General features: G+C 54.8%; 1 protein-coding gene across 3 annotated transcripts; it reads left to right on the forward strand.

Moving 5' to 3' along the window:
• Positions 1-14577: 14577 nt before the first annotated feature.
• Positions 14578-46633, forward strand: CAPN9 (calpain 9). Of its 3 annotated transcripts, XM_054576476.1 has the most exons (20): positions 14578-14790; positions 19010-19079; positions 19939-20057; positions 21111-21244; positions 23912-24080; positions 25005-25088; positions 27393-27478; positions 29440-29517; positions 31715-31875; positions 32789-32946; positions 33091-33299; positions 35353-35389; positions 36433-36513; positions 38292-38349; positions 39728-39792; positions 40226-40294; positions 40570-40648; positions 41285-41401; positions 43771-43829; positions 46607-46633. In XM_054576476.1, exons 1-20 carry the CDS (start codon positions 14578-14580, stop codon positions 46631-46633), a joined length of 2073 nt encoding a protein of 690 aa, XP_054432451.1. The 3 variants fall into 3 exon arrangements, with proteins under 3 accessions (XP_054432451.1, XP_054432452.1, XP_054432453.1); XM_054576477.1 differs by lacking the exon at positions 29440-29517; XM_054576478.1 differs by lacking the exons at positions 19010-19079; positions 19939-20057.
• The last annotated feature ends 15714 nt before the right edge of the window (positions 46634-62347 follow it).

Genomic DNA, 62347 nt, shown 5'->3' on the forward strand with positions numbered 1-62347 from the left:
TGTCTGACCCGCATGTGAAGTGCTGGCCCAGGGCAGCCACCGAGCCTCCTGACGGAGCTGCCTTGGGGCGTGTGCGCTCCTGAGAGGCCCCGGGAGTGGCCCGGGCTGCCTTCTGACCCTGCGGCCTCGAGCGGCTCCGCGGTGGTCCACAGAGCCAGTGGGAGGCCCCCGGCAGCCGTGGAGAGAAACACACAGCCAAGCAAAAGCACCTTCTAGAGGCTTGCGATTTAGCAATAGTACAGCCAGGTGGGAAGGCACCACCAAAATGCTCTCAGCCTGGGGAAGGAGCAGTGTCAGAGCTGCGGAAGCTCTCGGGGACAAGTGCCATAGCAGTCAGCCTGGGAGGGGAAAGAAGGTGGACACTGAAGACGGACAGGCTTATTATACAAGAGTAACAAAGAGGTGGGGGAGGGGGGCTTGTTGGAGGGGCCCGCGGGCCCAGGTGCGGGAAGCAGGGCCAGTCAGAGCAGCAAGATGGCTTCTGCTCCCGGGGTCTGAAAGGTGAAGCCTGTTGCCACGCCGGATCGGTGAGTGGCACAGAAAGGAGAGCCGCTGGCCGGAGCCTGAGCACCTCGCGTGGAAGTCAGAGTTGGGGCGCAAAAGGAGGGACTGAAGATGTCTGCGTGGGATGGTGACGTAGGGCTTGAGGCCCGCTTTTAAAATCTTACTCTAGTACTGACGCTGTGCTGGAAGGCTGGAGGGAAGGCAGAGAGAGCTGCTCAAATCAGGCGACTGAGGGTGATGGACCGACAACCAGGAAAGGGAACCAGAAAGCACGGAGCTTTGGGGAAGGAACGCAGAGTTGGATTTGGGACTGTTTCTTTCGGAGCCTCTCTTGGCACCCAGTGCTGAAGGCTTGGGGGGGGCAATTCCGCTGGTCAGGAGGGAGGTCTGGGCCGGACGCATAGATGGGGGAGGCAAACACATGGAGCGTAACTCACAGCCTGTGGGCAAGACGGTTCACCCAGGGAGGGTTACAAATGAGGAGCGAAGCCCTGGTCGGTGGGGCTCAGTGGGCTGGGTGTCATCTCGCAAAACTAAAGGTCTCAGTTTGATCCCTGGTCACATGCCCGGGCTGCAGGTTCGGTCCCCGGCCGAAGACAAGTGCAGGAGGCAACATATCGACGTTTCTCTCTTACATTGATGTTCTCTCCCTCTCTTCCTCCCTCCCTTCCCCTCTCTCTAAAAATAAATAATAATTAAACAAAAGTGAGCAGAGACGACAAGAGGGACACTTAGAGAGACGGGGGATGGAGGAGCAGTCCGGGCAGGGGTTCCGAAGGGCAGCGCCAGCACCAAGCGACAACCTTCCAGGAGCCGGGAGAGAGTTTGGAGAAGCGAGAAACGAGGAGCTGAGAGAGACCTTTGGGGCAGAATGTCAGGAAGGCTTAAACCTTGGTGCTGAGATGTCTCCGTCCAAACAAAGCCTTGTCAAGCAATCATTGACCGGCTCTTTGCCGGTCACCAAAGGCCAAGAGGAAGTAGGTGGAGGTGAAGGCTGAGCTGGAGAGTGACCTCGGGGAAGAATGAGGAAGGGCCAGGCTGAGATGGCCTGAGAGGCCTGGGGGAGGGGACGGGCAGATGGGCTGTGAGCTGCACTTTAGGGAAATGTTGTAATGAAAGGAAGAGGAGGGATCAGGAGACTTGATGTTCTCAACTCTAAGACAGAGGAAGAAAGAACTCCTATTCATGGAGTAGGTGCAACGTCAATGTTACTATCCCCGCCTAGGGAGAGAAAACCAAGGCCCCAAGAGGTTTGACCATTTGCTAAAAGTCACCCAGAAAAAAACGGTGAAGCCAGGGCTGTGTGACCCCAACACCCACTCTCCTCCTACCACGCCCATTCATTCGTTCAACGACTATGTCTTGAAAACCTACTACATGCCAAGAATGGAGTGCGTCTCTGAGGTCACAGCTGAGCCCCAATCAGGCACAGTCCCCGCCCTCACGAAGCCCACAGCTGTGCGACAATCATTTACCGCACAGAGAATGACTTCTTTGCAGGTGGGACAAATGTGAGGAAGGGGAACAGCTGTGAGCAAGCGGGGTCCATGGCAGGAAGCCTGGTGTAGCCTGAAGGTCGGGAAGACTTGCTGGTGGAAGGAGCAGGCAGGGCAAGACCTTGAGGAGGAGTCGGGACGGCTGCGGGAGCCGAGGCGGGGGAGGCCAGGGCCGCCCTCCCAGGGACCCGCCCAGACCATTCCCACACACCCGCGCCCAGTCTGCACGCACCCACACACCCATACACATACCTACACACACATTCACATGCACAGAAAGGAGATGGGAAGAATATATACTAAAATAATAAAAGTTTGCAATAGTAAATAGCTGGGTGTGCAGGACCTTTATTTTCTTCTGAGTTTTTCAGATTTTTTCTTCAATTATTTTTTCACATTGACTCTGTTTACTCCTGCAACAAAAAGCTGTGTTTTAAATAAAAATAAATGTTATAAATAAACAGTTCACAGAGGGTGTCTGCGAGATGTGAGGGGTGAGGAGCCCTCAAGAAGAGCACGGTCTGGGGGGGTGTGCATGTGTGTGTATGTGTGTATGCAGGTGTGGTGTGTCCATGGCATCTGTGCATGGGCTGTGGAAATGTGTGTGTGGTGTGGGTGTGTGTATGATTGTGTTGTGCGTGGTGCCGTGCATGTGTGCGTGGTGTGTGGTGTGGATGTGCGCAGTGTGTGTGGTGGCCGCCTGGCCGACCGGCATATTGTCGGGGGTTACCCGCCCCGCAGGGTCACTTCTGTGGAAACAGCTCACGCCTGCCCAGGGTGGCCGACCCGGGTGTCTGGGCTCCCGCCCTTTCCTCCATGTCGACGGAAGGGGCTTTGATACCGCGTTGCCCGGTTCTTTCCTCTGTCCTCCCGGCTGCCACTGGGCGTAGGCCCCCTGGGCGTGACCCCATCTATCCACCTCAGTCAGCACAGGGCTCCCGGCCACTCCCAGACCACCCCTGGCCGCGCTGGGCAGCCGGCTCCTGCTGCCCTCGGGCCCTCAGATCAGAGGCTCCCCTCCCCCTCCGGCCCCTGCCGCCCGCCCCCCGACCCTCTGCCCCAGACCCAGGTCACCCTGCCGGGCCCATTATCAGTGCCCTGTGATCCGTGTCCTTCAGCAAGTCACCTCTCTCAGTGCCTTCCGCCCTGAGAGTCCCTGTCATAAATGTGTACATCCTGTGGTATATTTGAAAACAGCTTCTCAGGGATCACGACGCAGGTCAGAGTTCATTCAAGCTGGGCCCAAGGTGGGAGAGGCTCTAAGCGAACGCAGAAATTTCCCTCTCGGTAATGACATGGTATTGGGGAGAAAATAAGGAAATAATCAGTTAGGTTGGACACAATAAAGATGCCTTCGTAAATGTTTTGCAAGGTGAACGGCCCTTAGTCAACTCCCATGGGCTGGGTAGATTGTCTATGCGAGGCTTTTAAGCTCATTAGAATAAATCAGAAAATTGCTGGAGTATGTTATCAAGAATGGAAATTATCCCCAGAAGGAGTAGCCACTCAAACAGACCACAGACTTTGACCCAGTTCAGATTTAGGACAATTTTCTTTCCAATGGCTGCTACTTTTTGTGTGTTCACCCCATCGTGGGCAATTAGGGAGAGTTTATCTGAATAAAGACTGTACAATGACAAGTAAATGCTGGCTAGGGAAATGAAGTATTATATTTTGCCATGTATAAGGTGCACCCATGTTTTTGTGCACATTATACACAGGATTATTATATCCCATGTTATGTAATTGTTATATCCATGTGCAATGCAAATCCTTATTTCTCCGTCAAAAATTGGAGCAAAAAAGTGCGCATTCTGTAAGCCATACTCAGAACCTGATCCAGATGCCAAAGATGGGCAGTTGGCAGACTTGAGCCACAGTGACCCGGCGGTCAGGGGTGCCCTTCGAGCAGATGACCTCTGAAGGCCAAGTCTCCTCTGTCGTTACTCAGACAAGGCTTGGCCTAAACCAGAACCTGCTTCCTCATCTCCTGACCAGCTAGGAAGTCATGGACAAAAACTCACAAACTCTTACTCTAAAGCAAAACAAAGACAAACCAGGAAAGTAAGAGAAGTTCTATTTATGTATGTGATGCAATCCGACTTGGAACCAGCTAGGACGAGGCAAGGCAAGGATGAGGGGGAAACATACAACGAGGTTTCCAGGTTTGCTTCTAGGACAAACTTGTCTCACGGGGGACTGCTTTCTGCCTGGATCAGAACTGTTAGTCCACAAACATGCCTGGTGCGAGTCATGTGACCACGAAACGTCATTTCCTGGAACCGGGAGCAGGAGGACCTCGCTGTCATACTTCCAAGTTTTCCTTTTTATGACGAGGACACTTTCTACCACTTCTGAGTCCTCACCGCTGCTCATCTGAGAGCTGGAACCAACTACTGGGGGTTCTCCATTTGTAAAATGAGCTCCTTAGAAGTTAATCTCTTTCTTTTTTTAAATTCTCTCTGAGGATATGTTTATTGATTTGAAAGACAGAAACATCAATGTTAGAGAGAAATATCAAGTGGTTGCCTCCTGTATGCACCCTGACCATAGCTCGAACCCACAACATAGGCATGTGCCCTGACCGGGAATCGAACCCACAACTTTTGGTGTACAGGAGGATGCTCCAACCAACTGAGCCACCCAGCTGGGGCCCATTTCTTCCTAATAACGAGCACTCTCAGTTGGCTCCCCTGGGCTTCAGACTCCTGGTAAATAAAACAAAATAGTCCCAGCTCCACACATCACTAGGAAGAATCTGTTCCCCCTCTTTGCCCTTTTAAGCACCACAGACGCCCCGGGAAGAGGCCTGCGGACTGCTGTACGTGACCTTTGCCTGAAGAAGGTATGGCTGCCGATTCAGATGAAGCAAACCATGGGCTGGAGGGGACAGTGATTTGAAATAACAAAGTTCTGGGAAATTTTGTGATTGGAGCATATTTCAGAAGTTATAGCCAAACTGATGGATTTTCGTGGTCACCAATTACAATTGGACAAATAAAAAGTGATTTGTGTGTTTGTATCAATGTCAGCATTAGGTGGTAGGATTAGGGAATCCAGTTTCAGACTCTTGGGATGAGTGACAATAAACTTTATACCAGACACTGTGGTATGCTGACCCCTCATCTCTCCCTGTACTCTTTACCCTTCGTCAATGACCACAGAGAAACTGAGAAAAGTAATACTTCCCTGGCCTCCTCTGTAACCATTAGCAGTCAGGTAAGCTGGTCCTGGCCAATGACACATAAAGAGAAATCTGTTGAGGGTTCTCAGAGTGCTTTTGCTTCCCTTTTACAAAGAGCCTCAATGGCTCAGACTCTACATGCTCTTCCTCCCTGAAGCCTTAATGTAATGTCTGGAGAGAGAGCAGCCACCTTGTAAGCATGAGACAACAAATGATGAAGGATGGTGATTTTTTAAAAACTGGGCTTTCAATTGCGAGGTGCCAGCAATTGCATATCTCTGGACCTTTACCTGTTTGAGCGCAATTAGTAACATTTCCAGACAGTTACGTGCAGCTGAAAAAAATCCCCAAATAATACAATTTTATTCCCACCCCGAGGCCAGGAGAGCGTTCTTCAAAAATGCAATTCCATTGAGTACCGTCTATTTCTTGTCAAATGTCAGCCTCTGTGTAATGGGCTTCCCATTTTACATTTATTTTAGTTGGTTTTGTTTTTAAATGAGTAGTCAAATTAAGAAGTTTAATGATTTCCAAAGTAAGTGCACGGCTCCACACCCTGAGTGAGTAACCAGGTTAGTGCCAGGCCTTGCTGTTAGTTGCTGTGCTTCATCTATAACTAACCCTGTGATGAGGCTGTGGGTGATGGTTCTGCCTGTTTCTTTCTTTTCTTTTTTTTAAATTTATTTTTAGAGAGAGGAAGGGAGAGAGAAAGAGAGGGAGAGAAACACCAATGTGTGGTTGCATCTCACGTGTCCCCTACTGGGGACCTGGCCTGCAACCCAGCTATATGCCCAGCACGGGGACTCGAACCAGTGACCCTTTGGTTCGCAGACCGGCACTCAAACCACTGATCCACACCAGCCAGAACCTGCCTCTGTTTTCAATAAGATGAAAATAAGTTACCCTGTCTTTATCCATTCCCAGGAGGTTTTATCGTTCTTCACTGAAGTCTGCAGGGTGTTGAGTTCCTCTAAGAAAATTGTGTAGGACCCTGATGATAGACACATTGCCGGTGCCCAGGGCTTTTAATAACAGCACTGCTCTTGAAAGATCATATAATCTTTCCCGGGTGAAAGAAATCATATAATGTGCATCCCAGAAGCTCTGGATTTACAGTCGTCTACGGCCAATCTTGGCCAGTAAAGGAAAGTTTTATAAAACAAACAGAATGAGCATTCATCTCTTCCAGGGGCTGGCAAACTACAGTACATGAGCCAAATCTGGGTCACCATCTGCAGAAATAAAGTTTTATTGGGACACAGCCACACTTCAGTTTACACAGAGTCTGTGGCTATTCTCAGGCTACAACGACAGGGCTGGGCGGTTGCAGCAGAGAACACGAGACCTGCAAAGCCTGAGGTAGATATTACCTGGCCCTTTCCAGGAACAGCTTGCTGACCCGTAGTCTATTCTGCCAATGAGAGAGGCGATAAAGCTATACTTGTGTATTAGCTTTGGGAACATCGGCTGTATTTACAGCACTTATTTCAGTATAATTTTATTATTTTGTTCCTACATGAAGAGATGACTATCCAGGGAGCTCTGAACATAATGACATGCTAAAAATTAGATATATTTTATCTGATCCAGAATGAATAGAACAGGTAGAAATAGTCCACACCACTTATCTAGACAATGGCTAGAACTGCCTGTCACAAATTTGGTCACTGACTGAAACCTGACTTTTAAATTCCGATCTGCAAAATTTAAATCTGGGACATTGGACTTGACCATAGGGCATTAGAAAGAAAGAAAAAAGAAAACATGTGATCTAGCCACTTTAAAAAAAAAAAAAACACACAAGCTCTCAGTGGCAGAAGCTATAATTGGGAAAATTTGATACAAACAAAAACTAACTGATAAATCAGCTTTCATTATAAACAACAAGTGGGAGAATTTATCCTGATTAAAAGAACTTCCAAAAATGGAAAATGTTTCAACAATTAACCTTCAGAAAAATAAAAATCATTTAGCTTTACTAGATAGAAATTGATCAAGAAATTAAGGAAGTTTTAATGGATTTTCTTCCGGAAAATACTTTTTCAATGAAAATTCATCAGTAGTCATAGAAATCTGAATACAGTCTTCTTACTTAAAATGGCACATTCTCACCCTGGCAGGGTAGCTCAGTTGGTTGGAACATCATCCCATACACCAAAGGGCTGTGGGTTCAATCCCCACTTAGGGAACACGTCTAGGTTGTGGGTTCAATCCCTGGTAAGGGAGGCAGCCGATCGATGTTTCTACTTCACATCAATGTTTCCCTTTCTCTCTCTCTTTCCCTTCCTCTCTCTAAAATCAATAAGCATATCCTCCTTGGGTGAGGATTTAAAAAAATATTTATAATAATAATAAATAAAAATAAATGAAATGGCACATTCTCGGGTGTCCCCAGGTTGTTTTGTGGATTCTCTCCTAGTTCAGGGGTGACCCTGGACAGGCCTGGTTGCTGTGTCTGTGTCAGTAAATGACATACAGAAGAACAATTTCCAAATCTCTCTCTCCATTCAGACTTTCTTGCGTTTGCACCTCTGCAGCAAAGGGGCCAAACTCCATGTTTGCTCTGGCGCCGTAGTGGGGAAAAGTCTAGAGAGGAGAGTTCCGCTCGTCCTTCAGTAAGTAAGCTTAGATAAGGGACAGCTGTCCCAATGGAAAGTGTTGTCAGCTTTTTTCACTGGAGCTCTGAAGCTGTGATGATAGAAATGTTGTCCTCACAGGCCTGAGGTGCTGGCTCTTGCAAAACCCGAGTTCTGGAAAAAAAAATATTTACTTAACGATCAGTTCTTCTTCTATGGAAAATATTGCAAAGAAATTTAGAGAACGAAAACATTAGTTAGTGTCTTCCTACTGCAAATGAGGAGGAGAGGAGAATTCAGGGTGCAGCAGGGAGGCCAGGAAAGGCTGCCAACTGACCCGAGCCGGCTGCGCGGTGGAGGCTTAGGCTCCTCTGTCACCGCTGGAGCCTCCTGCCAGGCGTCGTGTGCAGAGCTGGGTGACTCCTGCTGTCTGAGCATCCTTGTGAGAAGTTCCTGCAATAGTCGCTTTGCTCATCTTAACAAAGAGGGTAACCAGCTGCCTTAAAAATGGTTCAGTGTTGCCCAGGCTGGTGTGGCTCAGTGGATTGAGCACCTGCCTCTGAACCCCGGGGTCCCAGGTTCAGTTTCTAGTCAGGGTACATGCCTGCATTGCAGACCTGGTCCCCAGTGGGGGATACATTAGAGGCAACCACACATTGATGTTTCTCTCCCTTTCTCCCTCTCTTCCCCTCTCTAAAAATGAATGAATAAAATCTTTAAAAAAAAAAAAGGTTCAATGTCAAATATTCAAATTAACCAAACTTAAGACTTGACCTTAGATATGACACTACTGGCCAAGGTGGAAGAGAGCTCTATTTGCTTTGCGCTTATAATATTTCAAAAATAAAATAAAATAAAAACATTCAGCTTGATTGACCTCTTACGTTGTTGTATTGTATCCTTAGTCAACAGTCAGGAGTCTGATGGGTAAATGAGTCTCTTAAGCATCTTTCCAACGAGTCCTGTTTCATAACATGCTCAAAACTCATCTGTGTATACTCTTCAAATGGAAAGAATCACAGAGCTCCAGATGACCCCAAGGGTCAGCCATCTCACTCTTCTTCCTGTCTTCAAATTTGTCTCAGGCCACATGGAGGGAACCCAGGCTCCACGTCTACCCAACCCTGTCTTTCCAACTCATACCACTCCTTTGGATCTCAAAGTATTTTCCAAGAAGACCCTGGACTGCCTGAGGAAGGAATAAGGAATTTGCATAAATAATCTGAGGTTCTCCCTCCTCCCCCTCCCCTAGATGGCCATGTCAATGGTGCCGTCTGGGTTAAGGTTCCTATCTCCATTGTCGACACTGGGCAACAAATGGTGGGACATTCTGGTAAGGTGCCATGAACCGGCACCGCAATGGGTCTTGGAGGACCCTAAAATCCCACCAGTGGTGCTCAGGCATGACCCTTAAGCCCACAAGGACTCTCTCCTCCTAAAGATTTGAGGCATAACTCAACATAGTGAAGGCCATATATGAGAAACCTAGAGCCAACATCATACTCAATGGGCAAAAACTTAAAGCTTTCCCACTAAGACCGGAAACAAGACAAAGATGTCTGCTTTTACCACTTCTATTCAACATACTATTGGAATTTCTAGCCACAGTGATCAGACAAGAAAAAGAAATAAAAGGCATCCAAACTTTAAAGGAGGAAGGAAAACTATCATTGTTTCCAGATAACATGATAGTGTACATAGAAAGCTCTATAGACTCCACCAGAAAACTACTCGACCTACTAAATGAATTTGGCAAAACAGCAGGATACAAAGTCGATATTCAGAAATCAAAGGCATTTTTGTACACCACAAAGGAAATATCAGAATCAGAAATCAGGGGGGGAATCCCACTTCCTATAGTAACAAAAAAAAAAAAAAAGTACCTAGGAATAAACTTAAGCAAAGAGATAAAAGACCTGTACTCAGAAAACTACACAACACTGAAGAAAGAAATTAAGGAAGACACAAATAAATGGAAGCATATACTGTGTTCATGCATTAGAAGAATTAACATCATCAAAATGTCCACACTACCCAAAGCAATTTATAGATTTAATGCAATCCCTATTAAAATACCAATGACATATTCCACAGATATAGAACAAACATTTCAAAAATTGATATGGAACAATAAATGACCCTGAATAGCTGCAGCAATTTTGAGGAATAAGAACAAAATAGGAGGGATCACAATACCAGACATCAAACTATATTACAAGGCCACTGTAATCAAAACAGCCTGGTACTGGCATAAGAACAGACATATAGATCAATGGAACAGAATAGAGAGCCCAGGACTAAACCCATGTCTCCATGGTTAATTAATATTTGACAAAGGGGGCAGAAGCATAACATGGCATAAAAATAGCCTCTTCAACAAATGGTGTTGGGAGATCTGGACAGCTACATGCAAAAAAATGAAATTCAGCTACCAACTTACACCATACACAAAAATAAACTCAAGATGGACAAAAGACTTAAATATAAGTTGCGACACCATAAAAGTCCTAGAGGAGAACATGGGCAGGAAACAGATATTCCATGCAGCAATATTTTCACCAATATGTCCCCTAGAGCAAGGGACATAAAGGAAAGAATAAACAAATGGGACTTCATCAAAATAAGAAGCTTCTACATGGCTAAAGAAAACATCAACAAAATGAAAAGGGAACCAACCATATGGGAAAATATATTTGTTAATGATACCTTGGACAAGGGTTTGATCTCCAAAATAAATACAAAAACTCACACGACTCCATTCCAGGAAGACAAACAACCCAATTTAAAAATGGGCGAAGGACCTGAACAGACACTTCTCCAAGGAGGACATACACAGGGCCCAGAGACATATGAGAGGATGCTCAGCATCACTAGCCATCAAAGAGATGCAAATTAAAACCACAATGAGATACCACTTCACACCGGTCAAAATGGCCATCATAAACAAATCAAAAAGCAACAGGTGCTGGTGAGGCTGTGGAGAAAAGGGAACCCTAGTACACTGCTGGTGGGAATGCAGACTGGTGCAGCCAATGTAGAAAAAAAAAACAGTCTGGAATTTCCTCAAAAAGCTAAAAATGGAACTGCCTTTTGACCCAGTGATTCCGCTGCTGGGATTATACCCTAAGAATCCCAAAACACCAATTCAAAAGAACCTATGCGCCCCAATGTTCATAGCAGCACAATTTACAATAGTCAAGTGCTGGAAGCAACCTAAGTGCCCATCAATAAATGAGTGGATCAAAAAACTATGGTACATTTACACAATAGAATACCACGCAGCAGAAAGAAAGAAGGAACTCCTACCCTTTGCAACAGCATGGATGGAACTGGAGAGCATTATACTAAGCAAAATAAGCCAGATGGTGAAAGAGAGAAAGCATATGATCTCACCTATAAGTGGAAATTAATCAACAAAACAAACAAGCAAGAAAAATATAACCAACAACATTGAAAGAAAAAACAAACCAAGAGTAACCAGAGGGGAGGAGGAAGGGGGCTAACAGGAAAAAGAAGCAGAAGGGTCAAATCAAGGATCATGTATAAAGGTTCCATGGACAAAGCCAAAGTGCGGAAGGACTGAGGGTGGGAGGTGGGATGGGTGGGGCAGGGGAAAGTGGTGCGGGGAAGGTGGAGACAAATGTATTTGAACAATAAAAAATAAAACAATTTTAAAGACAGGAAAAAAAAAGATGTGAGGCAAGAGAAAAATAAAACAGTCCTCCGCTCCCTGAGCCAAACGTCTGTGAGCCTTTGTGCTGGGAACGGCTTCTTATCCCTGGACCCATGTGGGTGGCCTCCTGGCCCAGGGCAGAGAGACCACTTCATACCACCGAGCATCCAGCTGGGAACCCCAGATGCTTCTGCCGGGGGCAAATGTCCAGCTGCACTCACCGGTCAGTCTCTGACTGTAACCAAAAACTGTCTACCAACTGTCAACAACCATTCACCAAGCACGTGTAAACAGACTACAGTTACAGAGGCGATTAGAAAATGCGGGGAGTGGACCACAAACAGCTTTGTGCCATGAAGTATGAAAACCTAAGTGACGTGGCAGTTCTCTAGAAAAGTGTGAGTCATCAATACAGCCTCAAGAAGAAATACAAGCCCTAAGTAAATAACTAAGGAGAACATCTAAAGTTCGAAGTCCTACCCCCGAAAAGACACCATGTCTGAGCGGGGAAATGCTAAGCTCTAGCCACGTCTCAGGAACCGGTAATGCTCATCTTTCGTGGGTAATTACTGAGCACCGACTCCATGGAAGGCCCCGTCCTGGTCGTGCTGGGAGGGCTACCCCGCACAGGAAGTTCCCCAGCCTTCAGGGCTGTTATGTCCGGCTGGAGAGGTGATCATTCATCCACACGAAGACAGAGCCAGCAGCACCGCAACAGCGCTGAGGTGCTGGAACGTACTAAGCACTTTCAACGAGCAGGTCACCTTCCCATCGCCTCAGTCTGCTGCTCCGCGTTCATCCTCCCTCGCTGGGCGGGGCCGTCGGAGGGCAGCGGGCGCGGTTTGCCCCGCACTCTGTCAGCCCAGGCACTGTTTACGCATCGCGTTCTCTTTAATCGGGGTCAGGGCACGGAGCTGGCCCATTTTCAGCTTCCCTGCCACCCCTAGTAGAAAAGCCCCCTCCTTTCTCACGGTTGCTGTGAGGATTCAGTTACTTCGCCTGTGCAAATGTTGGGAGCAGGGCCTTGGGCTCCGTGAGCTCCGTGCAAACACCAGCTAAGGTCGCTTCTGAAAGGTCTGCTGGTCGGCGATGGGTTTTCTGCCAGCAGGTTGGGGAAAGAGGTTGGGTACCCGCGGAACTCACCGCTCCAGGCTAACAGCCAACAGAAATGCAAAGGCAGCCTGACCCTCCACGCGGACCCGGAGCCCGCGCCCCTGCCTCGCGCGGTTTCCTCACCACCTGCTCCCTTGGCTCCCCAGTGGCCTCTAACCTTCTCTCTCTCTCTCTCTCTCTCTCTCTCTCAATTCCCTTTGATCCACAGGAGCCTGATGGCACTGAAATAGTCTTCAGCTGTGGCTGCTGCTCTGTGCTCCCAGGCTGTGTCTCCAGCTCTCAGTGGGCCCTATAAGGACAAATTCAAATTAAAAATAAGAGGCTTCAGCTCTGACCAGGGGGCTCATTTTGGTGGAACATCATCCTGTGCACTGAAATGTTGTGTGTTCGATCCCTAGTCGGGGCTCCTATGGGAGGAAACTGATCGATGCTTCTCTCTCACATTGATGTTTCTCTCCCTTTCTCCATCCCCCTACCTGCTCTCTAAAAATAAATAAATATACATATACACATATATATATATATACATATATATATATATTTAAATACTTTTTTAAAAGGAAGGAAATCCTGACACAGGCCATAACATGGACGGACCTTGAGGACATTATGCTGAGGGAAGTGCACCAGACGCAAAAGGACAGACACTGTGTGATTCCACTTACAGAAGGTCCCTAGAGGCGTCAGCTTTAAGAGATGGGAAGTAGAGGGGTGGTGGGCAGGGGCAGGGGTGAGGGAGAGAGGGCAGGGGGAACGGGGCGTTAGTGTTCAGTGAGAACCGAGTTTCAGATTGCAAAGATGAAGAGCTCTGGACGTGGCTTGGGATGACGGTCGCATTGCGCTGTGAACGTACTTAAAGCCACTGAGGGCTACACTTAAAAGCTAAGGTGGTAACTTTTGTGTTCTGTGTGTTTTACCACAATATATGTCTATAAACCCTCCCTATGTCAGGGCAAAACCCTGTGGGTCCCCAAGAAAGGAAACCCTAAAGTGCTTTCCATTACTTCCGGAGAAGAAGTTAACTTAAAATCCCTTAAACGATCGCCTGTGTTTATCATCATAACAAAGTCCAGTGCCAGAGGCTTTCTCGGGGAGAGAGTGGGTCATCAGGGAGACAATCAATAACACCCTTCCTCAGGGAGCTGCCCACAGAGGGCAGGGGCGCACGGTGACCTAGGGGCCTCCTGCCGCCCTGTGGGAGAGGTTGACAACGTCACTGCTGGCCTGCGGGACCCCCTCCTTAAACAAGTGACAGAGACCACTCTGAAGGCTCCTGCCCACCCGCCCCGGGATGGGGACCCTCCCTCACTGACTTTGGGGCCACGGTGCTGTCCCTTATTCCTAGAGTGGATGGGCAACTGGGTGTCGCAGACCCAGGGGCCCTCAGTTCACCCGCATCGGGGGTCAGAGCGACCAAGCTGCGGCTGGACCAAATCCAGCCCTGTGGGCACGCAGCCCTGCTCGCTTGTGGGCACGGCACCCAGGGCCGCTTGGACCCCGCGAGCAGGCAGTCGAGTGGAGGCAACGCAGACCGCAAGGCCCACTGAGCCGAACGTACTACCCAGCCCTTCCCAGAAAAAGTCGGCCGCCCCCGTAATATGTACTATTATTAAACTCCCTTCCAACCACCAAACTGCCATTCTCTGACATAAGACGGGCACCCTCCCTTGGGCAAAGCCAGTCCCAGCTGCCACCTTCTGGACTGTGGCGGGGAGGGGGCGGGCAGTGGGCAGAGGTTCCTTCTCTTCCCCCCCACCCCCACCCCCCGAAAGCAATCCTCTCTCCCTCTGGGGCTGCCTCTGCTGGGACGGGCCCAGCCTCCCCGCTCCTCTGGGGCTGCAGGAGCCCTGGGAGGGCACAGGGCTCTCTCTGCAGTTTGCCTTCAGGGTGTGCCCCTCTCAGCCTACAGGGAGGTTCCCAGGCAAATAGGTAGAGCCCAAGCGCTGCTCAGCCCAGGTGCCCCTTGACTGGCACCAGCATCTCACTCCTTCCCACCCACCGCCAACCCGGACCCGCTGCCCGGGAGCAGGCATGCCTTACCTCTACCGGGCCCCCGGGCCCCAGGGGCACCCAGCTCCCAGGGACGCCCGCAGCACCCACTCCTCGGGCCAGAGCTTCGAGCAGCTGAGGCAGGAGTGCCTGCGCAAGGGCGTCCTCTTTGAGGATGCTGACTTCCCTGCCAACAGCTCCTCTCTCTTCTACAGCGAGAGGCCCCAGATCCCCTTCGTGTGGAAGCGGCCGGGGGTGAGTGCAGCGAGGGGGTGGGGTGGAGGGGCGCAGCTATGGGGGGGGCAGGAGAGGAGGGGTGGGAGGGGAGGCAGCGCACACCTGGCTTGGGCGCCCCTGCTGAGGCCACTGTGGAGAGGCTGTGCAGTTTGAGGGCAGGAATGACATGCGGGGGACACGCGCCAGGAAGTGGGGACGCGGGGGATGGTACCCAGGGCGCCTGGCGGCGCCCCGCCCCGCCCCCAGCTCTCTGACTCCCACCAAAGCTGGACCAGACTCAGAGAGCGCCTTGCGAGGAGGTGGTGAGGTAGCCAGGGCCCGCGCTTCCCCCAGGACAGGCCTCGGGAGGCTTGTGGACCCTCCCCGCCCCCGCCCGTGGGCGCTAACGCGGAGGTGGCCCGTGTTAAGTGCTCAGTGGCTTCCGGCCAGGTTTTACCTGCGTGCTCCGTGGGGCGGACCCTCAGCAGGGGCTCAGTACCTGTGTGATGCGGGGAACACCAGGAAGCGGCGTTCTCTCCCCCAAACCACGAGCCTCCCTTCCCCAGGAGGGGGCTGTCATCACGCCGCCCCACCCAGCAGTCTGGAGGTCCCGGGGGCGCCAGCTGGTGCCTGGGATGAGGGGCCGATAGGTGCCATGCTGGGTTAGCCAGGGCCCGACCCCTGCCCAGCACGCCGCTCGTGGTCCCGCGGGGTGCGCACCGGCCTGGCAGCGGCCCCGGTGGGGACGGGGGAGAGCAGAATGCTGGGCCCAAAGCTGGGGCTGCGCGTGGTCCCGCGCTGCCCCTCACGTTTGCAACAAATGACGGCTGTGATCCTATTTATCTTACTGGTACCATCATCATCATCTTCAACAACAGCTCCGAGTCTCATCCTCCATGTGAGCAGCCAGGGTTCCTCACGTCCGCCTCCTCCCGATCTCCCTACATTCAACATCCAAACAATGTTGACGTTTTACACAAAAACCTCCAGCCCTCGGGGCCCAGCCCAAAGTACACACAGCTATCGATGCCTTGGAAGGTCTTTATTGCTAGTTCCTGTTGGAGGCTGTTGCATGCGTGTGCTCACCTATGTGCCACGCCGCCCTGGTTCACGTGTCAGCTGCTCTGGTTCTGTAGTGTGTTCCTCTGTCCACCAAGGCGATCCCGGGATGGCTAAGCCTCCCTTCTGAGGAATTCCAGTAGCTTCCTCCCCGCCTCACTGGCCTCCCTGGCTCCAGGCTTGCCTACCCCTGGGATGGCCTCCGGGGCTCATGCCCCCTCCTCAGCGCCCTCAGGGCGTTGGATGTTGCCCCGCAAAAGGTGGGTCCCCCCACCCCGCCCCCTCTGCCGACAGCCAAGCCCCAGCCTCGTGGTCGCTCCTCCCACAGCACCCCCCCGACCCCGTGCCCCCCGCCTGGCATGCTCCCTGGAAGGCCCCTCTCTGCTGGGAGACTTGGACCCCTGCTCAGTGGCCTCCCCACACCCCCCGCATCCTGGTGGTCTCTGTTTCAGCGCCGATGCTGCTTTAACGTAAGAACCCGCGCGGCGCCCTGAGTCCTGCCTTAGAGTCATGTTCTGTGAGCAGAAGCTCCTTTGTCCCAAACCCCACCACGCCCTCAGCTACGGGCGCCATCTGGCACTTTCAAAACGATGGTAACAGCCAACGTTACTATGGCAACAGCCAACAGTCACTACGGCCTGGGCAACACTTGTTGTGGACCAGTATTTTCTCACTGAATCCAAATAACCCTGAGAGGGGGGCGTTATTATGTCCCCAACCTACCCGGGCCTGGAGGCTAGTGCCACACGGGGCCGGGCATGGCACCAGCAGGGGTGCTGGCCACCGCGCTCACTGACGCACGGCTCCTGGTGGAGGGGGGACGCTGTACCGCCCGGAAGCACAGTGTGACTGCAGCAGAGCAGGGCAGGGGCTGAGCCCGCTGGGGCAGCCCGGGCCCGCCGCTGCCTCTGTTCTTCCAAACACGCTGCCTCCGCCCACCAGACGGCCGCGCCTCTCACAGCGAGATGGGCTTCTTTCTGACCCCAAACAAAGTCGGCCTTGGGGGCACGGACCCGTCTTCTCAGGGGCACTCTTAGGGGCAATACCTGGGGAGGGGAAGGCACAGAATTGGGCAGAAGGAGCCACGGGGTGTTGGGGGGCAGTCAGGAAGGCATCAGCCACCCGCGTGGGCACTCAGCAGCTCGGAGGCCCCTCAGGGCCACGGGTGACAGGCCGCCCGTGTCTGTAAGCCACCCCCAGCCGCTCCCCCTCCAGGGCCCCCGTGCCTTCCACGCTGCCTGCCTCGGCTTCGAGTGCCGTCTGCAGCCTACAGCTCCCCTTCTCTTTGCCAGAACTGGAATTTCTCCGAGGCCAAAGCTCGACGCACACAGCTCTTTCTGGGACACCCAGCTCTGCTTCCTATGCAGGAAGAGGGGTGGGGGAGGCTGGGGCTTTGTGTTATAGCTCACAGACTTCTGGGGACTCAGGGACGAGGTGTGGGGGTGGGGACTGAGGTTCCACTTGCCGGACGGAGCTCCAGGTCCCTGGTTTGGGGACACAGGGGCCAGCGGGGAAATGGTCAGCTTCCGGGGTCCCCCCACCAAGGACCATGGCTGGGGTGCTGCCTGCACTTTGGTGCAGAGGCTGTGAGCTGCCAAGGGCCCTTCCCCGCACCACCTGTTTGTCAAACACAGCTGTGCCTGGGGCAGGGGCGTGGCGGGCAGGAGCAGCTGGAATCAGGAAAGTCGAGGGGACATCACAGGGCAAGGGCGGCCAGCCTTGCCCTCTGGGCCAAGGAGTCACTGCCGTGGATGTCCTGGCGCCTGCTGTAGGGGTGGGTGATGGGCAGGACTGGAAGAGAAGGCGAGGTCACCCCCGGTGGGTGTGGCCTGGGCCAGGCCTCCTGGGAAGGGCTGTGGGTCTGAGTGAGTGGGACAGGGATCTCCTGCCTGATGGGGGTCTCCCGGCCTGATGGGGGCGCCGACAGCCATGCCGGTGAAGGGCAGCCCCCGACAGCCTGCCCTCCTGGGCCCTCCTGGGCCTGACTTGCTCTGCTCACGAATGCCTTGGCCCTGGTTTTCTCCCTGGCTCCCCATCTGCCTGAAACCATCTGCTTTCTTCCATGCAACCGCCTCCCCCACTTCTCAGCCCAGGACACCCGGCGCCCGGAGGCGCCGCTGTAGTCCTCTAGCCTCCTGCGTATACGCATGCGCGCAGCCATGGCCTCCGTGCACAGCAGGGTCGCCCCCAGAGGCTGCCGACCGCTCGGAGACCCCCTGAGCCCCCTCCACAGCTCCAGGACGTGCCAGGCTAGACATCCTCTCCCTGGACCTTCACGGGACTCCCTGCGCAACTGTCTGCCGCCCCCACCCCTCCCGCTAAACCAGCCCGCCCCGCGCCACCCTTCCCTGTCCTGGCATTCACCCTTCGGGAACCTGAGTGTCTGCTCGTCAGCCCAGGGCCTGATCCCCAGCCCCTCGGCAGGGACTGTCTCTCTTGTTCTTTGCTGTAGTCCACGCCAGGAATGGAGCCTGCCGCCTCCAAACAACAGAGAGAAAATGTAAATTTTGTATAATGCCTTTTAAATGCTTTTGTGTTAGTGTTTTATACTTATCCCTCCATATTATCTATGTGTTCATATATGTATAGGAATGATTTTATTATATACCCATAAAAGGTATGATTATGTGTAATATACAATAAAATATATCTAGTGCACTTCGGTAAAGTTATATGAGAGCTATACGCACATATCTGTCATTGTCATATAGATATATTTAATAATTATCCCTAAATGCATATTTTGAAAAAGGAGGAAGCTGGCTGGCCTGAGTAGGAACTTGTGTTTAATCCAAAGCACCAGCCCGTATGTATGACTCTCTTTGATGTGGGTCTGGAGCCCACTCAGGCACACGCGTGGGGAGCCAGGATTTGAACCCAGGGCCCCCGACACCTGGCCTGAGGCTTGAGGGGCCAGGGGAAGCGTCAGGGCCTGGAGACGTCCTGCTTTGGCCAGAGGCTGAGCTGAGGGGCTCAGAAGGCAGGACCTCTCCCCAGGGAGGTGAGCTACCGGGGTTGGCCCAGCGTTGTGGGGTACAGAGCCACGGCCACATTTCGCCTCCTCAAGCCCCCCCCCCCCCAACCAGGAAAGCAAATCCAATACCGGAAAACAGCCCTCTGCTCCGAGCGGCCCTGAGCCTCCCCTTGAGCGGGCACATCACGTGGCAGCCTCACTTGAATAACAACCTCACTCTTCCAGGAAATAGTGAAAAATCCGGAATTCATTCTTGGAGGGGCCACCAGGACCGACATCTGCCAGGGGGAGCTCGGTAAGTGTGGGCGGGGGCGGGGGGGAATGGCGCGCGGTGACAGGCTGGACAGAGCGCCCTGCGCAGGCGGACCGGCCTCTGAGCGGTCGACGCAGCAAGAGCAGCACCAGGCGCTGGCGTTGGGGCCTCGCTGCTGCCACCTGTGGCTCCTCCTCCCTCCCCCCACCCGGCCCCGGCTCCCCGCACCGCCCCGCTGCTCCCGGAGTTGGAGCCCAGTGACTCCGTGGTCCAGGCCTTCACTTCATGTGGAGTCGGGAACGACACACGTAAAATACTGTCGAAATTTGACTCATGTTTGAGTTTTCCTCTAGATGTGTGTAGACATGAAAACACAACTGATTATTATTAATCAGTCCATCATTAATCCACAAATCTTGAGAATCCACAAGTACTGAACACAAACGACCCTGGAGCTGCCCTTATCTAAGACGGAGTCCGGGCTGGCGCAGGCGTCGGCCCGGAACCGTGCCCCCGGGCCCCGCGGGGCTCATTCTGAGGTGCCCAGGGGCGGCAGACCTGCCCCCCGCCACCCCCGGCCAGGCCGACGCTCAGGTCTGAGCCTTGGTGGTCTGGAGGGGGAGTCACTGGAGACTCGCGGAGCTGACGCTCACGGAGCGTACGTCTGACACCCAAGTCAGCGTGTCCCGAAACACCCCCACGACCGGGACTCTGATGACTGGGCAGGGAGGGCGAAGGGAGGCAGCGGGGGGAGGCCAGAGGTGTTTGCCGGTATCTGCCCGCTCTCTTAATGCGCAAAAGGTGCGACCACATCCAGAGCGCCCCGCACCCTCTGCCGGAGAGTTTCCTGTTCGCTGTGAATGAGCAGTGAAACCCACGATTTCTGACGTGCCTTTCGCAGGCGACTGCTGGCTGTTGGCTGCCATCGCCTCCCTCACGCTTAACGAAAAAGCGCTGGCGAGAGTTGTGCCCCTGGACCAGAGCTTCGGCCCCGGCTACGCTGGGATATTCCACTTCCAGGTAAGCGGGGCCCAGCCATGGGCTGGCCTCTCGGGGTCCAGTGTGATGCCAGGGACACCCATAGCTGCTGGGAAACCCGGAAGGAAGGCCACCCTCCGGGGTGACAGCGGCATCCCAAAGGGCCCTCAGTCACAGATGACCTCCACACGCACTGGACGAGCGTGCGGGCACCCTGGGCGAACCCTCTCAGAAAGTCGGCAGCAAAGCCCGCGGCGACGCTCCGGCACAGCTCGAGGGCCGCCTGTTAAGGGCTCTGATATTTGAGAATTCTTGTGCTTTAAGCATAAGTGGCCTAAAACGATTATACCTCTTAGGAACAGAGTTATTTCTCATAAGTTGAGAGTCTCCTTGTTGAAGAGATATAGGTGTGGAGACAGGAGTGAGCTTAAAAACTGAAATCCAAGAGAAGCACAGAGATGTCATCTGCCAGGACCCTGCAGAGGACAGAGTCACGCCAGGCGAGGCCTGCCCTGCTTGTCCCCTGCACAAATGCACATGCACATGTGTGTGAGCATGTAAGGACACATGGACACCCATATGTGCACGCGCACTCCCCTCACGTTGGCACCTGGCACGAGTGCCCACCTGCTGTCTCCTTGAACGTGAATGGCCAAAACACCAGTTTAGAGGCTCTGCCTCCAAGCAAGGAAGGGACGCGAGGTGCAGGGGCAGCTGGGTCACAGCCTGCGTGTGTAAGGGGGCGGGGCAGAAGGGGGTGTGGCTACGTGGGGCCAACCAAACGCTGCCGGGTCTGATGAAGAGAGGGCAGGGGCGGGGAGGAGGGCCCATCAGGGCGCGGTGCAGTGTCCACGTGCGGCCCTGCCCTGCGGCCCCAGGCTGCGAGGGACCCTCACCAAGTCTTGGAGCCAATGTCAGGGGTAGGGTCGGGTGCTCCGCTGAGTCCAGGGGGCCTCATCACGCAGCCCACCTGTGATGTCCCTCAGGCCCCTCGGGGCAGGTCGGTCCACGGAGGAAGAGCAGAGTGATGAGCGTTCGCGAATGGGGCTGGGCCTGCCGTGGGGCCCCCTAACTTCCGGCTCCCCCGGGCTGCAGTTCTGGCAGCACAGTGAGTGGCTGGACGTGGTGGTCGATGACCGGCTGCCCACCTTCAGGGACCGCTTGATCTTCCTCCACTCGGCCGACCACAACGAGTTCTGGAGCGCCTTGCTGGAAAAAGCCTACGCGAAGTGAGTGCAGGCCCCGCCCCGCCCCGCCCCCGCGGCCTGTTCACGGGGTTTCTGCGAAGCAGGGCGGACAGAGCTTGGGGTACAAGGTGTGGCTGGGGGCGGGGGCGCACCTGCTAGGGGCTCCCTCGGGGCTGGAGGCAGGAAAGGAGCGATTCTCCTGTTGTGGCCTGGCGTGCCCAGCCCCGTGCACAGCGGCGACATGCGTTCCCTCTCTCTCCCTGTGTCACGAGTGTGGCCGTGGGAAGAGCTGAGAGGCGAGCAGAGGGAAATGCTGGTGGGCTGAGGACACTTGGTCCTCCGGGCTCCCCGCCGAACGCTGTCGCCGCTCAAACATCCGAGCTGCGATCCACGTGGACAAACACCAAATGATTTTCCTTTCAGAACGCTCCTTTCTTTCGATTAAACAAACTGTGGTCAAATTTACCATTTCAACCATTTTCAAATGTACAGTTCAATGGCATTAAGTGCATTCACATCGTTGTGCGACCATCACCCAGAACTTTCAGGCAGCAAAGCTACAAGGCCACATCCATCGCACACTAATGCCCCAGCCCCAGCTCCGGCCCCCTCACCCCTCTGTCTCTGTGGATCTGATGAGTCCAGGTGCCGCATATAAGTGAAATCGAGACCCCCATTCTTGGCCCCGTTGCCCTCAGTGGCTGGACTTCCAGCCCATCAGCTCCTCAGCCAGAGGCAGCCTGAGTTCTGAGCTCAGATGGCAGCGGGGCTCCCCGGGGTGGGGGTGGGGGTCCCTCTCAAGCTCCGCCGGATGTTCAGGCCGTGGGAATCCTGTCTTCGGAGGCAGGAAGCAGGGAGAGGGACATGCCTCTGCCTCTAGGTGGGGGGTACAGTGGCAGAAATAAAATGAGGTCCCACTAACTGGGGCTTTGCGGGCCCTGAAATCACCGGGACAGCGTTTAAGGCATCAAAGAGGAAACAAAGGAGAGGTTTTCTTTGCCCTCCTGTTTCGCCTGGCTCTGTGGGCACCCTTAGTGCCACAGGACAGGCTTGAGGTGGGCAAAGGGGCGCTCCTTCCAGCCACAGGGGGAGGGCTCCTGCTTTGGCTCTGCCCCTTGGGGAGTCCCTGTGTCAGGGGACTTCGACGGGGTCCTCCTCAAGGGCTGCTCCTGTGCTCACCGGGGCTCGGCGAGGCCCCGCTTCCTCCTCAGTGAGCCCCACGCAGGGAAATCAGCTGTGGGAAAGGGTGGGGCCTGGGACTCCAGTTGGTGGGATTCAGCGGGATGTGAAGGGTAGGGCTTTTCCTTCAGAGAGAAAAGAATAGGTTTCCTAAAGAGGAAAATCTGTTTATTTTTTTGGTCATTAAAAGTGGCTAAAAATGGTGGGGAGGATACCTCACCTAAATGGATGGATAGATGGCAAACAAGAACAGGGAAAGATGCCCAACGTCATCAAGAAACTGCAAGTTAAAACAGTGAAATGCCACAACACACCTACAGCACCAGTTGTTGATGAGGCTGTGGCGTAGCAGGACCCTCATCCATTGCTGGTGAGAAGGCAGAATGGCCCCGCCATTTTGGAAGACAATTCGACAGCGTCTTCCAAGCCTAAATATAGTCTCACCAAATGATCCAGCGGCTGCACCCCTTGGTCCATGAGTTAGGTGAAGACTTGTGTCCACACAAAAGCCTTCAAACCTTCAGCTTTGTAGCAGCTTTATTCATAATTGCCCAGAACTGGATGGCACCACGGTGCCCTTCAGCTAACGAATGGATAAGCAAGCCGTTGTCCACCCCGGCAATGGAATACTATTCAGTGCTAAAAAGAAATGAGCTTCCAAGCCAGGAAAAAACACACATGAATCTTAAAGGCTTATTTACTAAGTGAAAGAAGCCAACCAAAAAGGCTACCTACCTACTGTATGAGTCCAACCACATGACACCCCGCGAAAGCAAAACCATGGAGGCGGGAAGATCAGTGGTGGCCAGGAGTTCCGGGGAGGGAGGGGTGAAGAGGTGGGGCGCAGGGGGTTTCTTTTAGGGCAGTGGAACCACCCTGCATAACACTGTGACAGCAAGTACCTGACCCCGTGCATTTGTCAGACCCCCAACCTCGACAGCGCAGAACAACTCATCCAGGAAGACGGGGGATCGGGGGTCGACATGCAGACCGTGACAGCACCCAGCTGAGACCCACTCACTGAGGGGGGAGGAGGTGCTGACCTAGTAACTTTGGAAATGAATGGCGCACGTGACACCACAGAGATGGGTCCTCAGCTCTCACTCTCTGCCTACAACTGACACCTTCATGGTCCGGCCCTGGTCCCTGTGAGCAGAGAGAGGCTCTCGTTTAAGCCTCACAGCTGCCCTGGGAGGGAGAGTACAGCCATGCCTTGTCTTGTGAATTAGGGAACCGAGTTGACCCAAGATGACTCCGCTTATAAGTGGTGGGACTAGGGCTCGAACCTGTAGCCAGCCAGGGAGCCAGTCGATGCTCTTTGCTACCGCACTGCGCTGTCTTTTCGCGGAGCGCTCAGGGCGTCTTGTTCCCATAGAGCTCAGCGCAAACTTGATCCGGCTTCCCATCCTCCGGCCTCACCACCCGGCCCGGGGAAGGCAAAGCAGGGTTAGGAAAAGTCTGGCTGGGGGCGCCACCTGGTGGCCGCGCTCTTCCGGGCCGCGGTTGCCTTGCTTCCCTGTGTCCCTCCAGGCTGAACGGGAGCTACGAGGCTCTGAAGGGGGGCAGCGTCATCGAGGCCATGGAAGACTTCACCGGGGGCGTGGCAGAGACCTTCGCGACTAAAGAGGCTCCAGAGAACTTCTATGAGATCCTGGAGAAGGCCTTGAAGAGGGGCTCCCTGGTGGGCTGCTCCATTGACGTAGGTCGCTCCTCTTCCCGGCACTGCGCCGGGGCCAGAGGTCTGAGCGAGGCGCCAGCGGGGACAGGGCTTTCCGTGGGGGGCGGGGTAGGGGGTACTCATTTTAATTAAATGTTTGTCTGTTTTAATTAAAACAAAAGCTTTTATCTGATTTTTTCAAATTACTGAAGTCAGATATGCTTGCTGTCTCGGGGCGACGACCCTGAGACAGCTAAAGGCACGCTTCTGTCTCCCTGCCCTCGCACCGCCCCTGGGGCCCGCGGCACGCGCCCTTCACACCTCCTTGCTCACACGAAAGGGCACGCGCATGTGCACACAAACAGGGGCGGGGCGGCTTGGTTTCACTACGGGGGCTCGTTCTATATACTTTTCCGAAACCTGTCTGTTTTGCTTCATATATCCTGAAAAAACGTATCAGTCGACAGAAAGCTGACAGCATTTTTTAAGAATTTTTATATATACAAGCACACACATAATTTTACCTCATGTGTTTTTGAAACCTGCTCAAGTTTTCTATTTCCTCTTGAGACTTCGCTCTCTGCTAGTAAATAATCTGCTTCCCTGTGTCTTCCAGTTGGTGACACAGAGGTGTATGTGCCACTGTCAAGGGCTTCTCATCACCTCTTTGGTGGATGCGATCGTGCTTCTCTCTCATGCTGCTACGGGATGGGTCAGCAAGCTGTTCTGTTTGGAGGCACAAAGTAAACTGATTGCTAGGGTCTCCTCACCTGGAAGAGACTGGGAATTGCCGAATGTCTCTGCTAAGCACCTGAGTGTGCCCTGTGTACCCATTTCATATGTCCTGGGCACAGAGCCCTCACCTCAGGGAACAGGAGACGGGGGGCTGGGCCTGGAGCGCCATCCGGCTGGGGAGCTCGGGCTTGACTTACACAATGGGTCCAACACTGCTCTTTTGTGTTTCAGATCAGAAATTCTGCAGAATCAGAAGCCCGGACACCATTTGGTCTTATTAAGGGTCATGCCTACACTGTGACAGGAATTGACCGGGTAGGTGACTTGAACCCCTGTTGACGAGGAACAAGGACAGACTCAACAATGCTAGTCCCCTACGCTCACTTAGTGCCTTACAGTTTAAACCTGCTTTCAGACGTTTCAGAGAAGGTCTCATTGAAAGAGCCAGGCTGGAATGCAAAACAGTAAAGCAGGAACGAGAGAAACAGGCGCCCCCCCCCCCCCCCCCCCCCCCCGTGGCACCTAACGTGCTTAGCAGGTGTGAGAACCTGGTCTTTGCTTTTTCTTTCCTTCCCTGATTCCGGTCCCGTGACAGTCAGGATTCTCCAGAGAAGCAGAACCGGTAGGAGGCAGAGCTAAAGGGAGAGCGGGAGAGAGAAATAGAGAAAGAGAGGTTGAGATTTACCATGAGGGGTCGGCTCCTGGGGTCACGGAGGCTGAGAAGCCCTGTGCTCTGCCATCTGTTAGCTGGCACGCTGGCGGCGCAGTCCTAGTCCAAGTGCAAAGAAAGGCCCAAGGACCAGGAGCCCAGGGGAAGCAATGCTATATAAGCCCTAGTCCAAGGGCAGAGGGGACCAAAGTTCCAGCTTGTACTCAGGCAGAGAGCGCCAATTCTTCCTTTTTCCACTTTTTTGTTCTATTCTGACCTTCAGCCGATCAGAGGGGCCCCACCAGCATTGGGGAACGGCTGCCGTCTTTACTGAATCAAAAAACCGCATCCTAAAACTCCTCACAGACACACCCAGAATCATGAATAACCAGTTATTTGGGTCCCCCGTGACCCAGTCAATTTGACGACAAAACCAGTTGTCTGTCACAAGTCCAGGGTAGAACTGATCCCTGAGGCCCACCTACTGAGGGCTCCAGTTTGGAAGGGAACTCCTCGAGGGACACGTGGGAACGAGAAGGGCAGAGGATGAAGAAAGAGGAAGACAAGAAGCCACCGCTACACCTTCTCAGGTTCAAGTCCAGTGAAGTCCAAAGGTCTGTCGTGGCCCACTCAGTCCGTGGACAAGTCACAGGCACTCCTGGCCTCTACCAGTTGCTGCCCACGCTTCGAGCGCGCTCCACCTGAGCGGGAGAGCGAGGGCGGGAGGAAGCACCTGTCCTCCCCGTCCCTGGGGATCCTGAGACGAGGTCAAGGCGGCGCTGCCCCCGAGCACTCAGGATTGTGACTACTTGCGTTGGCTCCTTTCCTCCGCCTTCCTCACAGGCCCAGCAAGTCGCTCAATGGAGTAGGCCTGTGGTTTTTAATGTTGGCTCTAAATATTATTCCAAGGAACCAAAGAAACTCTCCAGCTCATATGACATTCTGTTCAATTGCGTTTGCTTTTCTCCACCTTCTAGGACTTTACCTTCCCTGCTCATTTCAATTAGCGACCCTCTGAAATGGTGCATTGGAGAGGTTATTCTGACAAATTATGTTTCCTCATCAAAAATACAATTTGTGCCAAACGCATGGGGACACGCTGTTCTGAGAGCTAAGATGTCTGGCAGCTGCTGAATTACTCCCACCCTCCTCCCTCCAGAATCTTTGTAAAATGCACTAGTCCCTTTCCTGCTGCCGAGCAGGACGGAAGTCACGGCCGAAGCATCTTTCTTTACTGGCTCAAGGGTCCTCCGTGTGGACAGCAGAGACCCTAATGAGCATAACTGGAGTTAGAAGACTGAGAAGTGATTTTGCTTATTGTTGTTTATTTTCCCAGTATGTGTTTATGTTCTTATCATTCACCTGTGAGTAAGATGCTAAGGATGAAGAAAATTCAGTACAGTTGTGAGCCACTTATCAAAGGAGATACATTCTGAGACATGCGTAGTGAGGCTCTTCGTCGTTGTGCGAACATCATAGAGTGAGCCAACCTGGGTGGTGTGTAGACTATTGCACACCTAGGCCACAGGGTGTACCACCTCGCATATGCGGCTCGTTGGAGACTGAAATGTTATGCGCACGTGACTGTAATAGTGCATGAGAATTCTCCAGTCACTATGCCAGGTGCCGAGGACACACAGATAAATAAGCCCCTTCCTCTAGGGAGAGACCAGTCTAGAGAGAAAACACTCATTTGAAGACTCGCGTGGACTCATTACTTGTTCATCAGTTCTACTCAATTCCCCAGACTCGGCATCACTGGTCTGGGGCGATTAATATAACATCATTGGTAACGTGAGCTGTTATGTTCGCTAGGACTTAGGGAGTTCCCAGGGCTAGTGAAGAACCGATGAGTTTTGGCATGTCTTTAGCGTGTTACCCTAGTCGAGAGGCTTTCGGTAAAGCCAGGCCTGGCTGGAGCTCGTGGATGAAGTTGTCATTTCACACTAGCCCGGTGCTTTTTCTTCTAGTTAAACTTCCGAGGCCAGAAAACCAAGCTCATCAGAGTGCGGAACCCGTGGGGCCAGGTCGAATGGAACGGGCCCTGGAGTGACAGGTCAGTCCCCATCCCCTTCTCTCAGGGGGATCCCCCTTCTCACCGTCCGCGGGGCACATGGGGCCAGGCCGGCCTGCGCCAGGCTGTGAAGGAGGAGCAGGCTGTGAAGGAGGAGCAGGCTGTCTGCAGTTCTCTCCTGGCGCTTATTCAGGGCCCTGTCCTGCGTCAGGGCACCTTGCTCCAGCCCTTGGCGCCCCCTGCTGGCAGACTTGATTCTCAAGGACGACTCTAGCGCTTCCCTTTAACTTTCCTGTAATGACATTTCTGTCAGTGCGAGCAGGCGCTCCCGTGGGGATTTTTCATCGTAACAGGCTTCATCTCCAGATATGAGCAGCTCCAGTAAGCAGTGCCTGTGTGTGCACACGTGTGCGCGCATGCCAAGGGTGGGGTGGCAGTGAGTATTTCTGGTGTGAGAATCCCTGCAATATAGCCAAGCAGGTCACCTGGGTCTTCTTTCTGATGGTCACTGGCCACTAGCCAGAGCCCCAGTGGCTCGGGAGAGAGTCAAAGGAAGCGGAACAGGAAATCCATCCATTACAGAGCAGTTAACCAGGGTTATTTATTTGGCGCCCAGTTAAAAGAAAGGTCCGCCTTTCTGATATGCGTCCCCTCCTCGCCCCTCAGGAAGTGGCCCAGGTGACTGGGATCGGGGTGCTCCCTTGTGCTCGGGCAGCACCCACCTGGAGCTGACTGTCTGTCTCCCCCCACCCTGCCCCCACTGACAGCTCGGGGGGCCCTGGGGGGCCCAGCAGCAAATCTAGGAGGACTAGAGTCACATTGAGTGGTCCTCAGCTCAGACGAAGCCACCAGGTCACAACCATCCGAATGTCGGTGGCTTTATTAACCAGGCTCCAGCCTGGGGACGCAGCACATGCCTCGAGGACCAACACAAAAGAGAAAAAGAGATGGGCTTCCCTCTCCTGGTGGAAATGGAGAGAGAGGAACATTGAAACTACTTTATTTCAATAGGGCTGCTTCCCATCAGGAGCAGACCTGCCGAGCCCCTCTCTTCAGGGGGCGTGGTCTGCAAGGGGCGGGGCCATCTCGGCCTCCTCCTGGGAAGCACAAAGAGCGCAGAGCGCAAAGCTGGAACAGTGCGTCTTCGCGGAGTCCAGGCTGGAGTCAAGCCTGTCTCCGGCTGCCACGCAGCCTCGAGGCGACAGGGCCGACCCCCACCCTGACCCCCGGCTCTGCCCCCGCCTGTTCCGAGCACCCGCCCGCCCGCCGTTCTCAGCGTGTGCGCTCTTAGGAGATAATGGCTCAGGCAGGAAAGCATGGCTCTTAGTCCTGCCGTTCCAACCCTGGCACCATGGACCGGAGAGATGTTCCTCCTCAGCCGCCACCCCCCCCCCCCGGCCACCTCAGGTCAAGATCCGCAGGGGTGGATGAGGTGGCCAGCTTGACTACAGCACCGCAGCGCCGGTGACTCAGTTTGACCCATTTGGAGACAGCTGTGGGGCCGGAGAGACGCAGTGGACTTGCAGGCTGTTCCCTTGAGTCCCCTCGTGCACAGACAGGCATGAATCCTAGCTGGCTCCCTGGACAGGTCAGGTAAAGACGGCACTTGGCCCGCTAAGTGGCAAGTGTGGCTGAGCATAAGGAATTGTTACACTTTTCAAAGGGTCAGCTTATAAACGAAGAGGAGAGTCAGGCAAGCATTCCAGGTGACGCATTTCGATCCATTTGAGGCGTCCAGTCGGGCTGTCTCTGCTTCCCTGCGACGGTTCCGTGATCACGGCCCATGGAGTGGGGGCGGCGGTCTTGAGGGCCTCTCTCCATCGGCTGCTGGCCAGCCTCTAGGCCCCCTGGCAGGCCTCTGGGGCCCAGTGAGGAGCCGCTGACCAGGGTCCGCTCCCTCCGTGCGCACAGGCGGTTCCTGGGGGAGGGCCGCCCCGCCCCGGGCTGCCGTGGGGGCTGCCGCCTGTGACCCGCCCCCTAACGCCGACTGTGTTTGCTCCCAGTTCCGCCGAGTGGCGAGCCGTCAGCCCAGCCGAGCAGCAGCGCCTGCGCCACACCGCTCTCGACGACGGAGAGTTCTGGTACAGTGCTGTCCCCGGGTCCCTTTCCGTGTGAGCCGCCCCACGGGTGTGGGCGAGCCGCACGGCCCTCGGGTGCAAGGAGCACAACCTTTGTCTCTTTCTTCATTTTCTCCTTCATTTATTTATTGCTTATTTATTTATTCACAGTAAATCAAATAATCCCGCCTCAAGCCCTTTCTATACACCCCGGTTGGCAGAGGACGTAATCTGCTCTGTTTCGGGGAACTCACCCCATCTCCAGGCTTGTTTGGGTCTCAAGGCGGCCTCCCGCCTCCAGCCCCCTCCCCAAGCCCCCCGAGTCTGCACAGGGAGTTTGAGGGCCGACGGCCCAGGGGTTCACGGGGTCCTCCCTGCGGCCTGCCTCGGAGGTGGGCCCCCGGAGGCACTTATCTTGAGAGCATCTAAAGACACACCCCTAAGTGAGAAGGGACTTTGCCTGACCTAGACCGAAACCCTTTGTTTAATGAAAAAGAAATTAATATCAATTCTTTTATTGTTTACAAAAAATTAATCATATTTTATTGTTGGCCTCTTGGCCTGCTACCCCCAGCCCCGCCCGCGCCCCCTGGAGCCACCCCACTCCCGTCCTGGCCGCGGTGGTGCACACGGCTGTTCTTTGTCTACTCCCTCCACCTGCTTCAGCCATTCCCCCTCCCCCACTTCAGCTGTCAGTCTGTTCCAGGTTCCTCTGCCTCTGATTCTACTTGGCTCGAGTTAAACAACAACAAAAAAAATGTACTGGGCCTTTATTCCAGAAGGCTTTTTTAGGTCTTAGTTCTTCCTGTGGGGCCCAGAAGCAGTTGGCTCCTCCCCCTGCGAGGCCACGTGGTCTGCCCTCTGGTCTGACCCTCCACCCTGTCCCGTGCTTAAGCCAGTCAATTCCTGCCTAAGGTTATCTCTTTCTTAGAACACCAGCTAGTAACTACAACAAGCGAAAACCAGCATACACTCGTATTTCAGCTTTTTCCATTCTTCCCCGCAGAGCACAGCCCGGCGGGCACTTCACCGCGCTGGCTTCCATTTGTTTGCAGGCAACAGTTTTAGCAAGTATTTTGCCATTCATAGCGTGGATATCTGTTTCCCAGCTCCAACCCCTTGCCCAGTGGCTAAGCAGGTATCACATATTTAGAATTCTGTTACGGTGGCTCCGTACTTCAATGGCCAGTGACTCGGGGTAACACCAGCTGCTGTCGCAAATAGACTCAAAATGTATAAAGACACAAATGCGATCAAGGTGATTCCTCACCGGCTGTGAGGGGACAGTCCAGGAGGCCATTCCTATTCTGTGGTGGCTGCCTCCAGGCGGTGATTCAGGGACCCAAGCTCTTCTTGTTGTGTGGCTCCCCTCCCCCTGGGTCACAGTGTCATCTGCAGAAAGCCAGTAGCAGCGGAGAAAAGGCAAGATTGGAGGAGACATCCCCACTTCCTGAGAGCCTGGACCCAGAAGGGACACATCACTTCTTGCCTCCCACCCGCGGCAGAGGGGGCGGGGTGCGTGCAGCCCGAGCCCCGTTCCGGTGGGTGCACCTCGCTGACGTGCCAGCCACCTCTGCCTCGGGAGCCATGAAGTCAAAAGCAGAAAAAATTGTGGAAACCTGGCAGAGTATTTGAGAGTTGACAAGCTGTGGAGTTGGGAATTAGAGACAACGTTCCCTGAAATTTTGAGTGCCCAGGCTCTGGGTTAAGGAGTTAGACGACAAGAGCAAAACTTGCAGGAAAAACGCAGAGGTCGGCAAGGAGCGCCCTCACACAAACTGCCGCAGGTGAGCGGCGGGTAGGAGCCAGGCGCTGAGAGGCTACTCGGATGCCTCAAGCCTGGCAGAAAGGAGAACAAGGCAGGAAGCGCGGAAAGCCACAGCGGGAGGCCAGCAGGCCAAGGGTCCTTGGGCCTCCACACCTGGCCGGCGAGGCGGCCCCTAACTTACTTCCCTGTTAGCGCCCCTCCCTGCGCCCTCCTCCCTCACCCGACTTCATTTGCTTTGTAGCCCTTAGATATCATCAACCTCTATTTTTACTTTTTTCCTTTACCTTTCTAATCCTTCTCTAAAGTCTTGTGTGCATATTTTCTGTCTCCCCTCACCTGCGGTCTTCCCACTCCGTGAGGACAGGAGCGGGCACCGTCTGTCGGACGAGTGGATGACAGAGTCACGCCATCGCCGCCGCCACCGACGCGCTGTGTCCCTCCACTTTGTTGCAGGATGGCATTTAGCGACTTTAAGGCCCATTTTGACAAAGTAGAGGTCTGCAACCTCACGCCCGATGCCCTGGAGGAGGACGCTCTGCACAAATGGGAGGTGACGGTCCACCAAGGAAGCTGGGTGCGGGGCTCCACGGCCGGGGGCTGCCGCAACTTCCTGGGTGGGTAGTCTGCCCGCCACCCTCTCTGTCATCCCCAAGGGTCCAGCCCAACCCAGGGACGTCAGTGGATCAGGGCCAGGGCCCGAGAGAAAACCTGCCCCGGGGGGTTAGCCAGTAGGATGTCCCACACGACTGCAGAGGGCAGAGATGACTTGGGAGGAAGCGGGGCAAGAGCTGCTCAGGGAAACACCCTTGTTTTACCACTTAGGTTATTTTCCATTACAAGCGATAGAACACACAACTGCACACTTGTTCTGCAATAAAAAGGGCTTATTGTCCAGCGTAACAGAGAAGTTCAGAGAAGTAGGGTGGCCTTCGAGCATAGATCTGTCACCTGTTTGCAATTCTCTGTCCTGCCCTCTTTTCTTTGCTTGCTTCTTCCCGCATCTGGCTTTCTTTATAGTCACAGCAAGAGCTCCTAAGTGTCATTAAAGAAAAGTCTTCCACTTCCTTCTAACTGGGAATTCCTCAAACCAGTCCTGCCTGGTGAAGGGCTGGTTCGCCTCGTTCCAATTTGCGTGGCAAGAGAGGGGCTTGCCTAGACCGACCCGAGTTCGGAGTTCACGCCTAGAGCTGGGAGGGAGGCTGGTTCAGCTCGACTTGCCCAGCCACAGGCGCGCTGCCCTCCCCTTTGAAGTGTCGAAGGGGAATAGTCCAGTGGCACATACACGGTAGCCAGCTGGCCCCGCAAGAAGGGACGCGGTTCCGAAGAAGGTGGAAATGAGCGGAAGAACGCTGCATCCCCACAGGGGTTCGAGAAAGCAGGGCAACAGGGCGACCGGAATAGGGAGGGGAGACGTTATCTTCTCCGCTTTGGGAGGAAGGGGTGAGATGGGGTGTGTGTGTGTGGGTGTGGGTGTCCCTCGTGCTTTTTCAAAAGGAGGACAAGTAATCTGTCTCCTTCGAATGGCAGACACCTTTTGGACCAACCCACAAATAAAGCTGTCCCTGACTGAGAAAGACGACGGGCAGGATGGGTGCACGTTGCTCGTGGCTCTGATGCAGAAGGACCGGCGGAAACTCAAGAGGTTTGGCGCCAACGTGCTGACCATCGGCTATGCCATTTACCAGGTGGGTGGGAGCCAATGGTTCCGCAGGGTTCTCCATCGGAGCTCTACGTTCTCCGTTCCTCCTCAGCCTCACGCCTGAGACCGCACGGCCAGTCCCCACACCGCGTCCAAATAGCCACAACCACCCCTGCCTTTCCCATTGCAGTGCCCGGGCAAAGAGGAGCACCTGAACAAGGACTTCTTCCGGTACCACGCTTCCCAGGCCAGGAGCAAAACCTTCGTCAACCTCAGAGAAGTCTCCGACAGGTTCAAGCTGCCCCCCGGGCAATACATCCTGATTCCCAGCACCTTTGAGCCCCATCAAGAAGCCGATTTCTGTGTGAGGATCTTTTCCGAGAAGAAAGCCATCACCCAGTGAGTAACGGGTGCTGGAATCCCTTTCCCTCAATGCCTCCTTGACATCCCCGGGAAACCAGGCGGGAGGCTTTCTTAGCCCATTTGCAAAACAGGATACGTTTCCATTTGCGTTCCGCTCCTCCTCCCTTCAAACCAGCCATTAAAAAGTTCCTCTCTCCAACTGCTCCCAGGGTGGGGCCCTTCATTTTCCAGATCTTTTTACCAAGATGCTTCTGGAGGGGGCACCGCATGTAGGGATGCTGGACTGAGTTCTGTGCACGGGGAAGGCGAGGCGCTATTGCAAGTTTCAAGAATGACATGTTCTTACAGCTCCGCTTGAAATAAATGTCAGTGACTCTTCCCCCCCTTGGACATACTTCACGTTCTCCATCTCCTGGGTGGTGTCTTAACAAAGTTACTTTGTATCAGGTGCTTCTGTGGGAAAAAAAAAAAATCCTGTTACTGCCCATTCCCCAGTGGTTGCTCTGTAGCAGAGGGAAAAAAAATGGTTTGAGATACGAGAGTCCGCTTCTTTTTCCAACGCAGACATTGTAGGGATTGCAGAGAATGGCAGAATCGACTTAATTCTGTGTTTAAGCCAGATCAGGCCCCTACAAAGGACAACCTCAGCTAACAGGGTAGAGACAGCCGTGGCGACACAGCCTGTGACTACATAGTTTTATCTTTTGTTTGGCGGGATAGAACTGGATCGGTGGCGTACACGCAGAATACTTCCAATTCCAAAGTCTCACCGGTTTCCCGAGCTGATTACAAAAGGCGTGGCTCTTTCCCGTCAGCTAAATGGAAGCAATGACATCTTTAATTTTTAAAAACTCTGCTGGAAAGTTGTCCTTCGGTCTCCTCCCAGACACTAGTACAAGCTGAGCACGCGTTTCCCAGGATCTGTGCGCAGGGAAGCATCCCAAACGGGATCCATGCCGATTGGCGACTTCTGTGGGCGGCAAGAACAAGAGCGCACGCCGGCCGTGCCAATCCTGCACTCGGTGTTGCCTGTCCCATTAGTGGGTTCCGCCACAGCCCTCGGCCTCTACATGCAGAGCCAGCTCCCCACTCACGCTTCCTGAGCAGGGAACCTTCAACTGCTGTGACACCTTACGAGCACAGGACCAGCTCGTAAGGAGAGGCGCAGGGAGCTCTGTGCCCGCCGGTTCAGTCCTCGTGGGAGGGTCCTAAAGAACAATAAAAGCGCCCTGAAAGGCTCCGTCCTGGGCCCACGGGATGAGGGGACAGGGAGGGTCCCGCGGGCTCCATCCTAATGCCTGCTCTTTCGTGCTCCCTTCGCATTTGTGGCAGACTTTCCTCGGGAGGGCTCTGCTTTTACCCGCTAAGACTGGGTTCTTCTGGGTGTTCGCGGGATCAACAACAGCGGACGCCTCCCCTCCCCTCCGTATCCCTGCTTCCCGTTCACTGCGCTCCCCTGAACGCGGGACAGCAAAACAAGCGCCCGTCCAGCATTTTCCCCACGCGCAGCTCCTCAGCCCACGCCCCCCACGCCGCCCCCAGTGGGGTCAGGGATTTACTGCCCTGGGGAGGGGCGTTTCGGGCACGCTCTTTTTTATTCCGACCCAATTTGCTCTATAGTCGTTAAAATCCCCCCACGAATGTTTAACCCGCAGCAGCGACATGGCCGTCCCCAATGGCCACGGTCTCCTTTGGCGACACACGGCTTATGGGCAGCGCGATGACACTCCTCGGCCCTCAGGGCCTCGGAGACCCCCTGTCCTACATAACCCTTCCTAAATGCCCCCGTTAACGCGCGCCCAGGAAATAGGGCTGACTGCAGCGTAGCTTTTCCTTCCAGAAACCCAGAACGGGCACGTTCTCCTGGGGCGCAGGCCCGGCCGCGCCCTTGTTTCCGTGCGGAGCGGGCTCTGAGCGACGAGGGGAGGGTCCGCGCCTGGGGTCTGTGCCCCCGGTGAAATGGCAACGGCCCTGGGAAGCGGGGCTTTGGTGGGACAGAACGTCCCACCACCGCTGGGCCCTGCGGTGTGGCAGGTCCTAATGAGGAAGTTGACACACTCTTGGGTCAGCGTGTTTTCTGCCTCCACAGGGACCTGGACGGAGACGTAAACGTCGAGCTTCCTGAGGTGAGCCTTCTCGTGTTACTCGAGGGTGGGGCTGGGTGGCTGTCCTGGAGCCTGTCCTTGCAACCAAAGCGTCACAGAAACCTCAGACGTTCAGGGAGTGGTTACCTGCGGTCGGGTGAGCACCTCCTACCTCCTCACCCAGCAGGGCCGGGCAGGGGACCCGGGTCGGTGCCTGGCAGAAAGCTCTTTGGAGTGATCTCTGTGCTTCCCACTCGCTCTGTTCCCTGAGCAGCAGCTGCTGCTTCCAGACGGGACGGGATAGCTTTAAAATGTAGTCAATTTTAGAGAAATAATCAATAAAAAGAAAATGAGAGAGGCGGCAGATTCTTCCACTGAGGACATCGGGTCCCTGTTACTTCTTCCCTGCGTTGCATGTTGGAGGAGCGGGGGCCGGTGTTCTGCTTGTCCCACGGCTGTGAGACTTTCCCGGGCGCTCAGACGTAGCCGGGACAGCCTGACGCCCGCCAGGAGCAGCCATCAGCTCTCAGAAGGGCCGCGCTGCCCTCGCTGCCCTCGCTGCCCTCGCTGGGCTACTAACGGCCCCGAAACAAAACAGACAAACGCTTGCTGAGCGCTTCCCAGGCACCTGGACATGCGCTCCACACTAGGAACAGACTCCTGCCCGTGAGACTCAACGCCCAGCGCCGACGCACTGAGCAGCTGTTTCAGACCAGGGTGCAGAGCGGCGGCAGAGGAGATGGAGCAAGTGCAGCGGGGCGGAGGCTGCGCTGGCCGGGCCTAACTCCGTCGGAGTCCGCCTCCTCTAGCGCCTCCTCTAGCGCCTCCTCTGTGCAGCCAGGAGGTCCCAGCCCGGCCGCGGACAGGCCCTTCTGACGCTCCTTCCAAGGAGCCTCCACAAGGAATTGCGCCAGCGCTCCTAGTGTCCCCGGCAGGGCCAGTCCCGGGCCCCCCTGAGCAGCACACATGTCACAGGGCTGGGAGGTCCTCCCGCTGGGCCTCCTCTTTCCTGCTCTTTCTAAGGGAAAGCGGGTGCCGCTGCCTTTTCTGTGTCTCCAGGGTGAGCGCCCCTGTTTCCTTTTCAGCCTCCAAGGCCGACGCCACGGAGCCAGGAGACGGAGGAGCATCAGCAGTTCAGGGCCCTGTTCGAACGCGTCGCCGGGGAGGTGAGGCGCCGCTGTGGCTGCCGGGCGCTGGTCCCCGCGATGCCCTCGGCCCAGGGTCTTGGTGGCAGGGAGGTTCGTCAGCAACGCTTCCCAGAGGCTGGGTGCCCAGGCTGGGGTGGGGTGGGGGGTGCTAGTCGCAAAGTGAGACCGGGCCGTGGTCCTGAGAGGCCGCGACAGCCAGCCTCCCCCACCGCACCACTGGCACCCTTGTGCCCAGCAGGGGCGCAGACCCGTGGAGGAAGCCTGCCCCGGGCCGCTCCTTGGAACTCCGCCTGGAAATCGCGGCCTTCTCTCCACCCTGTCTGAACGGGATGTTCAGTCCACTGTTAAATTATAAGCACACACAGGCATCTTGCCCCTTAACCCCAGGGCCGCCGGGGCCACCAGGGAAGAAGAGAGTCTGCCCTTTGCTCCTCGGCCCCATCCCCGCGCTCTCTGTCACTCAGCTTGCTCGTAGGGTCTTCCCTGTCCCTGCGCAGGCCTCCGTCCTTCTAGACACTGCCCCATCCGAGTCCCCGTGCAGCCTCGCAGTTGGTAGCCATGAATAAAGTTATCCTGGTAACCAGGTCATGGCAAGAAGCTAATGACTGCATTAGCTTCCCATCCCTGACCGAGCTCCTGAATGGTCAGAAAGAGACACCTAAACCTGGGGGTACCGGCCCACTTTGACAGGTCAGGGTGACTTGGGGACCATGGTCTGGGGCAGAGAAAGGTGGGGGCGCGTGGGGCTCTGTCAAACCACAGCAGGCGGGGGCAGGGCAAACTGCAGCCCTGTGCAGGGAGCAGGTGAGGGCGCAGGCGGGAGCAAACTCCCCACCTGAAGGACTGGCCTGCGAGCACCTGCGGGGAGTGGAGGGGGGTTGTGGGGAGCGAGGAAGTTGCCAGAAGTAGAGATCCAGGCTAGGATGGGAAGGGGCGCTGCAGCAGGAGAGGCCCTCAACTTTATCAAAACTGAAGGCGCCGGGGGAATTCCGGGTCTAGCCCTGCTCAGCTTCCCACCAGCCGGATGGACATTGGGGCGCTTGGCTCCTCCGTTCCATGGGCGCGTGGGCTGGATCAGGGGTTCCTCACTGGGGCGGAACATCCCCAACCCCCAACTGCCCAACCCCTAGGCCTCAGGAGCCCTGGGGATGGAGCCTGGGCAGACGTCTGTGAAAGTAACTCCACCGGTAACTGGCTGGTGCGCTGGTTCAACACACTGGGCTAAAGGGGGCCTAAGTCCCGCTGCCCAGCCTGCCACGTGCACGACCGCCGGCTGGGCCTCCAGGACACGTGGGAGGGTGGGCCAGGGCTCTGCTCTCCTCACGAGCTTCTCAGCACTGTGGGGGCTGAGGTTTAGCAGGACTTAAAGGAGCGCCCTGGGTCAGTGGTTCTGAAATTCACTCCTGAAGTTTCTGAAAACAAGAGCCACACTGGCAGGTCTCCTGATGGAACTGGTGCCCGGCGTACCTCCCGCCCATGTGCGCAGGGGCGTTTCCGTGTTCTCCAGGTGCGCTGCCACGCAGGGAATCGGGGCTCGGACCCACGTGGCCTCCGACCTAAGGGTCACGTGGGAGCCTGAGCTCAGGGACCGGGAAGCAGCCTGGCCTGGCCCAGTTTTCTCCGCCTTCTCTAGGCTGAATGGCAGGTCCCCGAGGAGTGAGTGGGCTGAGCCGCAGGAGACATGGACCTGGGCCTGCCACAGGCTCCTGAGAGCCGGCTGTCACTTGAGCCAAATCAAGCTCAGATTGAAGACTCACTGCAAAGGCCATAGAAAGTCATTTTCTCCACTTTAACAGGACATGGAGGTGACTGCAGAGGAACTCAGACATGTTTTAAACGCTGAGCTGCGAAAGAGTGAGTGCCGCCCCCCTTCCCGAGTCGGGGACCTCAGGGCTCCGGGGAGGGGGCCTGGGTCCCAGCCCCCAGGCTGTCTGCTCCTCGGGGCCCCAGACCTGCTTTTCAGGGCTGACGTTAGACAGACTTTTAAAAACTTTCATTGCTTGATCACAGAAATGATGCAGGTTTATGTTAGCAAATTCTGAAAAGTGCAGAAAAGCCTAATGCCAAAGGTAAAATCATCAATAATCTCGCCACCCATCATCACTGTTAACCACTGTCTTTGCATATGTGTGTGATATATGTAGTCTGTGTGTATTTGTACACACACAATTAGTATTGAATTATAGACACAGTTTTATATTCCAGTACATCAGCCTGAGATATAATTCAGGCTGTGTAGTTCGCCCATTTAAAGCATCCGATCCAGTGGTTTCTGCCAGTTCATGGACGTGTGCTGCCCTCACTCCAATCAGTTTTAGAGCATCTGTCACTGCAGAAAGAAGCCTGTACCCAGCAGCCATTTTCCGCAGCCCCTGGCACATGCGCCTCGACTCCCTGTTTCCATAGATCTGCCCATTCTGGGCTTTCCTGTGTAGAAGGATTGACGTGATACGTGGTCCTTTTTGATTGGCTCCTTTCACTCAGCATAACGTGTTCAAGCGTGGCCCATGTTGGAGCGTGTGTCGGCGCTTCCTTCCTTTTTTGAAGAGCTGGTTAACAGTCACTGCCTGAACCCACCGCGTTCTGTTCACGTGTTCCCCCTCTGATGGACGCTTAGGTGGCGGCCACTTTGCTGCCCTGAACATCCGTGTACAAGTTATTTGTGAGGATACGCGCTTTCATTTCTCTGGGGATATGGCTGAGAGAATGGCTGGGTGACGTGGCAACTCTATCTTTAATGTTCCAAGGAAATACCCAGCTATTTTCCCAAGCAACTTTTACGTTTCTACTGGCAGCGTATAGGTGTTCAAATTTCTCCAGTTTCCCAGGGTATTAAATATGCTTCGGAAATGTGATCCTTCAGAATTGCGTGACACTAATAATTTATCACGTGGACATAATTTATTGCCCTTCCATTGGCCATTTGTATCATTTCTAAATTGTTGCCATTATAAATAACTTGATGAGAAAATTTTAACTGGTAGTTCTCTGCTTGGGACTTTTAAAACTAGCAAATGGATGAAAGGATAGTCCCATTTACAAGGCTTTTTTCATATTTTGCAAATTTCCCGCCCAAAAGGCCATGTCAACTTCCACTGCCACCAGCATCTGAAGGGGGCGACATGTCAGCACCCCCCACCCCCCGATCTAACCACGTCATCGGACTTGCCACAGAGGGAATGGGGTACGTTTTCAGGGGTGACCTGAATTCTGCTTTCATGTGTCATTTCAGAAAAGGGCATCAGATTCAAGCAGCTCAGCCTGGTTTCCTGTAAAAATATCATTTCGCTAATGGATGTATCCTTCCCAACACGTGGGCAGACGTGGGTGCTAAGTGTCTGCTAGAGGGCGGCACCCCCACCTAGCAGGATGGTCCCCTTCCCAGGAGGAACCAGCCAGGGAGCCCCCTGGTACTAGAACTGGGACAGAGCCAAAGGCACAGACAGACTGTCCAAGGATGGGAATGTTTCTGAGGGAACTTGGGATCTTGGTGCTACTTTGGGGACCCATGTAAAGGAATGAAGGGGTTTTGGTGTGTTTTCAAACCTTTCGATGCCACGGCCATTTCACCCGTGCCACGTCCCCTCTTCAGAGACTCACAGTTTATTCACTAAACCACCTCCCTCAAAGCCCTCAACCTGCGACCTCCTGGTGACCGCGCCAGCCCTTTGCCGCAGGAGGAGCCTCAGGCTGAAGCCTGCTCACGTTTTCCCTAACGCATTCGGCACAGACCAGCGGCAACGGGAAGCTGGAGTTCGATGAATTCAAGGTGTTCTGGGACAAGCTGAAGGCGTGGACAGTATGTGACCCGGGGAGCACATGGCCTCTAGGGACCGTACAAGCCCGGCGCAGGAGCGGGCAGAGCGGGGAAACCAGGACGGGACTCCAGCACACACTATTACAGCAGTAGCTCAGTGCATCGGCCCAGATGGAAAGAAAACAAAAGGACCACCTCCCTCTGCGGGCCCTCCCAGCCATTGCCTCCCCTCCTGTGCTGGCCGGCCCCCAGGTGCCGGCCTCGAAGGCGCCTTCCGGGGCACCGTGGTTCTCACTGCCTCTGCCGTCCTCCCACAGGACCTGTTCCTTCAGTTCGACGCCGACAGGTCCGGCACCATGTCCTCCTACGAGCTGCGGACCGCCCTGAAAGCCGCAGGTAAGGCAGCGCCTCTCCTCTGTGTCTGCGAGCCGGTTTCCCTTTTGTTTGTTCATTTATTTCATTCTTTCGATTCACATATAAGTGACATCATACGGCATTTGTCTCTCTCTGGCTCGTTTCCCTTAGCATAATGCCCCTGAGGTCCCTCCATGTTGTCACAAATGCTAAGATTTCATTCTTTGAGAAATGCGATTTCTAGCCCAATACCTTCAAGTTAAAATGTCCTTGAGACATCGCCGCTCACTGCAGGTGTCACGGCCGGAGCCCCCAGCAGGAGCCGAGGCACAGCTGGACGTGGGCTCAGACACAGAACTCAGACACAGGAGGCTGGCGTGGGGGTGGGAGCGGGGTCAGACACTGCCCAGGGTTCAGTCCCCCCTTGAGGCTTCTTGAAAAGCCAGCAAGGCACCACGGGTAAGGCTGGCCTCAAAACCAAGGCCCCAAGCTCATTAAACTCAGAAGGGGCAGTTGTGACTGCGCCTGCACCCCTGCCCCCCAACAAAAACAGGCACTGTCACCCCGCATTCAGACCGGTCCGGGGCTCCCTCTCATTCTCTCGCCCCTCAGCTGACGGGCGCTCCCGACGATGCATCCGTGGGACTCAGCCAGGCTGCCCCTCTCTGTTGCCCACAGGCTTTCAGCTGAGCCGTCCCCTCCTGCAGCTGATCGTTCTCAGGTACGCGGACGAGGACCTCCAACTGGGCTTCGACGAATTCCTCATCTGCCTGGTCCGGCTGGAGAACGCCAGCCGTGAGTGTGCGGGGGCACGCGCGTCCCTGCCCGGGAGAGAGCCCACCTGCGCTCAGTCCCTTCCAGGAGCGCAAGGGACAGCCGCCAACAATTACGGCGGACAGGCCGCGGAGAGCCCCTGTCTGGTGTCTGTGGCTGGGGGGATGGGCGAGTCTTCTCTGCAGTGCGCTAGTTCCAACCGTCCCTCTCTGCACAGCCTCAGCGTCTGTCGGAGGGCGACGGGGGTGGTCCTGCCACATGTCTGAGAAAGGGCCGCCTCCCGGTCCAATCCCACCCTGGCACAGGCAATCAGAGCGGTCTCTCTCTCTGCCCGTGTCCACCCTGCCTCTGTGTTTTGTAAACCCTAGACGCAGGCCCAGATACCTCTGGCAGGAAGTGTTACCCCAGAAAGGACCGGGGTTATGTGTAGGTGGTCCTTGAAGTTCGCAGTTTACTGTCATAATGTCACAAAGTTGAAGCTGAATGGAGAGCGTCCGGGGGCCTGTAACTCAGCGCCAGGGCGGCTGCCAGCGGAGGCGGGGAGTCGGGATGGGCACCCTCTGCACAGGTGCAGAGGACCCCGTGGCCCTGAGGGTGCCGCGCTTGGTTTAACACTCCGGGGTCACCATCCTGACTCCTCATAACATTTGCACAAGGAGCCTGCATTTCCATTTTCCTCCGGGGCCCTCGAATGCTGAAGCCGGTGCTGTTGGCATTTTCTAAAGTGCGTCTGCTCAGTGACTTCAGGGCACCGGCGAAGCCAGGCCCGCTCTGTGCGCCTCGCGTCCACGGGGCTAGAGCTCCTCTGCCTCTTTCTTGTCGCTAGGACGTGTGTGCAACTTGATGGAGCCTGGTTCCTAGACCGTAAGCTCCAGGAGGGGGCTTGCAGTGGGCAGTAAAGCGCAGGCGTCAGCAGGCAACGCTGATTTGAGAGACGCGAGCAGGAGGCGGGGCTTCCTCCAGGTGGGCCCGCAGTTAGTGAGAGGTGCCTCTTACAAAGATCCTCCTGCGAGAGTCACTTACCAGACATCCGGGGTGGTCAAGAATGACCTAGAAATCATGAGACTTGATAGTTTCTCTCTCTCAACTGCCCCCCCCCCCCCCCCCCCCCCATCCCCTCAGGCCCAAGGCTTACCTCCGGGTGCTCGGCTTGTTCTTACCATCGAGGAATATTAGGGAGAAGGTTCTCCAGGCTTCACATCACCCACTGGGATCCGCACGTTAGATTCATCAACAGGGGAACTTGTAAGAGAACCAAGGCTAGGGCTTTACCCCAGGACAACTTTAACTTTTTATTCTAGAAAATTTTAATCGCACTTGCTAGTATAAAGAATAACCTTGGTTCCCATGAGCCCTCCATTCGTGCTTCTCAAACTTTGCCACACGTTACAGTCCCCAAGGAGCTTCAACGTTTTGATGACCAGGCTGCTCAGTAGCTAAATTAGAAGAGGCTGGGTGGCACACAGTGTCAGTATTTGTAAAAAGTCCCCAGGTGGTTCCAGCGCTTCATGCCCTGCCTCGGTAATTATCATCTTGTAACCTTTTCCATACATTCCCCAACATGTACTTTTTCTCCTGAATTATTTAACACCTCAGAAATTCAGTCCCTTTCATCCGTAATGATCTCCAACAGACAGGCTTGTTTTTAGCATGATCTTCACACAATTTGCAGACCCTAAAACAGCCTCAACAAGTTCTCCACTCACCTGAGACCTGGTCCGTGCAGAAATTCCCCAGGTCCCCTTTTTCCATTTGCCTGGTTGTCTCGGGCTCCGCTCCTGCACTTGGCTGTTGGGTTCCCTCTCTTGTGTTCTGTGACAGCCCCTTCCCCCAGTTGTTGTATTTCTGAAGGTCCCCAGCGACTGTTAGGTGAAGCCAGGGGGAACTGGCTTGCCTGCTTTGACTGACGGGGAGCAAAGCCACTCTCTCGGGTATTGCAGTAGACGGAGCATCCGGCTCAGACGGGCTCTGCCTCCTACCTGGCTCCTCCCGCCTGTGGGAGCTCTTGCTCAGCTCCCTTTCTTGTAAGGGACCCGTGGGCTTTCAAGACTCAGCAAAACTTCATGTACATGTCCTTTTATTCTGGAAGCGGGGCCACGGATTGCAAGGGATCTTAGCCCCCAAAAAGTTAAGACAGGGAGATGTTTTAGATTCCGCAGCTGGCTGCATGTTGTAGATGACAACACGTCCCACCCAATGCCCAGGCCAATGTCTTCCTCCCCCAGGAGCAATCCCGCAGCCGGCCTGAGTCGGGGCTGTGCTGTGGACGATCGCCACCAGGTGGCGCAGCTCCTCCGCAGGCTTCGCGGGCGGCGCCTCGTGCTGGGGAAAAACTAAGCCTGTTGAAGGTCCTGTCCCTGCAATGATGCGTTTCTCGTGTCTCCCATCAGGGGTGTTCCAGGCCCTCAGCGCGAAGAACAAGGACTTCATTCGTCTCAACATAAACGAGGTATGAGCAGGCCAGACTTCCGTGCAGGGATGCAGCCAGGGCTAGGCCCGGAGTCCACACTCCATAACAGTTGCCGGATGCATGGTTGCATGTGGGCGCATGAATATTTAGTTTGGGGGGTAAAACAACAATAAAAGCGCTAATATTGTAAAGGCATTATGCATGTAGCGGTCAATATAATTGTTACAATAGTCCTATGAGCTAAGGACTGATCGTACCCCCACTTTGCAGAAGTGGACACCGAGGCACCGAGAGCTTATCCCTGGAACAGAGTCCGCTAGCAAACCCCGCCTCCTTCCCCGTCTCCGCCTCCTTCCACGCAGCCGCTTGCCTACCAGCTCTCTGCGTTCTGTTTTCTTCCCTCTCCCTTGCTCCTCTCATCCTGCAGGTCTCGTGATTTTTGGTGTGTGTGTGCGTCGCATGTACACGCACGTGCAAACTCCTCAAAAACGCTAGAAATATACAGCTTCTACCAGCTACAGGGCTGATTACAGCAACAGTTGTGGGGGGGAGAGGCTGATGGAGTTGCAGGGGCTGGGAAGAGGCGTCCCGGGCGCGGCCCGCCCCCTCCCAGTGCCCAGCGTGGCCCCACGGCCAGCCCGGCCGCTCGGGCTCCACCGAGGGGAGTGACCGGAAATGCGGAGTGACGGGAGGCAGCAGCGCTGTGTCAGGAGCTCAGAGCGGCTCAGAGCCTTGACCGCCGCTGTTTGCACTGCAGAAAAGAGATGAGAAGGGCGCGCCATGATGGAGGTGTTAGCTAACACGGCAGCAGTAATCATATTGCAGTGTGTAAATGTTTCATAAGAACACATGGTACACCTTAAATGTGTGCGATCGTTATATGTCGTTATAACTGCATCTCAATGAAACAGAAACAAAAGGAAGTGCAGGGCCCAGGCCCCACCCCAGGCCTGCGGAACCAGGTCTCGCTGGAGCAGGGTCCCCCAGGGAGTCCTAAGCACACTGAGGTTTGAGAATTCTGCTGAATCCTCCTCCTGACCCCAGGCAGGGGACAGGCTCCAGGACGCTTTCCTTCAGTGGCTCCTGGGATTTCCATGTCCCGTGTTTTCCTTTCTGCCCCGTGTCGTTCTGTCCGGCTCTGCTTTCCTGGGACCCAACGGTGTGAAGCCAGCCAGCCAGCCTGTGTCACCCTCCCACGCACACGCCACACACTCTGCTCCCCTCCAAAGTCACTAGCAAGTGTGGGTTTGGGCACCATTTACTGACCGTTCGGAGACACAGAGGTTGATGACAGCAAGTCCTCCACGGAGGTGGGACCGCCCCTCCCTGTGTTCTGATTTCAGTCAATCCGCCTGCTCTGTGCCTCAGTCTCTCCATTTGCAGAAAGAGATCTGGGCCTTAAACTTGCACCCAAAGTTTGGTTAAAGTACTGTCGTATAATCTGGCGATTTATTATGTCGATTCATCATTAATGTTCCCCTGTGCCTAGCCCAGCTCCCTGGATACATTAGAAGCACGCTGAGAATAGAAACTGGGCATTTTTCTTCTCTGGCGTTCTCTGTCACCTTCAGCGTGGACAATACATTCAATAACTACAGCGCCTCCGATTGGTAACTGTAAAAACCCCCAGGACTCCCAAGACAGAAGTGCATACTCACACTGGTCTCTGATGGAAACACCAGGAACCGCTGGGCCCACCTTTATTCCTCATTCACTAATAAGCATGAAGCAAGTGTCACAGTTGTCACCTGTCCGCAGTGCAAGGGGAGCAGACAGGCTTGGTATTCAATGGCCTCTTCGCCAAAGACCCAAAGTGCCAGGAGCGTGGAAGAAGCATTCCGTCGCTTCAGGTCCAAGGTGTCATTTCTAAGCCCAGTCTGCACAGGTGTGGGGGCTGGAATGCGCCCTCTCCTGTCCCCCTGACTCAGCAGACCCGAGTCATGCGGTGGAAGCTCTTGCCCCTGGCCCAGAGTCACCGCCCTCCGAGGCAACAAGGCAAGCCCGCAGCCTCTCCTTCCACGCCCCTGTGCGCTCGCTGCTCCACGTGGCTGCTGCCTGTCCCGGGGAGAGTGCAACCCCCGGTGCCCCGGCCGTGCCCTGGTCCCATTCGGTCCAGATCTCAGGAGCTGGGCCCCAGGCACTGAGATGTTTAAAATTCCCCCGGTGAGTCCAGTGTGTGGCCGGGTTTGAGAGCCATCGTCCTGAATGCGTCTTCCTTCCGCCCAGGACACAGAGACTTTGCCCGAGTGGACTCACCTGCAACTTTTCTGCTTAAAGGGTCTGCGTGGCTGCCTTCTATCACCCTGGCCTTGGCTCATGCTGGGCCCGGGAGAGAAAAATACATCCCCCCCAAAAATCTGTTCCCCCAGTCGCCAGTGGTGATGAGAAAGCTGTTAGGAAGAGGGAGACAGGAGGGACGCAGGGTGGAGGAGGTTAGGAACAACTTCCCTCTCCCGCAGCCCCTCCGTGATGCAGGTCACCTTGTCTCAGGGTAAGGGGACCCCTCGTCAGGAGGGAAACACACCCGAGGCGCCCTCCTCCATGCCTTGGAGGCTGCTGACGTCCACGGGGAGAAAGCACAGCTCTGTCTGTCGCCATCGGCACTCGACCTGAGCTCGCTCAGAAAGGGCGAGGGAGCTCCAGGAAAAGCAAAGTGCTGAGAGTCCTTTTTTAAATGCTGCACATTGAGACAGAAGTCCACGTCTGCAGGCGGAGGGGTCAGCGAGGCGGTCCAGGCAGCCGAATGGACGGGGGGCCACTCCCGAGGCTGGGGGGATGGAGGCTTACCCACCTTGCCTGTCTCCTTCTCTCCCCAGTTCATCACCCTGACGATGAACATCTGAGGCTTCCCGGGGGAGAAGCAGCCAGTCCCGCTGGAACTCGACTTCTGCGCTGGGAGCTTCAGTGCTTCTCCTGGTGCAGAGCCCTCGTGCCTCCCCTTCTGCTGGCGAACCCCCTCCCCCACGGCCCCCCACTTTGTCCTGACCTTGGAAGGCTGAAATGGACCCTGCTTCGCTGTCTGATTTCATGCTGCCTCTTCATGAAGTCACTGCCCCGAGGTGGCTGAGGCCACCGGCCGTGTCCTACGCCCAGGTCCAGGCATCTCTGCCCATCCCTTCCGGCACGTCCCCCACCCCTCCCGTGACTGACTACAGTTCTAGTGCACAGAGCCCTGGCTTTCATGCAGCTTCGGTCTCTGGCTTCATAAACGTGGCTGTGTGGCCCCAGATGGGAAGGGAAAGACTTGAGGCCACAATTCGGCATTTTCTCCACCACGGGTGTGTTTCTTTCCTGGGGCAAAGGTCAAGGGATGCTGGGTGCTGACTGGTGAGAGTCCAGTGATGTGAAACTCTCCACGCCCTCTCCACGAGCTGGGCAGCCTCTGTCTAGTCCAGTCTGTCCCCAAAGCTCTTGGGACAGAAAAGCCCAAGCAATGTTACTCCTCCCCAGGGGGATCCAGATCGAGGTCAGACTGGACTTCATTCATCTCCACTGAGCAGCCGGGAGAAGCTTTGATCTGGCGCCCCACCCGCCTCCATGAACCGGAAATCCCACCCAACCGGAATAATGAGAAATAAATGATGAGCTGTTGGCTCTATAAATGCTAGGCCTCCTGTCCTCATTAGCATCCTTGTGGCAGACGAGGTGGGTGGGGGAGCAGCAGAGACGGAGGGAGGGAGGGAGGGAGGGAGGGAGGAGGGTTGGCAGGAAGATCATGTTTGAAGCGGAGCCTCAGCAGAACTTCGTCCGCGGACTGGACTGAGGACGCCCGAGCCGCAAGACTCCCCTTCGCTTCCCAGTGCGAGCTCCCCAGCAAGGGTTGTCGTAAATGTGGTAAAATGAACTGCTGATACGGGCTAATTCCGTCTGCCATTTACAGGAAACTCCTAGAAGAGGCAAAAGCTACAGGCAAAAAGCAGGTCGGCGTCCCTTGGGGCTGAAGTGGGGGTGGGTGTTAACCGCAAAGAGCACGAGGGGGCTTCCTGGGGTGACGGCAAAGTCCCGAAAGGGGGCTGTGGGGGTCATTGTACGACCCTGCAAAGTGACTCCAGGGCAGGAAAGGCATCTGCACACTTCGAAGGGGAGTGTTTTGAGTATTTAAACGATCCCTTAATAAATGATTCATGAAAAGGAACTGACCTATGAGATGAGACAGAGAGACAGATACAGATACAAGAGAGAAAATAAGTACACGATACTAAATCAGTCAATGTCTACCTCAGCGACGAGCTTCTGTGAAATCAGTCAAAATGTTAATCCGCATTTGTGTTTCCTTCTTCGTGTCAAGGTGAAGCACTGTCGTCAGCCATCTTCTACGGGGCAGGAGCTGTCGCTTAGGGTGTTCGCCGTCCCCTCAGCGAAACACAGTTTGGGCTCAGCCTGAGCGTGACTAAGGAGGTTCATCTGTCCATTTTTAACTTTTTAGTAATAGAGACACCCGCTTGGTTCACCTGTCTGTTAATTTTCACTTTTTTAGGAACGGGGACGTCGGCTCGGTTGGGTGAAATCTGTTTGTATCCAGACGGCAGGGCAACGTTCAGACACTTCACAACCACGTGGACATGTGGTCGGCCGCTGTGTTCAGTGGGTTTAGCCTCGATCGCCCACCCGGACCTTGGACGGGACATTTTGATTACTGAGCGGAGAGTCTGTGTCATGGGCCCTGGAGCCCTAGACTTGCTACCTTGGGGGAGGCCACGGAGGCGGGAGGCCTGCCCGGCGCTGCCACGGCCCCAGAAGAGCCTCCTCAGTGACTGCAACGAAGGCAAACCCAACGTCGCCTCCTGACTTCATTCTATTCATTCAAAATACCAGCTACACTTTATAAATAGCTTATTTACTATCAGACAATCTTAGAAGTGTGGTCTTCTCGTTCCCATAAAACAGGGTTTAAAACAACCCAGTCCAAGGCTCAGAGGAGCTCATGAGATGGCCGAGGAGCACCTTGGAAAAATTGTCGCCTGCTTCCTGTTTGAGCAACAGCTGGACAGAGACGTCCAACCGCCTGTCGCAGGAAGTGGCGTCCTTCCCGATTAGGGGGTCGATGAGGCTACAGAATGGCCTGGAAACTATTCTCACTATAAGCGACTAATGATGCTTTTTTTAAAAAACTCATCCGAGGACATGCTTACAGATTTTAGAGAGACGGGAAGGGGGGAAGAGAGAGAGGGAGAGAAACATCAATGTGAGCAAGAAACACCAATGGGTCGCCTCTCGCATGAGCCCCGACTGGGACCCAACCTGCAACTCAGAGACGTGTCCTGCCCGGGGACTGAAACCGCAGCCCTTCAGTTTATGGGACAATGCGCCAAGCACCTGAGTCACACCGGCTGGGACAGTACAGACACTTTTAAACATCTCCCCTGTATCCATTTCGAAGGGAAAGGAACGCTTTACGCTGGAGGGGCGGTGTCCTGGGTGGGACCCCAGGCTCTGAGGGGAGCGCAGACACCGTGCACGTGGACCGCCCCCCGCCAGTGGCTGCCGCCTGCTCACCTGGCCAGCATAGCCCTGAAGGGGACCACTGACTATCTGTGTGTCTCAGCTTCCCTGTGGCCGAACTTTCCCAGAGCAATCTGCTCAGTGGATGATACACTGAATTGGACACATTGTAACATTGCAAGTCCTCAATGAAGGACAATATAAAGGGGGAAAAAATTCTCTGAACAAAGGCTTCCATGAGCCTTGAGTGCAGCAGGGGTAGCCTGTGGGCCAGGAATGGCCATTCCTCCGGGCCCGCCCCTCAGCCAGCAGCGATGACCCACCTTCCCTCTTTCTCCCCACAGGGCTGTCCCCGGGCCTGGCGTCCATCACAGCCCTGAAGTCACATCTAAAGAGCCTGCACCGAACCCAGGAATGGACATCTTTGCCACAGGTCCCTCAACCACACCCCTGGGGCCCTACTGGCAGGGAGCCCCGGGCCCGCGGGCACCGCTGTCTGAACTGGGGAGCCTGTCCCACTCCCCTCTGCCCTGTCCTGTGCAGAGCCACACAGCGCCCTGAGGACCAGAGCATGTGACCTGGTTGGCAGGGACGCCGAGGTCCTTGGTGCCGCTTGGTTCAGTGCACGGGATCGTTGGTGGTAACAAAGTGCCATTCTGCTGAGAGGCCCGGCCGCCTGCCAAGCAGGAGCACCGTGCGCAGGCCCTGTGGGCTCCGCAGCTGAGCAGGGGTCGCGGGCTGTGCTTGCTGCTGGTGCCCGCCCGGCGCTCTCCCAGCGCCACGGCCACCATGCCCTTCTGAAAGGGGAGGGGCTGGAGGGAGAGAGAGGGAGGGAGGGGGAGAGATGGAGAGGGGAGAGCAAAGTGAGGGAGAGGGGGGAGGGAGGGAGAGAGAGCAAGGGAGGGGGAGGGGCGAGGGAGGGGGAATCCCCTTGGTACCTGAACAGCCCTTCTGGGTGGGAGGACAGACTCCAGTGATCCTCAGGGGGCAGTTCATTCCCAGCAGAGCTCTGCTGGCAGGAAAATCACTATCTTTTCAAGTCAGGCAGCTGAGCCACATGGAGCAAATGCATGATCACTTGATAGAAATGGCATTGGATTTGGAGACTGGAGACCCGTATTCTAGTCTGGATTTACCTCCAGCTAGCTGTGTGACCTTAACCATATCACCTAACCTCTCTGGGCTGCCTCGCTCTGTAAGAGTATATGATTCCTTCTGTAACCCTGGGACCTTGAAGGCAGGTCACATGGGGCTCGGTCCTGTCCAGTGAGGTAGTTGGAGAGGCCGTGGGAGGTCGCGCGGCGGGCCAGCGAGCCCAAGAGCCCGAGAGCCACGCCTCTGATCCCCGGACAGCTCCCGGTTCTGGGAAGAAGGACACCATCCAGAGGAGTCTCTGTCGGTCGCGTGGAGACCGGGCTTCTAGGACATACCCCGTTCTCCTCCTTCCCTTCAGCTTCTCAGCAGGCTCAGCTCCTTCGTCTTCTAAATGCGCCAGAACTCAACTTACTCACGTGATGTTAGCTTGTCTCTTGTCCCTCACAGTTGACCTGCTGGGTTCTAAAAACAGTGTCTCCCACAGGTCGTTTCTCAGCACAGTGCTGGAGCCGGCTTCCCTCCCTGGCCGCTGTGCTGACACTCTCGGTGGGACGGGGCCAGCTCCAGGGGACACCCACCGGTCCCCACGCCGCGCGAGGCCTCTGCAGCCCGGGGCCCTCCCGGCCTGGCCCGGCTTTGGCTCCTTCTCTCTGGCTCCGCCCCTCCCCCCACGCCCCCTCCCCGGACAGCCCGGACGGTCTCCTTTTCACACTCTTTTCCCCTTTGCTGAGCCTTAAACACGGGAGTTCTCTGGGACTCAGCCCTCAGCTGCTTCACGTCACCCTGTACGGCCACTTCCATGCCTCGCTGTACGCGCCTGTGTTTTTGTTCTCACAGCTTCAGGTGCCGTCCCGATGCCGCCTACTCCCACGTCTGCGACCCCTGCTGCCCTCCTGGGCTCCTTGGCCACACGTGGTGGAGGGGGCTGGCCCTGCGCTCAGCTAGCGGGGCCCCCCGGGGACCACCGACTTGCATTCACCGGCATTATACGCCCCCAGTGTCGCACATTCCCCGGTATTGCACACCGTGATACGCGCTCTGTGACCCCCCTGCTTAAAATATCCTCACGCCCCCACCTCGCTCCCGGGAAATGCCCAGAGCTCTGCATAGCCCTGCTCACCCGAGCGTGTTGTTGGGTGAGTCTCGCCTGTCCCTCAGGACACAGCCCAGAGCCAGGTCGCCTGTCCTCCCTTTGGAGCCGGCCCTTGGCCGCGCGGGATCACAGCGCGTCGCTCTGGCCTCCGCCCCGCGGCCAGATCCCCCGCAGGCCGGGAGAGCCTGATGGCCCCGATGAGGTTGAGTCACACCTACCTCTGTGTGTCCTAAGTGCCTGGCATGGCTTCCCGCCCCCAGGACATGTCTAGTTAATGTTTGTAAAAGGCAAGCATGGAGGAAGGGAAATTGGTCCCAGAATACGTCATCCTGTGCCCTTGGCCCCTTTGAAGGGTCTGCATAGGCCTGGCCCTCGCGGGTATGTGAAGGCCACGCACCGATCGTCTGTTTGCCGGCAGGAAACCCGGGCTCTGCGGCTGCTCAGACAGCGCCCAGGCATCCCCGGGGGCCGCGACAGGCACTCACGGCCCCCTGCTCTGAAGCAGAGGGCGCCATGGGGCAAACCCCAGATGGGAAAAGGTGCCACGAGGGCCCTGTTCGCTATGAAAGAACCAGAGCGTGGTTCACGGGAACCGCCGGCTGCCCCAAGTAATGGCAGTTTTTTAAAGGCTACCCTATCCAAGCAGCATTCCATTGGTTAAAAGTCCCTGGAAATATGAGAAAAGGTGGAATTGAGATTCTGCTAGCAGAGATATATAAAAATGAGTTCCTTTTTTGCAAAGCTAATACTTCTTTTGCTGGTAATCGGTCCCTGTGCCCACAGAAACAGAACCTTCCTCAGTTGGAACCACCTTGCCATGTAAGACTGTGGACCATCATGGGGGTACATACAATTATAATGGTAATAGTCCGTGCGGCCCTTACAGAGCAGCCCCAAGGTCTAGTGTGAGCCCTGACATTTTAAAAAATATGTTTATTGATTTTAGAGAGAGAGGAAAGGGGAGGGGAGAGAGAGAGAGAAACATCAATGTGAAAAAGAAACATCAACCGGTCACCTCCCGTACATGCCACGACTGGGGATCGAACCCAAAACCTAGGCATGTGCCCTGGCAGGGAATCGAAGCTTCAGCCTTTTGGTGTATGGGGCGACGCTCCAACCAGCGGAGCCACCGGGCCAGGGCTGAGCCCTGACATTTTTTAAGAACATCCAATGTTTTTTAAACCACTTTATATTTTTGTTATATTATTATATTTATTATAAAGAGTTTAGGGATGAAAATATAAAGAATGAGGTCGAAAAATGTCATCATGCAGATAAAAATATTTTTTATTTTATTGCAGCAAAGTAGACATAACAAAACTTAGCGTGCTAACCACCTGTGAGTGTACAATTTGGGGGTGTTAAGTACTTTCTCGATGTTGTACAGCCAGGACCCCCATCCACCTCCACAACTCTTACCATCTCAACAGAAATGCTCCGCTTGTTAAACAATAGCTCCCAGTCCATGATAAACTCTGTTCTACTTTCTATCTTTATGGGCCTGACCATTCTAGGTTCCTCCAATAGGTGGAGCAATACAATTTTTGTCCTTTTGTGTCCAGCTTATTTCACTTAGCGTTGTGTTTCTGCGGTTCGCCCACGCTCTGGCACGTGTCAGAATTTCCTTCCCTTTTTATGGCTCAATACTTCCTTGTATGGATACATCATGTTCTCTTTATCCATTCGTCTGTTAATAAGGATTTGGGTTGTTTCCATCCTTTTTGGTTTGTTTTTTGGCTATTATGAATAATGCTGCTCGCTATGAATGTGGGTGTACAAATATTTTATTGGGTCTCTGTTTCCAATTCTGTTGGGTGTAAACGCAGGAGTGGAATTTGCTGGATTACACGGTAATCCTGTGCTTAATTCTCTGAGGAACAGCCAGACTCTTTTCCACTGTGGCTGCACTATTTCAGGTCCCCACTGGCAATACACAGGGACTACAATTTCTCCACATCCTCACCAGCACTTGCAATATTCCTTTTTTAAATTATTTTTTAAATAATAGCTATCCTAGTTGATGTGAAGATTAAGGGCCAATTTCTGAGAAACTGAGCCAAGGGGATTTAATTAATTAACATTTCCTCCTATTTATAAATGCTTACTTGCAACTTTTTTCCCGTTTCTTTTCAAATTGAAGTCCAGTTCCTAAAAAACTGCCATCGCTGTTGTTCAGAGCCTTGGGTTTCTTGTTATTGCATCTTGATCAGGATTCTCCAGAGCTCTCGCCTCCTTTGTCCCTGAAGGCAGAATGCTGGCCACTGGGTGAGTCTGGGGGCCAAGTCTGGGGGCGAGTCTGGAGTCAAGCCCGCTGACTGCCTCCTCTGCTTGAGCCCTGCTGGAGCTGGCACGCCATGCGCACTTCTGCTAGAACGGGGGTAGATTTGGAAGTCAAGGCCAAGTCTGAGTGGACTTCGTCCCAGACACCCCTGAGGCTGAACTGTCAGACTCCTTCCAAGCTTGGCCAGTGTTCCTACCTGAATCCAGGGACCGGGGGTCTCCCAGGATGTCCTGAGCATTTGTGTCTGATCTTGGACCACGGCTCTGAAAGCTTTGGCAGACATCATTTTTAAATGTAAACAACAAAGCCATAGAGTCAAACAGTGTCTCCTTGACCCAACTTGAATAAGGCTCCTTGGGATCTTCCACGGTGAACTTCTGCGTTCATCTCTGCATTGCCCAAGAATGCTGCTACGCCAGTTTCGCCAGAATCCGCCATCCGCAGTATCTGATCACTATCAATACCTGATCGGGCTCCGGGGCGCCCGCAGTGCCCAGGGGACGGACGCCTGGCAGCCGTCGCCTGCCTCCAGCAGGAATCCCGTGAGGCCGGTTGAGCCACACAGACCCCTGACGCTTGCTCCACTGATTTTCCATCCTCTGGCCTCCCCGCCCTGCTCCTTGGCTATAAGTTCCCACTTTCCCCTGTTGTACTCAGAGTCCATCCCAATCCGTCTCCCGCTGCAGAACCCCGTCGCCGGGGCCCTACGCCCGCTGCAATGGGCCTGAAGAAAGCCGGCCTCACCGTCCTCACCAAGGGTCCCGCGCGATCCTCCTTTAACGCGATCTCCCACCCCGGGCCCCGCCCACCCACGTCTGACTCCACCTGCAAGGGGAGGTACAGAGTCACTGCTCTGCAGCCCTCCCTCTCGGCCCCTGCTCCTAAGTCACCGGGCATTGATTTCCCAGACGAAAACTTTCCTAAAACAAGCCGAACTACAAGCACACACTGTCCAATGTATTTCTATGTCCATAAGGCTGAAAGAAAGAGAGAGAGATTTAGGGAGGCGCGTATATGAAATGGAACAATATATACAGCCGCCACATATGAGGTCACTCAGAAGGAAGCTACAAGGCATTATGTGTCTATTAAATAATGGAAAATAAAACTTGAAAAATAAGCCTTTCACCGAGATCGATGAGACCGTTTTCTTGGAAAGAACTCAGCCAGGAGCGCAGGAGTTAAAAGTTACACGTGAGGATGTTATAAGGCCAAGGTCAAGGCTTCGTCGTACATTCGCCATGGCGTGGGGATGCTTTTCTTGGCCAAGGAGGAAGGAAGAGGATTTTGTTCCTCGGTCTCTGTCCCTCCCCCGCCCCACGGCCTGACTCTCCTGGCGCCGCCCGTAGCTTTGCTGGTGACGTAACCCAGACAAATGAAAAACCAACTGGTGCCTTGCTCCCTCACTCCATAAATCCAGGAATTGTAATGTTGTCTTTGGAAAAGGGTAGAAGTGCTGCAGAGAAGGATGACTTGTTCGTGTCTCCACGACCTTCTGGAGTAACGCGGCAGGCCAGGCTCGGGCTCGATGGAAGAGAAAGGGGGGCAAGTCGTCACAGGACAGAGGCGGCGGAGGGGCCGATGGGCGGAACGTGGGCCAGAGCTGCAACGAGGCCGCTAACAAAACGCACCAAGCGCAGGGATGAGGAGCCTGTTTCCGCTTGAGATTTGAGGTCACTGCGGGCAGTGTGAAAACGCCCTGACAGGAAAGGGGAGTGGATCCTTACTGACATTACAGAGCTGGTGGCTTGGAAGGTACTGATTCAGACATGCTGTTGAAAATTCTGCCGTTTAGGAGAAAAGGAGGGTCAAAAGAGAACACTTAGGGGGAAGACCCTTCAAGGAGTCTGATGTTAGGACATAGGAGGAAGAAGAAATTAGAGAGAGAGAGACAGAGAGACAGAGAGAAAGAGTCAGAGAGCAATGAGAAGGCTTTTGCTGGGATGGAAAAGAGAGAGGTTTGAATCCTGTCCGTTTGAATCTAAAGTCTGCTTCTCCGCCACGACTTCCAGAACAAGCTGCGGCCCCTCCGCCAGGAAATCCGGCCGAGGGCTGAGGACTGGGCCCCTTGAAGACGGCGAGGCAGCGGCCCGCACTGAGCTGGGTGGGCTTGGGCCAGGGCACAGGGCACAGGGCACAGGGCACGGGGCAGCGGTCAGCCCTGCCGGGTAACAGCAGCCGCTGCCCACACGCTCACTCTAAGGCCCTCGAGGAAAATCGAACATCGGGGCTGATGAGTCCCCTGGTCAGGGGACTCCAGGCACCATGACACCAGCGATGTGTCTCTTCACCATCTTTATAAGATGTGCTGCAGTGAAGGGGATAAGAAAAATCCAGCCCAGATCTAACGCTGCCCTTGCGGTGGGGAAGAATCCAGTCTACTCCCTTTCCGTCGAAGCTTGGCTTGCCCTCCTCAGGCCTGGGGGCTCGGCGGGCCAGGCAGGGCTGACAGAAAAGTCAGTGTCAATAACATGTGAGCATCTGTGGCACGGCGCTCGGGAGCTTGGACCTCACTGGAGAAACCCTTCTTGCTCATCCTCTCCCCGGAAAACATTGCCTCTGTCCTCCCAAAGTGCCAGGTTCCAGCCAGCAAAGTATTCGTGGGAGGCCCTTTGGTGGAAAAATAAAAACCCCCACCTCTCCGGCCAGAAGGATATTTAAACTGGCAGGCCTGCTTCCAAACTCATGGGGCAGGTAGCGGGGCGGGGGGGTAGCAAAATGTATACGAAAGACAAGCCTGCCAGAAATCCAATAATAATGGGGATCTCAGCCGGTCCAGGAGGTCGGCCACAGCCTGGGGGGCGCTCGGGACGGTTGGGCCTGGGTTTCCAGAAACAGGCTGTGGCGAGGCTGGTGAGGGAGACCTTTTTCTCCCCAGGAGCTGGAGGAACTCACACTTCAGATCATTCCTTTCTAGAGGTTCAAGTATTTCCCTTTCTGCCTCCACCTCCAGGCCGCTGCCCAGGCATCAGCTTGGCGAGGGCGTTCCCCACGGAGGGGCTAGAGGCATGGGGCTGGGGGAGCTGAGAGGCACCCTGTCCTCGGGGACTGTGTGTTCACCGCGTTCGGTCTGGGCGACTAAACTTCCCCAGGCCCCAAACCGCCTCCATTTATGAACTTCTGCTCTGTTCTAAAGACCGCAGGGAAAAATAGCATTATGTAGAGACAACTGGCAAAATGGCTTCCGTGCGCCTAGAAGCTAGAGTGACGTGGGGGACTGGGAGAGGCCACAGGTGGCGTTTTCTTCCTCGGGCAAGCGGCCCTGGGGTCCTCCTCCCCACCTGTGCTGCCAGAGCCGCACCAGCTCGCTCCAGAAAACAAGAGGGCGGGGGCGGGCGCGGGAGCCTGCCGGAGCCTGAAGATGAGGAACAGCAGGAAATGGCCCTAACAGAGCATCTGGGGCCCATTACTCGGGAGGACGCAGCTCTTTGGAGATCGACGTGCAGGGAAGAGATGCAAGTGCGATTCAGCAACCCTCCCACCCCAGCTTCCCCTCAAGCCACAGCCCCTGGGCCCCTCAGAGCCACTCTATTACCTCGGTCCCCTCAGATCACAACCCCGGGTAGCCTCAGGGTCACATTCGGCGGGGGCGGGGGGGGGGGGAAGGGGCTGGACTTTGGCGACCCCTCTGTCAGAGTTGGAAGCCTGCAGACAGGACTGAGAGGCCTAGAACTTCGACCTAAGCGGGTGGGAGAGGTCAGAATGCCAGGGATCCCTCAGAGAGTGGTCCTCACCTTTCCGGGTCAGAGACCCCTTGGAGAATCCGGGAAAAAATACCACAGGCCCCTTTCTCCGGAAGATGCACACACCCAAGACGTGCGTGTCATTTTAGAAACTCTCAGGTTTTCGGAAGCCGGCCTGTGGGCTGCAGCTCCAAACCCCCTTTCCTCTGTTTCCCTCCAGTTGCGGATAAAAAGGTTGAGGCCCACTGTTTGCGGAGCCTCTTCTCTCTCCCCCGCCCCGCCTGCCCCAGCCCGATGGATTCCAGAGCCGGCTGAGGTCCAGGGGCCCTTCCCTGTCTCCATGCTGACCACCCCCGTTTCAAAAACTCCAGTGGGCCCTGCTACCCCTCCCACTTCATGGTTCACATTCCTGGCCCGGGGCCCCAAGCCCCTGGTGAGCACCCAGGGTGTAAGTAGACCATATTTCTTTCCTCACTCACCCACTGATGGACCCTTAGGTTGTTTCTACATCTTGGCTACTGTAAGTAAGGCTGCAGCGAACATGAGGGTGCACCTACCTTTTCCATATACTGATAAACACCCTTCTCTTTTCGTACTAAGCCTTGGAAATCCAGTGTGCGCCTTGCACTTCCAACACATCTCAATTAGCGCGTGGCCCACGTAGAGGGCTCGGTGGTCACGCGTGGCCGGTGGCTGCTTTCTGGGCCAGCTCGGCTCTATCCAACAGCGGGGCCGACATCGCTGGACTTTTTTTTAGAATTAGTTTTAATTTTTAAATTATAGTAGATATACAATATAATATTAGTTTCAGGTGTATGACAGCAATTCAACACCTTAAGCAGCGATCACTACAACACATCTGGTGCCCATCTGATACCCTATGGAGTTGTCACAATATTATAGACTCTGTTGCCTGTGCCGTACTTTACGTCCTGGGAATATTTTATAACTAGAAGTTTGTATTTCTTAATCCCCTCCCCGTTCTCTGTCCACCCCTCACCCCCGCCCACCGCCCGTACAGTTTGAAGGTGACTTCCTCCCAAGCGGGGCTGCTCTTCCCCCCGGAGGAGAAGGGTCTTCCCCTACAGACATGGCTTTCTACAGGCACAGGTCCCCCTCCCTGTGACAGGCGCTCAGCAATTCGAGCCAAATGGAAACGGCAGCCTAGGCACTGAGGACCCGTGGAAGGCACGGGAACAATGGTTTTATTAAAAGAAAAAAAAAAAAACAATCAAAAACCAAGAACTGGGCATGGAAAACTGGGGGTTAAAGCGACCGAGTTAATTTTTCTGCTCTGCAACACACGTGTGTGTGAAAAGGACCACGTGGTGCTCAGGAAAATGAGTCCTTCGTGGCTTTTGTGCTCTGAGAAAGGACACAAAGCTTTCAGGAGTCACAGCTTGGTGAACTTGACGTTATAAAAGAGGAAGCATAAAGATGCTTCAAGGAAATTGATTTCTCTTTTAGGAAATGACTGATTCATGAGATTCCAAGGATCATGTGGCTTCTGCTAAGTGGCCGTGCGCGCACTTAGAAGTCAGATGAACGGGGACTCGAATCCCGGTTTGCTCACTGACTGGTGGTGTGGCCTTGCGGAAGTTACTTAACCAACCTGAGCCTCAGTTTCACCATCTGTAAAATGGGGTTAATACCAATCCCAACCCCGCAGGAGGTGTTGTAAAGGTTAACTGACACGAAACATCCAGGATGACTGTGGGCACGTTAGATGTTTAATAAATGATAACTCCTGATAATATTTCAAATGCGCAAGAGAACTCTTGCCATCTCAACCACAAACGATGCGACAGACCACCCCGCAGCCCCGGAAACAGTTCATTTGCCTCCTGGGACAGTTCCGTCTGAGAGGTAAAAAGTGTCGTAGAAGATGAAACCTTTTCTTCTGGAGGCTTCCCCACGGCTCCCCATCCTGTCCTCTGTTCTGTCACCTTCTCTGGCTCTAGAGTCTCATGAGCTTGGCGACTTTCAGTGACCCACAGGCAGGAGAACTCAGGTCATCAGTAAGCAGCTAGATTCCCGGGAGTGGCGATGACGCCTTTTCTTTACCCCACCAGCGCAGCACCAGGGACAGGGCACAGTCGCTGGTCGAGTCACCGCCCAGGCACGGAGGACGGACGCCGGGCAGCACGTGGAAGTCTGTCTTTAGTTCTAGTCCTGCGAGTTCTCCTGGCCTCCAGCAGCCCTGCCCGGGGGCTCTGCCATCATCCGGGCCCCTCTTTGTACTCACAGCCCAGGTGGCCGCCATCTGTCATCTCAGCAATCGAGAGAGAGAGAACGAAGGCAAATGAAAGTGTGTGCAAGCGGACAAGGACCTCCACAGGTAAGGCGGTGGCTGTGCATCCGTCCGTTTTACAACTAAGTGAGAGCTCAGTGCAAACGGTCACAGAGGGCTTCCCTTCCACCCGGCATTGTCGGATTGGGTAACATATCTTTTGCCTTTTTTCTCTTTCCTTCCCTCTTCATAACAGAAGCCTCCACTGTAGGCTTTGGGGACGGGGGGAACGGCAGCAGGAAGGGCATACTGGTCATCTTGCTGTCCCTCAAACCGCCCCAACGTTCAGCACTTGCATAGCAACCGTTTCCTTGCTCACGATTTGGTGGCTGATGTCTGGGCTCAGCAGGGGTGGCTTCTCTGGGTTCCTGACACTGTCGGCTGAGCTTCCCCACGTGTTTCACCAGTGGGTGTGCATGGGTGCATGTTTATGTGCTCCCCCAATTCTTATGTTGAAACCTGAGCTTCCCATACACTGGGTTGGGAGGTGGGGACTCTTGGCAGGTAAATAGGTCATGAGCGTGGAGTCCCCATGGTGGGTTAGTGTCTTCATAAGACGAGGAGGAGACCCAGATTTCCAGTCTGCAGGCCTGTGAGAAATGAAACTTCGTTTATGCCACCTGGCCTATGCTAATCTGCTAATCCGAGCCGCCTGAGCTCAGACAGTCAGCTAGCGGAAGGCTGGCTGGTCCCGGGGTCCTCGCTCACGTGTCTGGCGCTTGGCTGGGGCTGTTGATTGTTTTACTTTGGTTCTGTTCCACGTGGCCACGCACATGGGTCAGACCGCGGTCTCTGCAAGGAGGTGGGAACATTTCAAGAGAGCCAGAGCGGAGCTGCCGGCTTCTGGGGCCTCAGGCCTGGACGTCACACAAGGTAGCTCCCACCACAGTTGTTTGCTCAAAGCCAGCCCCGGGCCAGGGGTCGGCCCAGATCCAAGGGGAAGGGAAACCCACCCTGCCTCTTGTTGGGAGCAGGGACAGGTGTGATCAAGGTGGAAGGAATGGCCGGGGCCATCTTTGCAAACCATCCGTCGAGCGAGTTGCCTCAGCGGTGAGCCGCGTGAAGGATTAAACCCGACATGGACTCCCGGGCTTGGCTCAGGGAGGGCCTGTGCCTGATGAAGTGGCCAAAAACTTCCCATTTCTTGTCTGGCCTTGACCCTGGAAGGTCAGGTCGGCATTAACGCAGACGCTACCTCTTCCCCGTCAAAGCCGGGCATGAGCCAGGGTGGGAGTCGGTTCCGTGGCCTCGCAAGGGCAGCCCACGCTGCCGAGCCGCCCCCCGAACGTCTCAAGTCCCTCTCCTCCCCGTCTCCAGTGCCGTCTTCCTGGACCCCCATCATTACTCCTGGCCTGAGCTGCTGATTGCAGTGGTCTTCCAACTACCCTGCCCCTTGCTTTGGGACATTTTAGCCACTTACCAGGTCGGTAAACATGTGTCCTGGGGCAGGCAGACTAACGCCCTCCCCACCCCTGCCCCACCGGCCAGGTGTCATCCACATCTCCGGGGTCTGTGACTACACGACACAGCAAAGGGGAACGGAGGTTGCGGATGGAATTAAAGCTGCCAGTCAGCTGACCATAACATGGGGAGATTATCCCAGATTATCCAAGTGGGCCCCCTGTAATCAAAAACATGCTCAGGAGTGGAAGAGCGCTAGCTGGGGGTCTCCATTGGTTGGAGCATCGCCGCACACACCAAAAGGCTGAGGGATCAATTCCTGGTCAGGGCACATTTGGGAGGCAACTGATCAATGTTTCTCTCTCACATCCATGTTCCCCCCACCCACCCCTTTTTCTTTAAGATCAATGAAAATATCCTCAGGTGAGGACTTTTTAAAAAAATGTCGAACGGAGCGGGAGAGTCAGAGGGAGAATGAATCATGGAAAAACCACCAGAGAGATGCCACGCCCCCGGCTTAGCGGGAGTGGGGTCAGGAGCCCAGGAACAGGCAGCCTTTAAAAACTGGAAAAGGAAGGGATAGGTTCTGCCCTGAAGCCTCCAGAACGGAAGGAAGGGCTGACGACTCCCCAGTTCCAGCTCGGAGAGACCGGTGTGAGGCTTCTAAGTGGTGGAAGTGTAAGATGCGCATCCTCAGCCAGTTCATGGGCTCAGCTCGTGGAAGACGCCCACAGAGGGGTGAGGTTGGGGAGCGGGAGTGGACCAGCTAGGAGACGGGGCGAGGTCCCTGCGTGGGGTATGCATGAGAAACTGTGCACACTCATCAGCAATAAACATGACTTTCATTATAATACAGACTTTTTTTATTATTGATTTTTGAAAGAGATGGAGAGTAGGGAGAGAGAGAAACATCGATTGGTTGCCTCTTGTACATGCCCTGACTAGGGATCGAACCCACAACCTAGGTATGTGCCCTGACCAGGAATTGAACCCACAACCTTTTGGTTACAGGGTGATGCTCCAACCAACCAGGCAACCCGGCCAGGGCGTAATGCAGACATTTTTATGCAGTTATGGTCAAATAGCTACTTCAAAATCAAAACGGGCTCACCATCAAGTTGGTTATGCAAAAAAGCCGTTTAAAATGAGCTCCTTCGGAATGTCTGGCCTGCAAAACCAGACTGTTCAACTTTCAGTTGGACTGAACTATAAGCAGGAAGGGTCCTGAAGGGCCACTTCCTCCATCACCACGCCTTCACATGGATCCAAACC

The sequence above is a fragment of the Pteronotus mesoamericanus genome, unplaced genomic scaffold, assembly GCF_021234165.1.
Source record: "Pteronotus mesoamericanus isolate MK-2021 breed Mesoamerican mustached bat unplaced genomic scaffold, CSHL_Meso_final contig_347, whole genome shotgun sequence".
NCBI classification, from domain to species: Eukaryota; Metazoa; Chordata; class Mammalia; order Chiroptera; family Mormoopidae; genus Pteronotus; species Pteronotus mesoamericanus.

Bases quoted from the DNA above. Each gene is read 5' to 3' on its own strand.
- CAPN9 (XM_054576476.1), top strand. From the start codon at position 14,578: ATGCCTTACCTCTACCGGGCCCCCGGGCCCCAGGGGCACCCAGCTCCC. The intron at 33,300-35,352 runs GTGAGTAACGGG...CTGCCTCCACAG, and splicing joins GAGAAGAAAGCCATCACCCA to GGACCTGGACGGAGACGTAA. The intron at 36,514-38,291 runs GTGAGGCGCCGC...CCACTTTAACAG, and splicing joins TCGAACGCGTCGCCGGGGAG to GACATGGAGGTGACTGCAGA.